This window comes from Lotus japonicus, chromosome 5, assembly GCF_012489685.1.
Source record: "Lotus japonicus ecotype B-129 chromosome 5, LjGifu_v1.2".
Lineage (NCBI taxonomy): Eukaryota > Viridiplantae > Streptophyta > Magnoliopsida > Fabales > Fabaceae > Lotus > Lotus japonicus.
In genome coordinates this window covers 13,641,187-13,712,543 of record NC_080045.1, presented here as the reverse complement: position 1 = coordinate 13,712,543, position 71,357 = coordinate 13,641,187, and the positions used below count along the sequence as shown (strand labels likewise).

Below are 71,357 nucleotides of genomic sequence, written 5' to 3'. Positions count from 1 at the left end.
AGTTGAAACCTGGGGGACCAAAAGTGCTAATTAGCATATATTTTATAAAATTTTAATTTATTATAATGGTCAAAATGTGATAGATGGTGCTCAAATTTATCTTACCATGTGGATGAGATGAAAATATTTAACATCAATCTTATGAATTAAATAAACATTGAACAAAAGATATTATTATCAAGTTATTTCTTCTAAAAAATAGTTCTCACTTATAACTCTTTTAATATGTTATTATCTTTAAATTTTACAATTAGTATCAAATAGTCTTAGGTTCATTGTCCCTCGGGTCAACCCGGTCTCGTCCTACATAGACTCATCCTAAATTGGACCCGCACATTGTCGGGTTGCTTCGGGTCTAGAGACGAGTTAGAGTCTAAGAATTGACCCGGTCAATATTTAGGGTCGGGTTAAGGTTAACCAAAACCCGTCCCTGGTACACCCCTTGTGTCACTATTAGATTTCCATATCTCTACACCAACGCATAGAAAATCATACCTATGCTACCTACTACATGATAGATTACATCTTTACGGCATAAGGTCTCAAACAAATTGTGCCACGCTCTGACGCAATTACCTTTTGTACAGTTTGAACCAATGGCTAGAAATTTTGTGAACTACACACTCCAACGGGCTGCAACGGCTATCTTTCACTCACAGAAGATTCAAGAGTATAAAGGGAAGAAGTGAAGACTTGAAGAAGTAGCGCTTAGGCTCTCATGAATTGAGCTTTATGCTCAAATCACTTAAGCGTGAAAAGAAGTCTCAGAGCTCAACAATCAGAGATCGATGACGAACCTCAATTCATTATATCACTTATAATCATCTGCTTCAACATGTAGAGTAAATATTCTTTAGAGTCAATTTTTTTCTACCTTTATCATGTAACTGAACATAAAGTAATCACTTAAGAGTCAAACCTTAATACTTTATGATTCATTAACTTAATTGATCTACTATCCCTCTTTCAAGAAGATATTTTAGAGTATAAGAAAGAAATCTTGAGAAAGATTGTTTTGGGAGAAGTCCTGTACAATTCTTGTAATGGAGGAGTCTTTTCTAATACTCAATACCTGGAGGCACAGTGGTAAAATAATACTCAATGCCTGGAGAGGCAGTGGTAAAATAATACTCATTATGCCTGGAGAGGCATGGACAAGAATACTCGTTATTCCTGGAGAAACATGGAGAGGCACGTACAATAATACTTGTTGGGAGGAGTCTTGTCTAATACTCAATGCCTGGAGAGGTAATGCTAAAAGAATACTCGCTAATGCCTGGAGAGGCAATAGGAAAATAATACTTGTGTTTTGCTTGGAAAGGAGTGGCAAAAGAATACTCGTTATACTTAGAGAGGCATGTACAATAATACTCGCTATGCCTGGAGAGGCATGTACAAGAATACTCATTGGGAGAAGTCCTATCGAATACTTGTAAGAAGAAGTCATTGATACTTGAGCTTAGTGAAATCTTTGAGCTGTCAAGGACTGGATGTAGCGCTATCGTTTTGAGGGTGAACCAAGATAAAATTGTTTGTGTGCATCGTCTACTCTTCTGCTCTTACACTTCCGCTGCACCAAACGATACCAACAAAGATGATAAATCTTTACATCGTTTGGAAAATCAAGTTTTAAGAGGGGCACAATTCAAACCCTCATATTTCTTGTGCTACTTTGATCAACTTTACACCACTCATTGGAATAAATTCCTTTTGAATCAAAGGGAATTCGGCATGGGTTCGGGTGTATGGAGCAAGAAGGTATCTACAATTGTCAGGATCAACAAGAGAGAGTTCTTTGATTCAAGCATCTGAGGAAGTTCTAGTATTACTGGCATTACAACAACTGACAATCGTTTTCTTTTGTTTTCACATAACCTTGATTGTTGTAGGGGATCTTTCAACATGAAAAGATGGAGAAGAGCTTGTATAATGATTTGAACCATAGGAGTTTTCATGGTTATGGGAATCGATATTGTCAGACATGATGGCAGCAAACCAAGGGTTTGTGGCTTGGGATGAATGAATGAATGAAGTGAAAAATAGATAAGGCTAGGGCTTTTAAGTTGAGCAACGTGATAAAGAATGAAGATATGCTTGCATAAATAGAATAACAAACTTATAAGAGTTTGAAATTTTAAAATGGGGAGGTTATTTAGATAACCGAATAAAAGGAATTTAAGTTTAAACAATAGCTTTCTGTCCTTGGAAAATGACGAACATCATTACATTTTGATAATAGTACGACTGAAATGCAGAATGCAAGGAGCAAATGTGGCGGCACCAAAATATTAGTCATTTTACAACGACTAAAAACATGTATGTCAATTCAAGAATGAGCCGATGGGAGAGGAAGACAATCGTAGCCGAGTTAATTGATTAACCGACATAGGAAACAAATTTGCACCTAGATGGGATTTGAACAAGTAATCGAACATGGACCTTGAGGAACAAGTAATGGAACATGGATCCTGAGGGGAGAATATTTCCAAGATATTTACTCCAAATATAAGGTTTGTCACATTAGAAATAAGAAATGAGATTGTTCCTTAATATATGAATAATTCTTACAAGCGTGGACCAATCGATATTCAAAGGAGACCAAGTCTTCAAATCTGACTAGGAGTGAGAGACATGAAACACACCATAATTGTAAGTATTTTTTTGTGGATAAGCTAAAAATGATATATATGGGGGCCCTAGGCGTGCCCCAACCCAAAACAAGAGAACTAAAGAAAAAAGAAAAATAGAAAGAAAAGACATTGAGTTTACAGGGAAAAAACAAGGTTAAAAATAGAAAGCAAAGTGCCAAAATAAGTGTGCATCCGTGTCCTGCCCTCAGAGCCAGGCCACGACGATCGTAAGTGAAAGCATGAATCTAGGACCTGGGTAAGTGTTTAGGAAGCCTGTGACTATTGCAGTCAGTTGAGACTCTCCCAGTAAATAAGAATAATGGTATTCTTAACCACACACAACACAATCATCAAATCAAATCACAAGCCTTCTTTTATGTTAGCTTTACTTATCTCTTGTGTTCATTATCTTTCAACCATTTATTTCAAGTCTTTATCTTAATTTACTTGGCCGTTTTCATTTTCAGTTACATTAAAAGCTCATTTCTATTTACCTTAGTTATTTTCCAACTACCTTTTCTCTAATCTCATATTAGAAAAAGTTCAGAGCTATTTGGAGTGCCTAATAAATGTGCATTGAAGAACAAAATCTCTCTCTCGGACAATCGTTTGATTTGAAAATTATTGTGATGATTTCTTAGCGAAACCTATACAGTTGTCAGCATCACTAATTCCAATTTTTTTTGGTACATTAAAAATATAAATTGCACCTACCAGGAATCAAACCCTGGACCTCTACCCAACTCATATGTCCTTCAGCACCTACCATTTGAGCTATCTTAGGGGACTAATCCCAATTTTTTGAACCGCAAAAATAGTTAAAATAATAAATCATATAATTATTTAAATTGATATGGCATAAATTGCTGACAAGAAGAAAAAATGTTGACAATGTAAAGTTGAACTTTTACTTTAATTGGACAATAGTATCAACCGCACCCCCCTACATTACTGTTTGTAATTTAATTTGAGTGAAAAATGAAAATAGGTTTTTTGTATATAAATAAAATGTCTGATTTTGAGGGGAGTGCTAGTTAGATAGAAATATTTAAACTGAAAATGAGATTTTGCCAACTGAATTTGTTATTAAAAAATTTAAAATTCCAGAAAGTTCGTACAAGAGAGGGAGGCTCGTCATGAGCGTGGCCCTCGTTTCTGACTCAGCAGTGACTATGAAACGCACAAAAAATCGTCAGCTACTTATGGATCATCATGGTTCATGATGTTATGATGTACATACATGTATGACATGACATGATGCATCCATTGACATGCATAACATGATGAGAATAACAACCATCATAGTGGACCTCCTTACCAGCAACTAGGATTATTATTTACACTATGGGGTTGGGGTTGAAACAAACATTAATGTTGGCCACTTTTGGGTTTGAAAAAGGTTTGGATTTGGGCCCTGACTTTATTGACTCTTAAAAACGTGGTTAGCCACCGCGGTCAAGAGTGGTACAATTTGGGTCCCATTTCCACGTCTGCAATACCTGGCCTTGTGTTGGAGTTTGAATTTTTACGCCTTCACAATGAGAAGGTTTCCTTTACTTGAACACGTCTCTTCCATTGCAGTATTTAATTAAGGTGGCTTCTAGGTGAATGAATACTTGGTACATGGAGAATGTCTATTTCCCATAGTAATATGTATTGCTAATTTCTTATGTACAAATGACCTATTACTAATCTATTGATTTAAGAAAAAAGTATGTGGTTTTCCTCATCAGAAGGATTCTCTCAATCTCCGGTGGTAGTATTCTGGATGAACCTTCCGACATGACAGTGCAATGTAAGATACGATGAAGGAGATACATATGCTCAAATCTCAAAGAAAAACTCAAAGTAGAACCCTCAGAAAGCAAAATTGGCAATGCTTATGCAATTAAATGACCAAACATATATTTATTAAATACGTGACATGTGAAGGCTTTGAGTCTTAGTGACATTTTTGTAGAAAACTTCTGAGATATAGTTAGTTTGACAGTCTTTAGTTACTTAATTATTATTTCAGTTTTGTTTTACTCGGCTAGTTATTGAGATAAAATATATCTTCCTTTAGTCTTCCGAACCAATCAACACGATAATTATTTAGTTGTAAGTTATTTGGACCGTCTAGTACGATATTGAGCATCATGATCTTTTGAGCCAACCGTATGAACTAAATACAAATTTACTATAGAATATTATTTAACGAAAACATTTAATTTTTAGACACCCTAAATATCATCTTCCTTCTCTGATGAAGCCCATAGTCAAAGCGAAGAATTTACCTTGAAATATAGCCCAAGATCATTCTGATTCAAAAACCACGTGCACTCCACTCAACACTCGTCATCCAAGCTTCATTTACCATTGAATAATTGAATATCCATTTGATGCACATGTAGAGTTTGTCTAATTTTTTGGGCACAAGTTGATTTCAATTGTAAATTCTTTTCTAGACAATGTTCTGTTTCATTCTTGACTTTTTTTTTATATGTAGTTTGGATAAGGTTTGAAACTAGAATCCAAATTTTTAATATTCTCGTCCCCGCCTGAAGTTCAATGCCTATTCTAGTCGTAGGTCTGTAGGTACTATTTTAATCATTTGTGAAGAGAGAATGGTATAAGTTTTGACGGGGTTAGAATATCCTTAGACTGATTTAATTTAATTAAATTGTAAAAAGATGTAATAAACTGTAAAAATTAAATTAATCTTGGCATTGACATGTTTGAAACAACTTATTTAAATTTATTTTACAGTATAAACATTTATGTATGTGCTTGAAAGAGTTTATGTGAACACTTATAATCTACCTATAAATGGTTTTAAGCTTATTTAAATTAATTATTCATATTATATTATAAATACAAATTTAAAGCTATCTATAACTTATTTTCAATTTACTTCAATAAATTCGTCAAATTAGTTCATGAATATGAGTTTATGCAATTAGAGCATCCTTAAGTAGTTTATCCAAAAGTCGCAGTCACGAGAACAAAATGGACACACATTTTTTATTAAACTCGTATTACGAGATTTTATCTCAGTTCACCTTCCCCGACTAAAGGGTATGTCCAATCCCTGAATTTTTTCGAGATTCATCCACTCAATTTCCAAGAACCAAGTTACAAATCTCACACAAAAGTCTCTTGAAATTTTCTAAAACCCAAAACTATGCAAGCACCCCACTTGCAAACAATCACACCAAACTCTATGGTTTCTAGACAGAGAATTTCCTTATTCTCAATCTAGAATAAGAAACCCTAAAAATGAATGAACACACATGAAAGCTCAATGAATCTTGCTCCCAAATCTGAAATTGTAAATTGTAAGTGTGTTAAGGTGATAGAGACAATAACCGGATTTATGAACCAAACCCTAACCATAACCAAGCCATTGTAAAAAAAAAACAGTCCAATTGTTTTAATTATCCACTTTATTGAGTGGAAACCAAATCAGAAATCGAGTTTTATAATTCAGACCGGTTTTATCCAAAGCCAAAATCAAATTTTGTTTTCCTTAAGTCTACCTTTTCTGTTCAAAGTCAAGTTCTTTCCCTCATGTGGTCACCCAAAGACCTTGTCTTTCCGAGGTGGGGATGAAATCTTCAAAGCACTTAACTTGTTTTCTTCGACCCTTCTTCAGAGAGCATAATCAAACTCCAAAATCATAGGTCACAACTCACAACCTCTGTAAGATCAAGTTTTGATCGAGTAGTACAACTCTATGTTTTGATGATTACAAGTTAACATTTTAGTATGAACAATTTTGATACTCTAACGTGTTTTTCTAAGTGAGCTTTTTACAGGCTCTGACCTTAATCAAATCTCACACTAATCAGAAGCACTGTGCTTAAAAGAGTGTCCCAAGCAACGCTTTCGCAATCTCTATGTTCAGTCTGAACAGTAGAAAAGCTTCAGAAGATCTGAAGTCAATCAAGCTCTGATAAGGACTCAGCTCACTTGAAGTTCTGAAGATCCAGACGTTCTGACAACCCAGACACTCTGAAGGTTCAGATGTTCTGATGGTGTAGAAGGCTCTGAAGATCCAGAAGCTGAAAAGTGGTGACTCTGAAGTCCAGAAGCAAAATGGCTCTGAAGACCAAGTACTTCGCTCTGAGTTCAGAATCAGAAGATACAACGGTCAGAGGATCCATGCTTCCCTCTGACTCTGATCAACAAGCTTCACAAGTTCCAACTCGAAGTTTTCCTCTGATCAGAAGTCTACGAGGTTAAAGGTCAAGTCACTATCCAAAGTACAAAAGCAGATGTACTATCCTGACGACCTAACATAACATTCTCAGCCACAGCAGAAGCTGGAAATTCCAGACCAGCCCTCCAATGGCAGCATTCCCATGCAGCGTTCAAACCCTAATCCTTGGAGTATAAATAGAGGCTGGAGATTGAAAGATGCGGTTGGAAGAATCTCACACGCGCAAGCTATATTCAAACTTTCTAAGCATTCTTTCATCTTCGAATTCATTGTGTTTACTACAGCTTTTTGGAAGCAATCTCTTTGTAAACAATCTTTCCTAAACAGTTGTTTAGTTTACCTTTAGGAGATCAAGGTCGATCGGATCCTAGAGAAGACTAAGAGAGTGAATCTTAGTGAGAGCTAATTCAGTGTATTGTTAGTCACTTGTAGGTTTCAAGTGCAGTTGTAACATTTACCTGATTAGTGGATTGCCTTCATTCTAAGATGGAAGAAATCACCTTAACGGGTGGACTGGACTAGCTTGAGTGATTCATCAAGTGAACAAGGATAAAATCCTTGTGTGCTTTTCTATTCTCTTATCTTAAGCACCTTGTTTGTTCTCGAAAGATTTGTCAAAATCTTAAGGTGGAAGTTTTATTCTGAAAATGTTATTCAAACCCCCCTTTCTACCGTTTTTCATACCTTCAACCTCATCTGAATCTGCGAGCTTCTCAACAAAATTAGAGGACTTCTGCTGCTATCATGATGGTGAATCTCTGGACATGTTGGTGCGTGGGGTGAGGTCAGAGAGGCTGTTTTTTGTGGCAGCAGACACGAGCTCGGTCTTGTAGAAGGCTAAGGCAAGTCGGTTTCTGTTCAAACAAAGCGTGGTCCTGGCCTGAGCTATGATTTTGACTTCATTTGAAGTTTTGAACAAAGTTTATTTTTGAACAGAAATTTTGGATGTATCTATTTGGACATTTAAAATTCCAAGATTTTACCATCTTTGCAAATACAAACGTTCTGTTTGGATCTTTTGAAGGGACGCAACCAACTGAGTCCAGCACATTCTCAACGCAAACTCCCTGGAAAAAAATCAATTAGAGACTAAAATTTGAAGCTTTTAGGCATAACATCTTGTTACTTCAAAGGATTTCATCTAACTCAACAGCTCCTAGTAAAAAAGTGTTTTGAAAACTATTTATAGGTGATAAAAGACCATTAGAAAACAAAGAAAAGTGTATAAGTGAGAGATGAATGAACTAAACGGAATTCGAGTTCATAACAGATGAAAAATTCACGTTTTAGCAACTCTGCTAAAGTGGTAAAAAAAAACTCTGCTAAAGTGGTAATCAGTTACCACTAATGGTAATCGATTAGTAGTATGTGTTTTCTCTCTCCAGTAACAACACTGGTAACCTCAGATTAAAACGGGTAATGTGTTACTGAAAGTTGCTATCCAAATTTTCAAAACACATATATAACCTTTCAAAACATTTTCCAAATTGTTCCAAGTCTTTTAATAATGAAAAATATAATTTATCAATTTTCATGAGTTCTTTTAAACACATTTATATGAGAGCAAAACCAAATAAGATCTCATGCATATTCACCCAACAAAATGAAGACTAAACTATGAAAGCATTTAAAATAAAGCAATAAATCTACAAGATTTTCATAGCTTAATGATCATTCATTTTTCTTCTATTTGTAGGTGTTGTTGTCCTAACCAAAACTTATGCCAAGTTAGGAGCATATCTATTCTCACATTTTGTTCCTTTTGTTCATGTCAATGCCATGAATCTCAGAATGTGTGATTGAATCCGTGAAGGGAATTGGTTCTTGGATTATAAGTGTACTTCTGTTCCAAGTTATTTTCTTGAACATGTTCTGCAATGTCCTCCAACTTTGGATGATTCTAAAGAGGATCTGGGGGTGTGGTGTGGAGGAATGGATTTTATTCTAGTAAAAAAGCTTATGAATGGCTTATGCAAAGGGAATTAGATCAGATTTCTGGTTTGCCTTGGCATCGAGTTTGGAAGTTAAAGGTTCCTAAAAAATATGTGTCTTTGTATGTATCATCTTACATGAGGTGCTTCTTGTTAACCAGTGGAGGTTAACATGCAATTTGGTTGCTAATCCCGCCTTGTTCAAACTTCAAACTCTCTAGAAGATATTCTTCATTGCCTGCCCACCTTGTTCAAACTTCAAACTCTCTAGAAGATATTCTTCATTGCCTGAGAGATTGTCCCCATTCAAGAGAGATTTGGATGAGGATTGGTGCTTTATGTTGGAATCAGTTTCTAGTAGTTGATGTTAAGGATTGGGTGTTGTCCTAGATTTCAAGCCTCCACTGTGTGTTATTTATAATAGTTCTTTGGGATCTTTGGCGAAGCTCTATGGGATATTACAACTTGGAAGTGGGTTGGGAATGAATTTGATGATTACATGGAGTTACTTGGTGATGGTATTAAGGACGCTGCTCCTTATTTAGAGAATTATAAGTGAGAAAGCCCTACATCCCCCAAGGCTCTGAGATCATGTTAAGTGGGTAAACCTCTCCCAATAAATCATTTTCCATACGCATTGCCCAAGATTCGAACCTGAACTAGATTCTTAAGGATCTCAACTATCTACTATCTATGCTAGACCTTGTTGGTTGTTGGGATACGCTTTTAACCCACCTTAGCTCACATTCCAATGAAAAAAAACATATTTTTTTGAGGCAACGTTTCTTCAAAGCAACGAAATAGTTGGATTGGATGAAAAGACTTTCACATCAAAGGAACAAAATGTTGATGGTAGTTTTAATCCAAAGCTTACTGTCATGGGTTTTGTTGGGATTATTGGAGATTATAAGAAAGCTTAGAAAAAGGGTTCTATTACTATATTTCCTCACCAGTACATGGTGATGCCCTCTATCCAGAAATCATGACATTGATTGTAGTATGGTTTAGAATTGCTTACTGTGATTAGGAAATAGGCAACAGATCAAGTTTCATGTCTTAATGTTTTTCAACATATTCCACAACAGTTTATTCACTAACTTGATCATGCTTGGGAGGTAGGTACAGTTAAGCTATGATTGGTTGGCTAAAATCTGTTTATAGTTTCTGTTTTCTAATCCAACCAAACAACTCAAACTACTCATTCTAGCATGCTGTCACCAAGTACAAGCACATTACATGTTGAGAAGAAACAACAACTCACAGAATACAAAAGCAATTCACTAACCTACACTATGATGATTCGTTGGAGATGACAACCTTGACGCCTCTGTTCTTCAAAGCATTAACCACCGCCCACACCTTGTGTCCACTGTCATGGCCCTTCTTCTCGATCTCCTTCTCGACGTCAAACTCGACTCTACCTCCCATCCCTATCTCCGGCTCCTCCGTCTTCAGCCGCATTGCCAGCACCTCTCCGACCGATGCTGCTGCCTTCACGTTGAAGCTCCTCCCCCAATCGAACGCGTTTGCTATCGCCTGCTCCACCGTCGACGCACTCGCCACCACCCTCCCTCCGCCGTTCCAGTCCACCACATTCGCCGTCATGTGCTTCGCCCCCAGAAACACCCGCAAAACTAACCTCCTCGCCATCCTCTCGTCCCGCAAATGGGCCTAGAAAGAAATACCCAACCATTATTGGGCCTCTCTTGGACCAGGTCCAACACTTCTACCAGTCCCAACAAAAAAGAAAGAGCATGTAGTGTAGTTCTTGCATGCCCGTTATGTTAGCTTGATTGTCCATATTTTTCCATTTTCTCATGTATTTATGCATTGTAGTTGTACCATAGAGATTTATTGTCATATGGTTGTAAATGACGTTTGACAACCCCTTCAATTTATTTCATACATCTCTAACAAAAACAAATGTGTAGTTGTGAATGGTTAAATTGTTGGTTTCTAAAAGTTTTGGACCCTAGTAAGTTTCTCTAAAAGAAGAAAATACCTCGTCAGGGTCGTGTATTATGTTAAGAAAATTAGACATCAGCCTAAGGCCCCCCAAAAAGCAAAATATTTTTAGGCCCCAATTTTTTTTATTAGTAGTTACTCTTAACAAATTTTAACTGATCAAAGTAAAATAATTTTGAATTTCTCTCTTCCCTAAAAATTAGTCAATCAAAATCATCTTTTTTTAAATTAATTGGACTGGGCGAGCCCCTAGAGGGGCAACGCCCAGCATGTATCCCGCCCTGAGGCGGGCCCTGGCCTTCGGATGGGCCTTGACCTCGGAGGCCCAATTGGCCCAATAGGTAGTACCCAAGCTCTATAAATAGGAGGTAGTTATCAAGTGTAGGGGACTTTTGGGCTCATTGGATGAAATAATACTCGAAATTCAGCACACTCTCTCTCATTCTGATTCTCTCTTAGCACAATCCCTCTACCTCTAGGTACTATACCTCTCTTCAATGTTCATTCCCAGAACATTTGGCGCCGTCTGTGGGAACTGTAAACTCTCTACTCCCATTCACGTGGATTGATTGTGCATGAAGTTACCTCTGATTGTGATTAGGCAATTCTCTGGTTTTCTGATTTTGATTCTGTGATTAGTGATTGGTTTTCCGATCGAGTTTGCATCGTTTCTGGTTTGGATGGAGACTCGTCGCAGGAGGCAACATCATTCACCAATGCGACAGCGGATTTCGCCGCCTCGGCGGCCTCATCGTGTGGTCCTGGATTCTCCGGTACTAACGACAGGAGTACAATCGCCTTCTCCTCCTCCATCACCTCCTGTACCACCACCTCCTCCATCGCCTTCACAGGTGGGATCTCTGGAGCGCTCACCAGAGAATTCACCTGCTCCGGAACAACAACCGGCGGTGACGCAGGAGCAATGGCGCCATTTGATGCGCAGCATTGGCAACATCCAGCAGCGGAATGAGCATCTATAGGCTCAGTTAGATTTCTACCGCCGCGAGCAGCGAGATGATGGAAGCAGAGAAGCAGATTTCGTGGCTGAGTTCCGTCCGTTCTCGGAAGATGTCGAGAGTGTGGCGATTCTGGATAACATGAAAACGTTAGTTCTGGATTCTTACAGCGGAGATTCCGATCCGAAGGATCATCTTCTGTATTTTAATACGAAGATGGTGATAATTGCGGCGTCAGATGCGGTGAAGTGCAGGATGTTTCCATCGACGTTCAAATCGACGGCGATGGCGTGGTTCACAACTTTGCCGCGCGGATCGATTTCAAATTTCAGAGACTTCTCATCCAAGTTTCTAGTGCAATTCTCGGCGAATAAGAATCAGCCGGTGACGATCAACGACCTATATAATATTCGCCAGCAAGAAGGAGAATCACTGAAAGAGTACATGGCAAGGTACAGCGCAGCGTCGGTCAAGGTTGAGGACGAGGAGCCTCGAGCTTGTGCTTTAGCGTTTTAAAACGGTTTGCTACCGGGAGGGTTGAACAGCAAATTGACATGTAAGCCGGCGCGTTCGATGGAGGAGATGCGTGCTCGCGCCAGCACTTATATTCTTGATGAGGAGGACGACGCTTTCAAAAGAAAGCGCGCGAAGTTGGAAAAGGGCGACACGTCGCCCAAGCAGCGATAAAAGGAGGAGTTTCAGATCGGTGGCAAGGCGGAGGGGAAAGAACAAGGTGCGTTCACGAGAGAATGACAGATCGAGATTCTTCAAGGCGCATCCAGCGATGGCAGATCGGAGCAACACGGTTCAGACCGACAATGAAGAGCGTCAACAGAGGTGAAGCTTCAGATCGAGGAAGCATGTAGGCGAGGGAGAGCAGATCGGTAATGACGAAGAAAAGAACGAAGGCGAGGAATCTGTCCAGAGCACAATACATGAAGAGCAGAGCCAATCCCGAGACGTTTTTTGATGAGGCGTTGGAATTCTGGCGATCACGTTTGCTTTGGCGAGCACGCGTTGGCTTTGGCGAGCACGTTTTGAGGTTAGGCGGCGAGCAAGTGTTGTTGGCGATGGAGTTCGGCGGCGGGAGAACGTCGCTGGCGTTGGAATCTGGCAAGCACGTTTTACTCCGGCGGCGGAATTCTGGCGGGCACGTTTTGTTTTGGCCGTGGAAGTTTGGCGAGTAAAGCGTTACTATGGTTAAGATCGCTGGCAACAAATTTTCCAATTCCTTCAAACTTTTCCTCCATCTTTCATTTGATTCCCTTCTCAGTTGTTGTATTTCCTAATTTTCTTATTTTGAAGTTGATAGTAGAAGTTATATTGTCTTCACTGGTTTTGATTCAGACAGAGAGGAGCAAATCGGATCAAAGAGAAGGAGTGGGTGAATTGAGGCACACCATTAAAGTTTTATGAAACTTGGAAGACTCTTCCATAAGCGGTTTGTTATTGGGTGGGACAAGCTCCTGATGGCGCGATTTAGTTACAAAGTGGAACAAGTTTCACGATGAACTAAATTAGCCCCGGAAAAGCCCACGTAACCACCGGATTCATTGGCGATGTGTGGGGTACAAATTGCCCATTCTACTGAGCACCGCTTTGGTAATCCAACTGGCCATTGGAACCCAAAGCACTTTGAGTCCCGAAATGGGACGATCACACCAAGGGTGGCGACCTACCGCTAGGGTGGTGACCTCATGCCAAAGGGTGGCGACCAAACGCTATGGGTGGCGACCTGTAAGACTCAGTTTTTAGACACACAAAAGTCGCCAAAAGGGTGGCGACCTCACGCTAAGGGTGGCGACCTACCGCAAGAGGGTCGCGACCTACCGCAAGAGGATGGCGACCTACCGCTAAAGGGTCGCGACCTACCGCCAAAAATGAGGGTAGCGACCTACCGCAAAATGGTGGCGACCTACCGCAAGAGGGTCGCGACCTACCGCAAGAGGGTTGCGACCTACCGCCAAAAATGAGGGTTGCGACCTACCGCCAAAAATGAGGGTAGCGACCTACCGCAAAATGGTGGCGGCCTTACGCTGAGAGTGGCGAGCAAGTCAAACTAATTTCTTATAAGGCTAAAGCAAGATGGTGATGGCGATGCGGCAAGTGAGGACACTCCTACTCCTCATGACTTGGACACAGAGTCTGGTGGACTTGTAGACTATGGCGAGTGAAGGAGCATGCGTGCTGGGCGGATCTTCTCCTAGGGACGATGCGGCGGCGACTTCAGCTTGAAGACACATTGTGCTCTCATGCTTCGAGCTCGGTGTCTTGTGGACTGGTTGAGTCCCTTCGCCATATTAGGGGGCTCGCCCAGGAAGCAACTTGATCCATGAAGATGCTACGAGGGGCGGATGCGGGGGAGATTGGCGGGAGACCATGTCATCAGGCGAGCCAGCTTCTATTCAGCGAGTCACGTCATATAAGGCGGGCCACCACGACTCCTTAATCTTGTAGGCGTTTGTACACCATCTTTCTAGGTCCCGCGTCAATCGGAGATTCATGTATTTGCGTATTTCCTTGCGCTATTGGCGGTTTGTGTTTCATTTGCGCCATGTCGGCGACCTACACGCTTTATACATCCTTTGTTGATCCCGCCAAGTAGCGTGGCTAGGTGATCTTCTAGGCGGGGAAGCTATTGCAACTAGAAACTTGGGAATAGTTCCTGCGCGTTGGTCGAAACCGCCAGCCGAGGAACGCCGTACCAAGTGGAAAGTGGCAACGGGCGACTTGCTAGGGGAATCACAAGGGGACAGAGATTGACGGTCACAGTTTGGAGACACACTTCGCTCTCCTGCTTCGAGCTTGTGGACTTGCGGACCAAGGGCGCTCGCCCTTCATCTTTTGGCTGTCAAACCCAATTGTTATTGTTTGTGGGAAAGCGCGAAAAGCCTCGCCACTATAAAGATCAAACACCATCGCCTGACAGGTGACACCAACAACAAAGTTCAGTCGCTCGCCGGGGTTACCGCCAGTCGGTGATTGAATGATCAGCACATGACCCATGCCTGCCACCTTTTCCGCCGGCGAACGATCATACACCTGCTCCAACTTATCGCCAATACGAAGTAATCGTTCTCGCCGCTTGTGGACTAGTGGACTTGCCAGCTCGGGTTGCTCGTCAAGTCAGTGGACTGGGTAACTGAAAATGCAAGTTTCCTTTTGCTCACGCCATGTTGGCGATATAGTTTACTTCTCTTTTCTCAAGCCATGTTGGCAGTGCAGATTCTGGTGTACTGTAAGACATATGTAAAAGCATTTAAAAGACACCCTTAGCTCTCGTACCTCGAGCTCGGTGTCTTGTGGACTAGTGGACTGGGCGAGCCCCTAGAGGGGCAACGCCCAGCATGTATCCCGCCCTGAGGCGGGGCCCTGGCCTTCGGATGGGCCTTGACCTCGGAGGCCCAATTGGCCCAATAGGTAGTACCCAAGCTCTATAAATAGGAGGTAGTTATCAAGTGTAGGGGACTTTTGGGCTCATTGGATGAAATAATACTCGAAATTCAGCACACTCTCTCTCATTCTGATTCTCTCTTAGCACAATCCCTCTACCTCTAGGTACTATACCTCTCTTCAATGTTCATTCCCAGAACATTAATCAATATCATAATTAATGTCATTTAAAGTTTCACAAAAAAAAAAGTAAATCCCTATTAACCTATCCCAATTCCCTAACCAACGAGGAAAATGTTATTGAACAACCACCTTTAAATAATGCGGACAACGGTGTAGAACAACTACCTAGAGATGATACTGACAATGGTGAAAACATGATACAACAAATGATTTTGCAGCTAAAAAAATAAGAAGATTAATATATAAATTTATATTTTATATAATATATTAAGTCTCTTTAAAATTATTATAAGGAAAGACCCCTTTCACATTTTCGCCTTAGGCCCCGAAAAGTCTGTACACGACCCTGTACCTCGTAGCTCTTATTGTATAAACTGTTGATTATGACTAATTTGACTAGTGAATTATCTGATTGCAAAAACTAACTTGATTGATAATTCACACAATCAGAAATCACAAAGGCTATTTCCTAAGTTAAGGATGAACTTATCGATGCACAACACCTTTAGATACTAATTTGAACATTCACATAGTTCATTCACCTTTTTTAGCAATAGCATGCGGAAAAAGTAGAGGAGTTTCATCCCTTATTACCTTAATTTGCCATGTTTCTGCTCTAATAAATTTTTATAATTTACAATTTACTCACTTACATTTCTTTTCAGAACATTGATTAATGTATACTTGGCTCAGAAGCCGATATATCAATCTAGATTAGTAAAAAAACCTTTGAGAAAAATTACTCTATACAAATAAAATAACTAGAGTGTAAAAATTAGCTAAATTGATATATTTTTATTATTTATATCATATCTATCATTATCTTGTCCACCTCAAATACAAGATAAGATAAAAATCTATCATGTTTTTATCATATTTTGCCTTTATCCAACCGTTATTCTATCATGGTCTTATCATATACTGACCACCAAACAAGCCCATAAAATTTCAAATCCTTCATTTTTTGTTTTTCCTTTCAGAAAATGAATAGTTCATAACACTCTTGTGGAATGCCAATGTTAGGAGAGCTACTTGCGAAGTTGATTGTTTGGATATTGTGGAAACTTTGGAGAATGATTCTGGCTAGAGATTTGTTAGCTTTGTAATTTTTGTTTCTTGTCTGTTTATTTTTCCGATATACCAAAAGAAAAACTACTTCTATTTAACGCAATAAACAAATTTTTTATTTTTTTATTTTTAATTAACAATGTCGTTGCGAATAGCTTCAACCACGATTAGGATGATTCACCTGAGACCCAGATTCCTCGCGTATTGGAGCAATCTCAGCATCAAATCTGCTTCAAGAAACTTCCATTTCCCTCATTCAAACCCTTCTTCGATTCATCTCTCTCTCCCTCATCCTCCCCCTCGCTCTCTCTCTGCAATGACAACTCCTCAACCTTCCTCCGACTCCAAAACGGTGCGCAGAGCCAAATCGCCAAACCCAATAAATTTTTCTTCTCTTTTTTCAATTTACTGATGATGATTGTTTGTGTGATGGTTTTGGTTTTGAATGTGGTGCAGGAGAGAGTGGTGATAAAGGGGAGGGTACAAGGGGTGTGGTACAGGAACTGGACGGTGGATAATGCGACGGAGCTAGGGCTGAAGGGGTGGGTCCGGAACCGGAAAGATGGGTCAGTGGAGGCTCTGTTCTCGGGGAAGCCTGATGCGGTGAAGGAAATGGAGCAGCGGTGTCGGCGTGGACCGCCGGATGCCGTCGTCACGGGCCTTGAGGTTTTCCCCTCTGATGATGACCCTGGGACTGGATTCCAGCGGAAACAAACTGTTTGATCAAATGCTTGAATCGTGCCTGCGCTTGGTTACTACATTATAGGTGTGTTTTGATCTTGTTTTTGATGTAGCTAGTTGATGATTCTACAGAATTACATGTAATATTTCACTAGGAAATCAATGATTTTCAAATTGTATTGCTTTTCTTTTTACAAGATGATTGGATTGGATATGTGAGGCTGCAGATTGCATTGGTTCCTTAGCAGCACAAGTAGTGTAGTGTATGTGTTCAAAAGAGTGTGTGTGTGTTGCATATGAGAAACTTTGTAATGTTATTACAGTTGAGCCGGACTCAATCTGCTTGGCTATGAGATGGATGAGATAAAAGTGGCTTATAATCGTCTCGACTGGCCATCATGAAGTGTACTTGACTGTGGATCCTTTACTTGGACGTTACTTTGCTTGATAGGCTTTTGTGGCCGACCAGAACAAGAGCCTCCAACTTGGAATCTAATGTACATGGGCCGACTGGAACATGAGCCTCAAGTTTTAACAAGTTTACTTCATATGAAATGTACTAGAAGCTACACAAACATTCAAAGGTAAAAACAATTTTTTAAGGTGCTTACTTTGAACTAGTGTCTGGCCGAGATGCAATTCATCTATTCTTAATCATCGTCATTCGGTTCTTTGTAAGACTTCTTTTCTTTTCCATCTTGAAACATCATCATGATTAATGAATAATCGTATGTTGCAGTTATGACTTAATCATAAAGACATGTAAAAATGTCGCGACTTTTATCATATTGTTATTTTGAATTTTGTGTTTTTCTCTAGGTTTCGTATCTATTTGTATTATATTCCATTTACTTTTTATTTTCTTAATATGGGGAAAAACATTCTCAAAGATTTTAGTCTCCTAAATTTCAGGAATTTTGAAGGATTCATTTAAGTTTTTTACCAACCCCCTAGTAACCCCTTTAGAATCTTCTCTCTACAAGTATTACTTCATCCTCTTTACTCCCTTTATTTTTCAAATGACAAGGTAAACATGTGTGAAGGGGTTATTATAGATAATCCGCTAGCAATTGACATTGCATTAGGCCCTCTGTAGGTCATACAACTTCTTTCTCTTTTTTAAACAAAGATTCTGACCAATATAGTTAGGAATTTGTACCAAATAATTCGATTGCGAAGAACTCAAGTCAAGGTTGTTTCTTCTTGAGCAACATTGTTGCCTATGACCTTCAAAGGTTTCGAGTCATGGGTCGAAAATTAGGCAAACATGTAAGTATGAGTGGGGTAACATAGGAGTTGGCCCACCATGGGTACCATTAGCATAGTGGTGCCACCTTTACGACTTGTCTGGTAGATATAAGATGGAGAAGAGAGAAAAGAAAAGAGAGAGATGGAGAAGAGAGAGTGACTCACCTCTATCATGACCTTTGACTGACGGTCAAACAATGTCAGGAATGCAAGAAAATGTTTCAAAGGTAGGTACAAATGTCATTTAATAAAATAATTTTTTTTTCTTTTATTGTTATTAACCTCACTCTTTCTCTTCTATCTCTATCATACCAAACGACCTACAAAATTTGTTTTATTTCTCACTTCTTTTTCTTTACCCATCTTCTCTCTCCTCTATTTCTCTTCTAAACCAAACAAATCGTGCATTTAGGGAGAGGGCTATATAAGCTCCATTTTGAATTTCCCTCCACAACTTTTGTCATAACTGAATTGATATTTTGTGAGTTTAGAGAAACTCTCCAAGTTCTCTCTTCGAAACCCTTAGAGAATTATCAAGAGCATGGTTGTCAAAACCGGACCGGACCGGCCGGTTCGACCGAATCGACCGGGAACCGGTGCCTTGGGCGGTCCAAATCAACCATAAAACCGGAGCAAATAATAACCGGCCAAAACCGGATAAACCGGTCAAAAACCGGTGAACCGTGTGAAAACCGGCCGGTTCAGCGGGTGCCGGTTGGCAAAGATATCTGGAAAAAAAAAGATCTATTGAAATAGATGCACCATAGATGCAAGTGGAAAATGAAAAACACAATGCAAGTGGAGAATGGAAAGCTCTGAGAAGCATAAAAAAGAACTCACGCACACTCCTCCATGAAAGGATCTGGTTGTCTAGGAAGGAAACGTATGAGAGGGAGTGGATATCTGTCAAATGTTGCGGCTGCTGAAGCTAGAGGAGATAACATGAAGGCTGAATGGGGGCATCTAAGTATACTAGGGTTTTATTGTGGGCTTACTATTTACTTGTCTGGCATTATTTTTGTAGTTACAAAGTCAATTTAGAAAACGTTTGGGCCTACGGTTACTATAATGTCTGGACCAAGTTACTTTTTAATTTTTTTTTTTGAAACTTATGACTGGAGCAAGTTACTGGCCGTGTAAAAAAACACTGGGCATAGCATAATCACTATTTCATATTAAACTAAAGTTTTTATAGTAGTTTAAGAAAGTTGACCAAAAATTAAAAAGTTGTATAAGTAAGGTTAGATAACTTAAAAAAAAAAGGTTAGATAAAAAAACATGGTAGAATAAGCATATATGTAATTCTAACCATATTGTGTAATTTTTATTTATGAGGTTATGGACATTGTCCTTTTTTTTTTCAATATTACCTCATATTATATATTTAAAATTATATTATTTAATTTATAGCGGCTATACCGGTTGAACCACGGTTTAACTACGGTTGAACCAATGAACCTGGAACCAATGCTCTCACCGGTTTAATTACCGGTCCGGTTTTAATAACCTTGATCAAGAGTGAACCTCTTGTGGCTTTTCTTTCTTTGAAAATTATTCAGAATGCAAGGTTCTTGTGACTTCTCCTGATCAAGGCTTACTAAACCTTCAACCTAGAAGGAATGTGACGCCCGAACATAATCTCTACCTCCTCCATCTTTTGGATTTCTTCTTCCTTTGGGTGAATACTACTCTCAAGCCATTAATTAGATCCAATCCATGGAGAAAGGAGATAGGATCTTGATCAATATCACTGAGATGTTTTAGAATTTCAGTTTACAGAACTGAAAATAAGAACTGATTTTAAGAAGAAGGCAATTCTAAATGCACTTCTGTTTTGTACGTCATCAATTCCAGTTGCGTCATGTTCAGATCGAGAGTGACTAGTCCCTTGCAGTTGGTTGGGTATGCAATAAAGTGAGAAGGCTATGGAAACTAATTCAAGACCTCAATCTTTTTGACCTGTTATGTGCTGAAGTGGGCATTGGAGTTGCTCGCATTTACCAAGAGTCAAATCACATGGCTGATTATTTGGCAAGTCTGGGTGCTTTAGAGAAAATCCCATCTGCTCACCGTTGGAGTCTTCTTGATTGTTCTGGGACCTGCCATAGGACTAGCAATCTTGTGTTGTAATAATTACTCTAGTAGTAATAATTACATATTGTTCCAAAATAACAAGTGTGTTGATTTTCCATTTAATGGATTTGAAACAAGTCCCACATAGAAAGGAGAGCAACTTTTCAAAGCATTTATATATCATTAAATGTCAACCATTCAACAAAGAGACAAAGAGAGGATATAGTGCCACATGTGCATGGTTTGGTGGTCCCAAACTTTATGTCACATGTTCCACTCATACCACGCCGGTGTCGCGTGGGCGTAGAGGCGGCTTGTAGACGGCACTTGAGCACGACGCAACGACAACGCAGTTGCTGAAACGTCCGTTTGTTTTGATTTCCAACACGATCAAGCCTGTTCATTTTCTAACATCTTAGAGCTGCAATTGCTAACACCCTGGGCTGTGTTGATTTTTTTTTGTTTTGCTGCGATTGCTGTTAAGGACAAATTTGATTGTTTACTTATGGGAAAAACATCATGGTCGGAATTTATGAACAATGGCACCACAAGTCAAAGATCATAGTTTTTTAATTCAAAAAAACCACACTTATTTCAAAATTATTCCTCAAGTCAAATTTCTCAAAAGTAAGAACCTAAATTTAAGAACCACCATGTTTAAATAGAGCTTCATGTTACCTTTCTACCTAAGATAGAATATCGCATTTTATCACATTTCAGCTAGTGATTCAACTATACAAATAATAAGTCATCCATGACTCGAAGCAACACCGTACCAGGCAAGCTGAACTGCAACTTCATCTCCATTAGGCATTCCTATGTTGCTGTTCATAAATGCGTGTCTCTTGCCATGATATATGTGTATCTCATGTGGAACACTAGATATCTTCAAATCCTCCTCCAATTCCTTCACAACCTGAGACATCCAACAATGTCATAAGATGATCAATGTTTCTCACAGTTTTCCTTAAGAAGTGGAATATGGGCTATATGCTTCTAGCTTCTATCCTTGAAGGAGAGTTTACGAAGTAGCTCAACTAACAGGAGAGGTAAAAAAACTTACAGCAGCTGAAGCACCTAAAGATAGTTAAAAGAGGGAAAACAATGATGTATAAGGGTTTTTTGAAGGGACAATGTACCTTCAGACTCTTTGAAAGGAAGATGTCAAAAGTTCTGAGAACGTGTTCACTGGTAGTAGAGGTTACATGTAAGGGTTTTTATTAATGAACAAATGAATAAAATTTATAATGAAAATTAGTGATATTAAGGATTGATATACTTTTAATTAATTTGTTTAAAAAATTATTTAGAAATATATTGATTGAATTTTTTTTTTGTACATCTAAAAGATAAATTACATCCGTCAGGGATTGATCATTGGACCTCCCCCTCCTCAACTCATATTGATTGAATTTAAATATGAAGAACATGCACCAATATTTTCTCCAACTTTCAATTTTGGCTTATTTATGAAAATGTTTCTGAAAAATAAATATTCTCTAAATTTAAACAAACGTATTTTTAATTCTATTTTCTGAAAATGAAAACAGAAAACATATTAACTTTTGATAAAAGGTTTCCATTTTTGGAAGGGAATTTGAATATACTACGATTTGATTGTCTGATGACTATAATAATAGCTTAAAACGTTAAAAAATTTAAAATAAACTAGTGTTTTTTTCCCGTGCGTTCCACGGGGAATATGTCTATTGTATTTGATACATCAATTAATATGAATATGATTATGCGTGTTCGTTTGATTTTATTATGTTGCGGGACGAAGAGGTTGATGGTGGGGAGAAGGATTCTGAAACAAAACATACCATTGAGATACCTTAAAGATGCTCACCATGTCTCTGAAACCAAAAGTAACCCAAACAATCAAAACATGAATTTTTCACTTCAATCCACAACACCAATTTTGTTTTAAAAAAAGATGGACCTTGTCAAGGGGGAAAGTACAATAAAAACATTTCAAACAGTTCTACTTATGCTTAAATAATCTGACTTGATTAATTAATATAGTAAAAGAAGCTTAATACAGAGATTAATCCACATGAAGCAGAAAAAGACATAAGAATGAGATAGAAGAGGAAATGCACCAAAATCATCGTAATATAGTAGTGTTACATCCAAAATCTTTGGTTGTAACACTACTATATGTCGTCAAGGGGTTTGTTAGAAGGACACAACATTTATTTATAACAAATGAAATAATATGGTGATTATATGTATATTTACATAGAATTTTATGAATTGATTACCTGAAGCATTCTTCCAACGTTACTCCGACCATAGATTCTGTGAACTGTCAAATATCTTTGAGGATCATTGGGAGTGAAGTAAGGAGAGAAATGCAATCTGAAAGGCACTTCCTTCCCTGGTTCTTGCAAGCTGCACAACGACCTAATATCATGGTCCAAATAAATAATCCTCAAAAAATTGAAAACAGATCCAATAAGTGAATATTCTGCACCCCAGAAGATTTTCTTTTCCTCAATCGTTTTGCTTTTGATTAAGAAGAGAAAAACATGAATCCTTGAAGCATATGACGTCTTATAATTAGTTGAAGAACAAAATCAATTCATGAAGAAGATTGAAACAGAAACCCAAAATGAAGTCTTGAAGAACAAAAAACCCTCCTTCACCAATTTGAAAGGACTGTGGTGAAAGAATTGTATCTAGTGTATTTGTGAATCTTGGGGTGGAACCCTTATGAAACAAAAAATCAAAGGCACATTTCAGTCAAGAGAAACAAAAAATGGTGCAATGCCCCACATGTGCACACCCCAACAAATGATCTATATATGTGAGAAAAAAATAAAATAATTCTCTCACCCAAAATAATTGTGGTTACTTCACCAATGAACTTATACTAACAATCAATTTAAATTGAACTTAAGGAAATATATAGAGCAAAATAAGATAAGTCACCCAATTGGCATACCAAAACATGATTATATGCAAAACTGATGAGTTTGAGGAAAACATGAATCAACCTTAAGAATGGGCTAAACATACTCATGAAGATTAAATATGAGCTCTTCATATGCTTTCATCAATTTGACTGACCTGTGCATCATAAAAAAATAAAATTAGTAAGTTGTGCATCATTCACATACAGTGCAAATAGTATGCTTATACACACAACTCAAACATGATGAATAAAAAGGAGCAAAATTTGAGAAATGAATATAAATTCAGGCTATCCTAAGTTTCGTGAATTTCTACAAATTATACCAAAATATGGTTTAGAATGACTTCACACGCATGGATTTCTACAAACTACACTAAAATCTGGTTTAAAAAATACAAAAGCGGAAGAAGAACAACAGAAAAAACATTACATCAGAATCAAAACATTACGTCTTCAACAATGATTCGTTAAAGGGTCTATGCAAAAATTTGTAAACTTTTGGATCAAAACACACAAAATATGTGAAATTTAAGAATCCAGGATTGAATTACGAACAAAGGATAAACTGAAATGACACAAACCACCAATCACAACATGATAAACTCTTCTTCACGTAACATCATCTTACGACATACCTCTGTCCTGATCGCGACATGTGGCAGAGGTAGAATAACAGCTATCAAATCTCTGCGTGTCCATGGTAGCTTTGTGGACCCTCAGCACCAAATCAACTCCCTTTTCTTAAAATTAACATTAAATAAATAATAAGATAAATTAAGATAAAATCAAGAAATAAACAACCTAAATTCTAATCAAATCTAAACTTTAAAAAGGTACTAAATAAAGATAGATAAAAACTACCAAAATCTAGCAAATCACAATAAAAAACTCATAAAATCCTGAATTAAATAAAAATATGAAAATTCAATAAAAATAACATAAAAATTCATTTATACTCTAAATGTAACTCAAAAATAAAATAAAATATTTCATGAAATTAAAATTAAATAAATAATAAATAAGGATAGATAAAAACTATCAAAATCTAGCAAATCACAATAAAAACTCATAAAATCCTGCATTAATTAAAAATCCAAAAATTCAATAAAAATTAATTATTATACTCTATAAATAAATGTAAAATAAAATAAAATATTTCCTGGAAGTAAAATTAAATAAGTAATAAGATAAAATTAAGAAAGAAACAACCTAGAATCAAATCTAAAATTTAAAAAGGTACTAAATAAATATAGATAAAAACTACCAAGTCTAGCAAATCACAATAAAAACTCATAAAATCCTGAATTAATTAAAAATTCGAAAATTTAAGAAAATTTAATTAATATATGCTAAAAGTAAATCTAAAATAAAATAAAGTATTTTCTGGATTTAAAATAAATAATAAGATAAATTAAACTAAAATTAAGAAATAAACAATCTAAATCCCAATCAAATCTAATATTAAAAATGGTATTAAATAAAGATAGATAAAAACTAACAAAATCTAGCAAATCACAATAAAAACTCATAAAATCCCGTATTAAAAGTAAATCTAAAATAAAATAAAGTATTTTCTGGATTTAAATTAAATAGTAAGATAAATTAAAATAAAATTAAGAAATAAACAACTTAAATCCCAATCAAATCTAATATTAAAAATGGTATTAAATACAGATAGATAAAAACTAACAAAATCTAGCAAATCACAATAAAAACTCATAAAATCCCGAATTAATAAAAAATTCGAAAATTCAATAAAAATTAATCAATATATTCTAAAAATAAATTTTAAATAAATTAAAAGACCAAATCTTATCTTTTAAAATAATATCAATCAATTATTTTAGAATATATAAAATTAAAACATATATCAATTGAAAATTATATCTTCTAAAATAATATCAATTAATTAGGTTAGAATATATAAAATTAAAACATATATCAATTGAAAATTATATCCTCTAACAAATTGACACGTGGAATAATTTTTATGAGAATTAATCCGGTGCTGACACGTCACTAAGAATTAATCTGGTGCTGACACGTTATTATGAAAGTTCTTCTTTTCTAATATATATTGATATTGATTGATATTGATATTGATTTGATTATATTGATGATGATTTGAAGCTCCTTTTTATTACATTCATGATAATTTATTTATTTATTAAATTAATTCTAAATTTGATTCTTTTAATTTGGAGAGGTAAAATTTAATAATTAATTCTTATGTTCTAAATTTGAATTTATTTCTTGTTCAAAAAAAATTGAATTTATTTCAAATATGAATTACATTAATTTGTAACCTTGTCTTTATAGCTTCAACATTAAATTTATTATATAATTTCTTTTATTAAAATTTAGTATATAATTATTTTTTTGTGTTTTCTTGTTGTAAAATTAACGTTTCAACATCAATTTTTTTTTTTTTGAAAGCTTAAGATGAAAATATTATTGAAAGATATAAAGGACTTATGAGGACAGTCCCCTCATGAGCATGAAGAATGAAAAATGTCAAAAGACCCCAGTATGAACATCATTGTCCCCAAAACCATAGCACCCAACACACCAGGCGACCTAAACCCCAGGCATCACTGATTGACATAAAAAACGACTCATAGGAATGCCTCATTAAAACCTTGCAAGGAAAAACCCAGTGGGAAAAAACCAAGCAAGGAAAAAGAGCACAACCCTATGAGAAGCCAATATTAGTGTTCGCGACCAACACCTCATCACCATTAGATCATGAATGGTACCCAAAACTATATTAATTAACACCTCCTTCGCAAAGTACAAACTCATTTCCAGCCAATCCTCATAGCATCTCCAATCTGCGAGGCTTCCTCCCTGTAGACATGGTTAACCTCTCTACAAAAACAACCAAGTAAACACTGACATCAAAACAACATCAAAATAACATCAACACTCCTCCTCCGTAAGAGAACCATATTAGTTGAGATGGGGATGGTTTTGACGAATTTGAGCCTCTAAACCACGAAGCATCAACGCTTCCGACCCTCGCGGTTTCAAACCCAATTGTTTACCAAGTAGCCAAGTTCTCTGAGCCCTAGTTGACACTCCATCTTCCCCCTGTAACGGCTCTAAAAAATCTACCGGGAGAGGTTGAGGCTTATTTTTACTTCCCTTGGGTAGCCCTCGCTGAGAACTCTTTGTGGTGGACTTTGTGTTTTGAGAGTTCTTTACTGCCGGAGTCACCAGATCAACAGAAGCATGAGGGCCAGGGGAACACGTGAGAGGGAAACACGTGGGGGATGGCGACGCCGGAGAAGAGGCGAGACGCACAGTAGCAGAAGGTGATGCGCGTTGTCGAATTATTTGGTGCGGAGACGTGTGAACAAAAACGTCTGTAATGCCACGCATCTCAGAAGCTGGCAACGATGCTGAAGTTTTCTCAATATCCAAAAACCCTTTTTGTTGAGTTGTGATGCTAGGCAAACAGACCCCAACCCCATTTAACTGAGCTAATTTCTGCGGGCCCCAGTTTGGTGGTTTGAAAGGCCAACAAATATTTGATTTCGGAATCAGATCCTGAGCATTAAAAGAATAACCAGTAACTGCAAATCCTTTATCTTGATTTTGAATATATTTATCTAAGATTTGATTCCCATTAAAACAAATATCTTCAGCTTTTAACTTATTCCTCCACTCCTTAATCTCCTCTAACGTATAACCAGAGTCAATGAGTACCTGTAAACGTTCCTTCTGTTCCTCCCCTGACTTGATGGCTTCCAAGGGTTGAATATTTCTTGAATCATTTGAATTCGAATTTTTCTCAACTCCCTCACCCATAACTGACGCCTTGATTATCTCCGCAACTGCCGCTGGCATCTCCTCCTTCGCCGGAAAATTTTCCACTTCCGGCAGCACCACGCACACAGCCGCCATCCCTCCCTTCGTCGCTGAACCGCCACAAAATTTTAAGCCTTCCATCACGCCGTCCCTGTACACCTCGTCTTCCTAATCTGAATCATGAACTGCAGATTCGTAATCTTTTTCATAAGGGTTTTGCACATCCAACAAACCCGCACCATCCTCTCTACCGACATACCCCAAACTCCCGTCATCATAGCTCTCATCATCCTCTGAGTTGTAGATTTTGACTGGCGTCGACGACATGACCTCTACTGTCCTATAGTCGTACGCTACCGGATCCTTCTCAACCAAAACTATGCACGACGTTCCGCTAACATCAACCGACATGGTAAAACTGTGTAGAATTGGATGACGCATACGTACCAAAATGCGAGCAAAATCAGCTCTATGGCGCAAAGAGGTAGCTGAATCAGACATAACATAGGTCCCTAGCCTATTTCCAACAGAAGAGAAAAACGATTCAGTCCATAAACCCAACGGAACCTGCCACAGACGTATCCAGACATGTTGTACGATGCCAAAAGAAAAGTCATTGCAAGGCTTAATATCGTACAACTTTTGCTCTAAGAAAAAACCGCACTCTGCAATTGTCTCTTCCATTTCTTCCTTCTTTTCGAATTCCAAAAGCACTTCATCTGCACCAAGCGGGATTAAGCGAAAGTTAAACAAGCCAATCTGTCTGAATTGTTCCTGTAAGTCTTCCACAGGCATAGACAGCAGTGTGCATGCCCTAGCACATCTCTGGACCCATTTGTCATCCACATCAGACGCTGCGAAACGTAGCTGGCACCCGTCAGACTGGAAAGCAACACCTTGTGCCTGAAACGAAGTAACCTTATTCTCTGCTGGCAAACCTTGTTCATTCTTTTGCTGCTGAGTTTTTGGTCTCCACACCTTCCGTTTGGCTTCAAAATTATGTGTCCCTGATGAAGGAACCGCAGGGGAGGAAGATGGTCGTTGAATCTTCACTTTCTGAACCACAAGATAGTTACCGTCTAATCGCATGCCATGGACATGGGAATCGCCTTCCATGCCTCAGCATCACTGTAATAGCGCAAGAATCCAAAGCGAAAGCGCCGTTGATATTTCTTCTTCTGTTGAATAAACTCATGCCGAAGCCTCCCTGCCTTCTCAAAGATTGCTCTTAATTTCTGTAGTGTCATCCTCTCTCCCAAACCATCCACAAAAACCGAGAAGGACTCCTTTAACTGATTGGATCTTTGAGTCCCATTGCTTTTTGTCTGAAGACGGGTATCGTGCTGTTGCCTGGATTTTGTAGCACCCCCTTGATAATTTGGTGATGGCTGCCAATGCGATTGAAACCTCCCTGATCTATCTCTCCGGACCCCTCTTTCTGAATAATTCCTAAAAGCTCCATTTTGTTGCCATTGTCCAGCACGAGCACCTCCATAACGTTGCTGTCCCAAATTCTGGTTTGAAGGTCGTTTGGAACCCCAGAAAGAATTTCCACGTCGTCGCCCTGTTTGCTCCTCTTCCCTACGCCGTGCGAAATTCCTTTTCGGGTGACTCCATGGTCGCTGCCACCACGACGGAGCCTCCAAATTTTTATATTATTATATTATAAATGTACATAAAAAATAAAAATTCAAGTAAAAATTGTAAAAACTAAGCCAAAAAACAAAATTTATGATTTACAAAATAATTATATTAGTATTTTTAATAAGTAAATATATATATATATATATATATATATATATATTAGAAAACTAAATACATATCTCTAACTAAATTTAATTGCCATAAAAAAATACTAAATTTAATTGAAATTTCTATTTTTTTTGAGAGGGCAGTTCTTTTTAGCTTTCTCTTTTTAATTAAAGTCTTTATTTTTGCTGTCAAAAAAAAATTAATAATCAAATATTTGCGGCTATTTTGGAGTTGATGTTGATTCTTACATTCGAAAATTTGAAATGTGCTAATTTGGAAAATATGGTAAATCGATTTAAAAATTTAATTATTAAAGAATATCCTTATCCATTTTGGGGTGTTACTATATTAGCATTAATAAGAAACTAGCTGATTAATTATTATTTTTCAAAAAAAAAAAGCTGATTAATTATTTACTCTTAGAAGGTAATAGCATATTCAGTTTCCTCAATTCCTAAAACAAAAGTTTCCTCAATATCTAATTATCAAATAAATTTTAAATTCAAAAAAAATTATCAAATAAATATTGATTATTATTTTCTATTTTTTGTATGGATTTATACCATATTTTTTTGAAAACGATTTATACCATAATGGATTATACTATAGTAGCATTATTTAAAAAAAATAGCTCATTAATTATTGACTCTTTTTTTTTTGAAAAGAGAAACATATCATAGATTAAAATAAAGGTCAAGGGAACAAAAACTCTCCCTTGTGAGTTTTAGAAAGTTCATAACAGAAACAGAAAAAAGAAAGCATAATAAAACAGCTGCAAGAAAACTAGAGGAAGCTAAGCAAGAGACAAAAGACTAGGACAAAGGAAAGCAATCAGCAGTGAGCAGTGAGCAGTGAGCAGTGAGCAGTGAGCATGGCTTTCCATGACTCTTAAAAGGTAATAACATCTATTAATTTTCCTCAATTTTTAATTATCAATTAAATATTGCTTTATTTTTTTATTTTTGTATGGATTTATACCATAATTATTTTTATACTTATTATTACGAAAAATATATTTTTATTTAATTTAAAAGTTAATATATTCTAATTTATACCATCATTAATTTTTTATAAATATTGATATGTTTTTTCAGAAAAAATGAAACATTAAAAAAGAAAATCCAGGTAAATTTAATAATCAAATTAATGCCTGTTAAAAAGAACCAAATTAAGATAATGAGAAATATTAAAAAAATTAATTTCATTATTCATTCAAAAAAGGAATAAAAAATAATAAGCTTATTAATTATTTTTGGTACATAATCTTATTAATTATTGAATTGTTTAAAAGAAATATTTATGATTTTCTATTTTACAATATTTTCAACTTAGGTACGAATATTGATGAATATTGATGATTAGTATGTAGTATATTACTAATTAAATAAAAATCGTTCTAATTACTTTTATGTTAATATTTTCATTTAAGTATATTTTGATTTAAAACTTATTGTCATAATTGATATCAAAAATTGAAAATAAGAAATTATATAATAAGTGATTATTTTTTAACTTTTTAAAATATAATATTTTTAATAGTAAATTAAGTGTATCAAAATATGATAAATAATATTTTAATTATGGATGAAATGGTGAGAGATGGTCATGTTGAAACAAAAATCATGGGATGACATTTTTTTTCTTGAAGGAACTTGAATGCTTGAGGAAGGACACTTGGCATAAGGTGACATTGCATCTCTAGTGGCTATAAAATGATATCCTTAGCAAGTAAGTTTCAACATTGATTCAGTCAAAGAGTTCATGCAAGCCCCTTTGAGATGGAGGACCTAATCATGACTTATGAGGACGAGGATGGGAATATTAGGTTGCTACCTGGGTTTAAGTTTGATCCTACAGATGAGGTTCTTGTGGGTTTCTACCTAAAAAGGAGGGTCTTTTCTCAACCTTTTCCTATTGAAATCATCCCATATTTTGATGTGTTTCAGATTGAGCCTTGGCGTATACCTGAAGGAGGTTGGTATTTTTTTCAAAAACAAAAACCTCTTATTTTCATTGTTCCATGAGAACTTTTGTGTGTGTTTAGATCAACGTTTGTCACAATTAATTTTTGATAAAATTGAATGTAGTAAAATATTTTAGAAATCTAAGTGATATATGTTTGATAAATTTATGAAAATGTGATTTTTGTTGAATAATGTGAAATTTGGTTGTAAAATCTCACATTTAATTTTGTACAGTGCATAAGCTACTTTCTCCACTTCTGTTTGAGTTAACTTGGGGTGTGAAATCAATCATCCAAAATAACTCTCAAACATCAATATAATCATCAAGAATAGATTTTAACCTACCATAATTGATTCCAATGTATTTCCATGGAGAAACCAAACACACTCTTCATATTAAAGGCTCTTGTGTTAACCCAAAGAACAAGAATAATTGTGTCATATCACAAAAGTGAAACAAATTTTGCATGTCCCATGAATGTTTATGTGTTTTTTTAAGTGGGAATTGAACAAAGATGATGTGTTGAATTTCTTTTGTGTTCTTAGATGGAAATATTTTCAATGAGCGCAAGTGCTTCTTCCACAACACTATGGGGCGTGACCTTGAAAACCTTGACATGATAGTTGCTGGGAGTGGCCAGTGGAGAGTTATGGAAAAATGGAAAGATGTTCTTGTCCCTAAAAATAATGAGGTCATTGGTAAGAAGAACATCCTGAATTTTTGGGAAGTGCAAGGAGACTGTGCCAGGAGGACTAGATGGGTGATGCATGAGTTCCGCCTTGCGTTAATAACTAACCCATCTAAGGTAATTACTGAAATGTGATTTACTAAATGTTAAGGTCTCACATTGGCTAGAGATACAACCACATAAGTCTTTATAAAGGACAGAGCAATCATCGCCCATAAGCCAGCTTTTAGGGCAAAATTCGGCCTAACCCGATTTAAAAGACCGGGCCTTTTCATTATCATACAAAGAAGAGATTTAGAGTAAGAAAAAATTATATAGACACACTTTTGAACGCTCTCTCAAACACAATCCATATGATTTGTTTATTTCTTGAAAAGCCTGCACAGTTTTTAAAAAGTGAGACAATTGTGTTGACTTTTTAAAAAATAACAAATCACATAAAGTGAGTTTGAGAGGATGTTTATAAAACATTTTCGGTAATGTCTTTTGTATTATCATGAGAATAGTTTGTTTTTTGGTAGGTAGGATTATTATCCAATTTGTTTCCTTTTATCTTATTTATCATAAGTTTTTTATTACTGAACTTTGTTACTGAAAATATAGATGGCAAACTGGGCTGCGTACCGCATCTTTCAGATTCAGGATGAAAAGAATGCTAAATGGGGTATAATGAGGAAAGCGCCGATAATGGGAGTGTTGAAGTCTTTGATTTCAGTGCTGAGAGTGGAAGTTTTTCAAGCCCTCCCAAATGACTCCTTCCTTGGGCCAGGGCAGTGAATCTCCCTAAAAAAAACTTGTCCTACCCTCTATTGGTTCCATTTTCTCACAATTAGCTAATAAGTGATTGTTTAGTGTAATGAATGTCATGTCATGGCAGATAATAAGTTTTAAAACCCTATAATTCATATTTTTACAAATTCTTTAGACATATATAATAGTAAATTTTCAATTTTTTTTTTTATTTTTTTCATAAAATATTCTCTATGAAATATAAATAAATTCGCGCAATGCATGTGCAACGCGTGTGTATTATATCTATTTAACACATACTATTTTATACTTTTTTCTTGTTATTTAAAAAAAATTGTATTATTATTAAAAGATAGTTGTACATGAGAACTACCCTCTCATGAAAAATAGGAGTTAAATCAATACAAGAATGTCTCCTGCAACCTTGCCAATTCATTGGACATTTTGGTGTTTAAAACAACTTATGCTTGAGTCTCATTAAAACCTTCATAGGAAAAATCCTAAAGAAGGAAAAAGAGTACTCAAAACACAAGCGAGCAACCAAAATGTCAATAACAATAGCAAATACATAACCTCAGGCTGCCATAAAAAAATACATCAAAAAAAGCATCAAATCAAAGACCATTATAAAGTAGTTTTAAATTTTCATATTTAAAATAATGAGAAAATTATACTAACCACCCTTCAAGTTCACTCACATGACACAACCTCTGTTTAAATAAAAACACTAACCTCCCCTTAAATGCAACACCGTCCACTTCTGTTAAAATACAAAGGAAATTAGAAAGCAATATAAACCGTAGGATTTCATTAAAAATCACCAATGGTCTTGATTAGTTCACATGACATGGTCATGTGAAAAAGACATATGAGGGGATCCAAATCCATATAAAGTACAATAAGAAGCTTCATGCCCAGTACAAAGCGGTGAGCATTTCGTGCATGTCATTAGTCGTGCCATATAGCTTTACTGTTGATATATAGTAAGAAGGGTCGTTTCAGAATAATTTTGCATTAGAATAAAATTAATTATTGTGTTACTATTTAGAATAATATTAACTAACTTAATTATTAGAAATATTCCAAGATTAGTACTAATGATTCAAATAATTAATATTCTATTTTGTTCTATTCTTTCTTTTCAAATAGGATATAACCATAGAGGGGGATTCTCGAGTTTTGGGTAGCTTAGTGCAAGACAATGCCGTGTTGCGGAGCTTCTAGCAGTCAAGCATGGCTTACGACATGCGTGGGAGTTGGGTTACAGGGAAGTTGCTTGTGCGTTAGATTGCAAGGAGGTAGTACGTGGAGGTCCTTGCAAGATCTGTTGGCGTTAGCTTTCAGGGAGAGAGATTCTTTGAGATTCAATCTAAAAAATAGAAAATAAGAACTGTTTTTAAGAATGTTTATAAAACGATTTTTTTCTTTTTTATTTTTAAAAACTAAAAATGTTTAACGAAACAATAATCAAATGACTCTTCTCAAGTGCTCCCCCAGCTGAGCTAATATTTAAGATGAATCTATATCTATATCTATATCTATATCTATATATATATATATATATATATATATATTAGTAAAGCTCACTTGAGCTAAGTATTAAATACAAAAGACTTGGAAAAATAGTATTAATGATATGAGATGATCAAATTCCCCACCTTTATCTTCATTACCTGCTTTAAGATGAAATTAAAAAAAAAAATCAACCTTTCATCTCCTACGCAGGTTGATATAATGGCACAAGTAATTTCATTCGGTTACTTTAATACAAATGGTCATTTATTTTTCCTTTCCACCGTTAAGATTCCACTCTTTAATTCCATCAGTTTTAGTTTTGGGGCCTTAACAATTGTCACTTCACCGGCTAAAAATTGCAATTTTTAAAACGTAAATTTACTAATTTCAAGGGGTGTGCAGCTTCATTCTAGCTCCACTACCTCTATATTACTCATAAAAACGGCTGAATAGCATTGGGCCTATCTACGTTATGGATGAATTATTGGGTGAGTCCTCTCTCCTTTTATAATTCCTACTCAATCATTATTTAAACGCACGATTTCATAGTTCATACCCATTCTTCAAGTTCTTTTTGTTCCCCTCCAAATTCTTCAAAATTTTAGCTTTTTACGGACATTGTCTACCCAAAGTACTCTGGACATGTTAACAACCGATATGAGCTGAATGTATCAAAACTTGATTGGTTTATCATACGATGTTAAAATCATTTGATCTCTTGCATTGCTCAGTTTTTTCTTTTCAATTTTAAATTTCATTCATATTTTGAAATTAACGATTTGATTAAACATCTTGGACTATTATTCATGTGATTGGAGTTTTTGAGTGATAAGTTGGATCTTGGCATACGATGTTATCCGATCCGATTAGTACGAGATTCAGAAACAATGACATGCTAAATTGTTTGGTTTGGAAAAAAATGATAATTCCTTTTTTTTTCTTTCCTACTCAATTTTCTCCTAATTGAGATTTACTTTTTATTTGCATAAGAGGTTTGCTAGGGTTGGACTATAAATAGAATTACGTTCCTATATGCTAACAAGCTATTGAAGGTGAAAAGACAATTCATGTTCCATCAAAGGGAACCTTGAGAAAATTAGAGCACTGGGTAATTCTCTAATTTGTCTATCTTTTCATTTTTGCATATGTTGATCTTAAATAGCTCTCTAGGCTCTAGCAATTTGATCTAAGATGACTTATGAGGTTTGGGGTCATTTTGGGGTCTCTCTGTGGGATTTCAAGGTATATATTCATAGATCTAAATTTTGCTATCTAATTTTAATTTACATAAATTAAGCATACATTAGGAATTTTGTATGTTTATGCATCTTATCTCTTAGCTTATATAGAACTTCAAATTCCCTTCTTTCCTTGATGTATAACCACTTACTTAATGTATTAAACTATTTGATTGTTATTTAGTTGATTTTCCTTCCGGATGGTTTAGGTTTTGTTTCTTATTTGTTCTAAATTATGTTGTTGGTCTTGACAGGGGTGCACCTATTTGGGATATTATTATTGTCTCTCCAAACAAATAATTTTCTCGGTAAACAATAAAAAAATGTTATTAATTACAACTAATTTAATGATATTAAAATTTTATGACTTAATCTAAAATATTTCAAATTAACATAAAAATTCATCATATTGTTAAATTTTAAAATTACTTCAATGTTAATTGTTAAATTTGGTTAATACTACTTATTTCATAAAGAGAACACTAATACTATATATTGAAATGTCTTAACACAATTATTTTTTTATTTTTATATCTTACTAGTACTTTTCACCCGTGCGATGCACGGGGATATTCATTTTGTGTGTTTTTATGATTTTTGCGTTATTTTCTATAAGATATTTTTGTATTACTATATTATAATTTTTTAAGATTTTTTTGTGATAAATGTGTTTTTTTTTGTCGTGGCATGGTGATGGATTTAGTGTGTTTGTGGTGTCTTGTTTTCCCTGTGATAACACACCACACACTCTTAACTTGTCTTGTTTTACAACCTTTGTCGTTTGCGTGTTGTCTTGACAATATAGTGGATTGTATTCGCATTCGAGTAAATATAGACGTGTCTCGTTACACAGTCCAACTGCTAGATCAATGTTTCTTATAATCATTATTGGAACATCAACTTTTAGCCTTAATTTATGATTAGGCAAACCTAAAGAGTTTATTCCATTTAAAAACTCATTAATTTGTGGCTAAAACAACACGATGCTGAAAAAATTAGGGATCTATGAATTTTTAAGGAAAGATAGATAAGTAGACTGGACTGTAAGAGTCATCGAAAAACATGAATGTGTGATAAAAAACTCATGAGGGACGTTCAAGCAAATTCCATCGGCTATCTGTTCACCTACGTTTATGTCATATATGCTTAATATCCATCATGAAAAAGAATTAGCTCGACATTTTCAGTATCTAATTAAGCTTCTGGTTTAGAGCCTCATGTTTTTTTTTTGTGAGTGAAAGTACGCACCTAATATTGGTTCCAAAAGAAAAGAAGTATCATTTTTAGTGCCATTGACAATTGTGTATAGTAAAATACTTATTTAAACTTTCATTTTAAAATATTCCTTCAGTCAAAATTGACAATAGCAAAATATTTAAACAATATTAGTTTACGTTAGAAATATATGTTTTTCAATGAGATTAATAGGTTTTTGTCTTGTTTTGTTATGAAGCAATTTTTTTTTGTGATATGAATTAAATTCTTTAATTTTTTGTCATCATCAGCACAACACTTTGAAGTAGGATAACTCCTAAATGATAAAAGCTATTAAATATTCCTACAATGTAACCACTATTTTTATGCTTATATAGTATTTTTTTATCCGTGCGATGCACGGGGGATATTCATTTTTGTTTTTTTTGTGTTTTTTTTAAATATGTGTTATTTTTTAAAGGAGATTTTATGGATTAGAAGAACAAAATTTATTTTAAATATAAGAAATCATAAATTTATAAGTATTTTTTAATGAATGTTTGTTTTTTGTTTGAGTTGCTATTTTTTTTGTCGTTGTTTTCCTAAATGCTCGATTGATGTTTTTTCAGTTGAAGTAATGTGTATGTGCTAAAAATTGACATTGATTTTTTATTTTTATTTTTATTTTATTTTTGCAATTAAAATAATTACATTAAGAATACAACTGAGAACATATCATTCCACATTTATTGTAAAATTATCTTCTTCATATGACATTGCGGAAAACTTCTTTGTAAACTACATTTGAAGTACCATGAGAATTGTTTCCATCACTATCGCAAATGGGGATTTCTAATCATATTGGTTGATGCTTACCATCTTACTTCCAGCAGCTTGGTTTTATGAACGTGTCACTACACATGAAGGATTTCTATTTTTAAACCAAAACACAACACTAAAGCCACTTGGATTTTTGTAGAGCATAGGTATGTCTGGTTGCTTTGGTAGAGGGAATATTTGACTCAAAATATCAAAATTCTCTTGTTTGATATTGACAGACCAATCATGATATTGATAGTGCACCACAGCAAATGTGTCGTTAAAAATTGAAACTTGAAAGTTATAGTTCGTTTGTTTAAAATAGCTGCTTCACCCAGAACAGGGGAATCTTGTTGGATTTGGAAGCTCTTCATGGATGAAGCCATCAATTCTACTACTCCTGTAGATTCCAACTGGTGAGACTTAATTCAGCCAAAGATATACTACAAAGCTTCTTGCTAGTAAAATAATCAAAGGGCTTCTTTTAAAATTTAGCTAGAAGAAATGACCCGCTCCTCGAATAGCTTTGGCATCTGCAAATGAAGAAAACACCACCAAGCCCAATTTGCATCAGTCTAGCCAAGGGAGACAGAATGCTAACCTCAAAGATTGTACACGCTATGACACAAAGAGGAACAATCCTAAGACTCATCCATTCATAAGATACAGTTAGAGAATCCAAGAGGCTAGACTGATGCAATCTTAGGTGGTGTGAAAAGGCCAAGGTTGCTTGTCAGACAAAGCTCTGTGCTAAATCTTACATTTTGTAAGATTTAGCACAAAGCTCTGTTTTGTAAGATTTAGCACAGAGCTCATACAGAAATGATCATGCCAATCCAAAAATAGCAAGCTTTAAATTACCTTCATTATCTATGAGAAGTTCTGAGCCCATAGAGCCTATATGGTCCATGAATTCAAAGACCATACCAATTTTTCACTATATAGAGCAGATCTTCATCTCATAGACGCAATTTTATAGAATAAGCACAAAATTGGAAACAGAAACCTTAAAAGTTAAAACACACAAAAATGCAGATTTCACACTCCCATTAAGGGCCCTCAACAGTTTTCTGACATGAACAATCCCTCCCAATAAAAAGCACAATATAAGGCAACAGAATCACAATAAGAGTTTAAAAAAATATCCATGAAAATAAAATTAAATGTTTGTCTATACATTCCAGAAAGAAAATAAGAACAATAAAATCCATGACAATCCTTTCCTCATAGCTCCATTATCCATGAAAATAAAATTAAATGTTTATCTATACATTCCAGAAAGAAAATAAGAACAATAAAATCCATGACAATCCTTTCCTCATAGCTCCCATTTTCCCTTGTTTACATCTCAGGATTGCTTATCTTGTTGGGCTAATCACCTCTTCAGTGTGTGTCATATGACTTCTAGCCCCATTTGAAAATTAAGACAACATTTTAAATACTGTAAATCATACAATCTCATAATACATAGCTTGAAAATGAACCACTATTTATATGGCAAGTTGATTGAAGTTTTAACAGTTGCTTAAAAGCTTAAACTGATAAATCTTTAGTAATGAATTCTTAGATAGCACAATTATTTGTCTAAAAGAAAAGGTCATACCACTAATTTCTAAATGGACTGATAAAACTATGTTCTTGAACATTGCAGAAGTTCTTAATTCATCATTTTCTCCCATGAAGAACAATCCAACCTTCTAAACTTTTGATGCCTATTATATGGAAGTCAATTGTTCACTTCAACTTCACTCTACAAAAGCGTTACGCAGTCTAGGTGGAGATTTTCTAAATCCATCATTTCAGTACATCACTCATATGATGGCTTGAACTGTTTACAACCCATTTAAGTTAATAGAAGAACCAAATGAACACCACATGCTCACCAGAAAACATATTAGTAGAAACCAAGACAATCTGATAACAGCAAACCGATATGAATGTGGAAAAACAAAACAGTTATGAAAACTGAAACAAATTAAAGAGGGTACCCACCCGAAACTTGGATAGCTATTTTTGTGATGCCATTGGCCTTAAAATTGGCTTGCAGTTCTTCCTTTTTCCACCATCTCTTCCTTTAACACTACCAAAAATTGTATATGAAAAAAAAACTAAGTTCAATCTAGCAATTAACAGTGATTAGTAAATATCTGCCGAGTTCATGAAGTTTTTATATAATAGGTTTGCCATACCTACACTTAGTATTCATTGGAATTGTACATTTACTACTTGACTTTCCATGCATACTTGTAGTCAAATGGGTGACAACAGATGAAGGAGTATTCATCACTGGATTAAATAGTTTCTAAATGGCAGATCATTCTGTAATCAATAAAGATGGCATTGATCATGATCAGACAGATTTAAAGAATGAATAATACTGAAATCAAGTGATAAACTACAAATCAAACACATATTTAATGTCTTCAATTAAAAAAGAATGAAGCCCTTACACTTTTACTAATGAGGAAGTGGAAGACAATTTGCTCATTTGATCGGGAATGAAACTGTCTGTTCACAAAAAAGGTAGCTAGCTGACAATCACATCACCCTCCAGCCAGTAAATTCCTAAATACTACTTGTAAAGTTTCACAAATGAGTTGCTAGCTTTGCTTTGCTTTGTCCGGTGTAGGGAAAACTCATTTTCACCCCAATCCCAAATGATCAACTAAATGCGCATTCCCTAAATATCTTACTTTTCTCCTTGAATCATCTAATTGAAATAAGGAGAAAATGTGTCCCTCTCATCAGGTGGCAGGTGCAGTATTGCATGTGGATTTATGCATAGAAAGTTAGTTGGCTACACAACAATTTAATGGCCAAAAGAATTCACAGACATCCTTTATGCCTATATACATTAAAATGACCAGACACGTAATCTGAAAGCGTTTTAAGCAATCTTGTGAAAGTGCTCATGTGTAAGAAAAACTCATACCACAAAAACATATTATGCACGAATAGACAACTTTAACCAATTAAAATCACAACCACACAGTGAAAGTGAAGAGCCTTCTACCCATGTTACTTATGCTGCCACACCAATCCTCGGCATTCCCTTCCTTAGAAGTACAGTTTAGTTGCAAGAAACTGAGTCAATGTGCTACACTAAATGTGGTTTCCCATTCACTTTATGATTTCATATTGCTATGGATTTAATGCATAATAATATGAGAAGAAGCACCTGTCGGAAGCACCTTTTGGATAAGGCAAATTCTGTGGTGCCTCCCTATTTTTAAGGGTGTGGTGCCTCCAACCCTTTTAGCAAATAATATGCTGCCATGTGTATTAGTATTTTCAAATTTTCTTTTTCTGTTCAAATTTGAATTGTTTTTTAGAAAATCAAAAATGTTTTATATTTTATTTTCAGAGGGGCCTTTTAGCAATTGTTTGAAAGTTGTATATTATCTCTTAACCATCATTGAGAATTTTTACCAAGCTTATTTGTATTCTGAGTTCAACCCATTTTCTTCTTCTTCTTCCTTGAACCCTAAATAGTATCAGCTTCTTCACCTTCCAGCTTCTTCACCTTCCAGCTTCTTCATCGTTCGTTTTTCGCAGACGACGACCATTGTCGTCATCAGCTTCTTCATTGTCGTTCGAGCTTCTTCACGTTCCAGCTTCTTCATCAAATAGCACGGTCCGTTTCTGAATCTGGGTTTATTGTGTTTTGGTTCTAAAATCGCATTTTCCTAATCTATTATTCGTTGTTGTTGTTTGATTTCAAATTAAGGGGTTCTTATATTTGTGGGTTTTGAATCTGGGTTTATGGTTTAAATCGCATTTTGGGTATTGTGCTTTTGGGTTTAGGCTTTTGAATCGGTGGGTTTAGGGTTTAAAAAATCTGAATGAAATTTTTTTCGTTTAAGGTTTACAAAATTGATTTCGTTGTTTTCGAAAATCAGGTTTTGTTTACTTAAAATCTTTGTGTTGTACTTATTTATTGGTTTCGTTGCATAGGTTTGCTGCCATGGCAGATGTGAATGAATATTTCTCTATTGACTTGTCTAATGATGGAGGTATGAGTGAGGATGATGATTCTGTGGCAGTGGCTGATGATGGCAATGGCAATAATGAGAATTCTAATCCAGATCGTTGCAAATTAATCCCTGACTTGACAGCTGATGAGATAAGGGAGCTGGTGTTTTGTTCTGAGAAGGATGCTGTTGAATTTTACCAACACTATGCCCATTTAAAAGGTTTTGGTGCAAGGAAAGATGATGTCCGCCGTGATCGAAAGGGTAATATTATTAGTCGTCAACTGGTGTGTAATAGGGAAGGTGAGAGACATGAGAAGCATTTGAATAAGGTTAGCCGAGTCAAAGAAGCAAAGCCTATTACCAGAGTGGCTTGCCCAGCAAAGTTCCGTGTCCGTTTTCATGCAGACTCAAGCAAGTGGAAGGTTGTGCTATTTGAACCAGAACACAATCATGGGTTGACACCTGCATCCCACGTTCATTTGATGCCCTCATTCAGGGGATTGACTGATGGTGACAAGGCTCAAGTAGACAGTCTAAAGCTGTATGGGGTGAGAAGTTGCAACATAATGGGGCTTTTGATGGGTCAGAAAGGTGGGCATGAATCGGTGGGTTTTCTGAAAAAGGACTTATATAATCATGTTGATAAGAAGAAAAGGATAAGTTTAGGTGCTGGAGATGCAGCCAGTGCATTGAGTTATTTGCAGCGTAAGGGGGAGAAGGATCCCATGTTTTTTTTCAAATTCACAATATCAGGTGAAGAAAATCTTGAAAACTTGTTTTGGTGCGATGGAACAAGTCGCCTTGATTACCAAGCGTTTGGAGATGTCATTGTTTTTGACAGCACCTACAAGAAGAACAAGTACAACAAACCGGTTGTTATCTTTTCTGGCTACAATCATCACAAGGAGACTACAATTTTTGCATGTGCCTTGGTTTATGATGAGACCATTGAGACTTACAAATGGGTCCTGAAAGCCTTGGATGAAGCTATGTTTGGAAAGCAACCCAAAGCTATTGTGACTGATGGAGACAAATCTATGCGTGAAGCAGTGAAGGTTGTGTTTCCTAATGCTACTCAAAGGCTTTGTGGATGGCATATTCAGCAAAACTGTCTTGAGAAAATTAAGATTCCAGATTTCTTGAATGAATTTAAGACTTTGATTTATGGGAATTTCACTCCAGAACGTTTTGAAACTAAATGGCTGCAAGTGATTGAAAAGTATGGTATTGGTGAGGAAAAATGGATTAAACAGACGTATGAAACTAGGCAGATGTGGGCAACTGCGTTTATGCGAGAGAAATTTTTTGCCGGTATCAGGACTACCTCTCTATGTGAAGGCATTAACTCATTTATTAAGAGGTATGTGCAGTGCAAAAATAGCATCCTTGATTTCATTTATAACTTTGAGAGAGCTGTGGAGGAGTATAGGCATAATGAGTTAGCCTCTGATTTCAAGTCAAGTTATGGTGAGCCTGTCTTGATTACTGCTTTGAGTCACATTGAACAAGGGGCAGCAAAGTTGTTGACATTGAATATGTTTAGGGAAGTGAGACATATGATTCAACGAGCACTTAACCTTAATCTTGTTGAACGATCAGAGATTGGTACCACAGTGATGATAAAGTTTAGCATTTGTCGTCATCCAAACACTCAGTTCTTGGTCATTTATGACAAGAATCAGAACATGTTTAATTGTGATTGTGGGTTTTCTGAATATGTTGGCATACCTTGTTCTCACATTATATGTGCAATGAGAACTGAGAACATGAATGAATTCCCTGCTAGTCTTGTTTCTAAAAGGTGGCTGAAGACTGCAAAGGCTGATTCATTACAATCTATCCCTGCTATGGAGGTTGATACTGATAGAATGAAAATGCTGCGTAGAGGTGTAATTTCTGCTGCATGCAACTTTCTGAGTGAATATGGTGCTGATGACTCTTCTGATTTCTCAAATGTTATCGAGGACATATACAAGCTTGTCATGAAATTTCAGAAACGTCGCCATCCCAATTCTGCTGCAACCAATTTATTTGTCATTGGTGACCCAGCTGTTGTCAAAACAAAGGGCGCTCCACGGAAGAAGTATAAGAAGACGAAAAGGCTATGCTCTAATTGCAGAAAGGGTGGCCACACAATCAGGACATGTCCTACATTATTTGAGGGTAATGAAGTTGGAGAAAGTTTTGCAGATGCTGAAGAAGATGAAGATTCATCTGTTGAAATTGATGGTGATAACACCGCTGATACTGTAAGTTGTTTGTATAATTTAACTTATATAATTATTTTGCAGCCAATTACCATGTGTATGACATTAATATTTTAAATTGTATACAGCCTGTGCCATCATTAGGAGGAGATAATGGAGGGCCCAGTTCAATGAGTACAGTCAAAGCCAAAAGAAAGGCATGTTATATGTCATATTTACTATGTTGTATAAATTTGAGTGGCATGTTCTGTTGTAAAATTGTTGTTTATGGTTTATATTTGGCTGTGAATTTTAGGTGGGCGATAGAAGAACCCAGAAGGATGTTAAACGCAACACTGGAAGTTCCCAAGCTATGGTGTCACCAACTATTGAGCAACCTCAAGCTGATATTGAAGCCCCTCCAATGAGTTTCCCAAGTGGGTTCAATTTGTTTCCCCAATTCCCTGCGAGCCAGATTTTACAATCTTTCCATCCTTTTGCTTCATACCAGCAATCGCCTTATGGCACTCAGTAGAAGACTGAATATTGGATGTGGCTCTGAATTTTGCTTGGAATTGTTATTGCATTGTGTTGCTTAAACCATTAATGGACCTGTTTTTTTTCATGTAATTTTTGCTGGGAACTAGTATGGCTATGTTATTGAAGTCCTCGCTGATTTTGAAGTATTTTTTGTTTATGAAGTCTTGAAGTTATTATGATTGAATGTTGGACCAATGAATTTTATTGCTGAATTATTAATTCATAGTATTTGAGTTCTTTCATCCAAATGCTTAGTTTAGAATATTTCAGGTACCATCTTTGTGCCATATTTATGCAATCCAGTACTTGTATAAAAAAAGACCAATGTTATAGTTTGTTTGCAATAATCTGTACAAAATGGGTAAAAAAAAGAAGAACATGAGATTTGAACCAGGGACATGTAGAACCAACAGGAGGATATTTACCACTGGGATACCACTCATTATTACTAACAAACAGTTAAATAATATATTTAATACGGTTAATGCGGTTTGGTTGCTATTGAGTGGATAAGCAAATAAAAAAATAATTAAAAACTGATTATAGGAGTATTCGAACCTAGGACATGTGGGAAATATAGGATGCTACTAACCACTAAGCTAGAAGTAACTATTGAAATGAAACTGTAAACATAAATATTTAATTGAGTTAATGCGATATTTAATTGAGTTAAGATTAATAAACTTAAACTTAAAGCTTAAGTAAGACCGAAGCTTCATATTAGGCCTTTATCCTTCTTAAGCTCTGCTGAGACTCTTGTTGCTCCGCCGCTCTCCATATTAGGCCTTTATCCTTCTTAAGCTCTGCCGAGACTCTTGTTGCTCCGCCGCTCTCTGTATTAGGTCAAACTTAAAGCTTAAGTAAGACCGAAGCTTCATATTAGGCCTTTATCCTTCTTAAGCTCTGCCGAGACTCTTGTTGCTCCGCCGCTCTCCATATTAGGCCTTTATCCTTCTTAAGCTCTGCCGAGACTCTTGTTGCTCCGCCGCTCTCCATATTAGGCCTTTATCCTTCTTAAGCTCTGCCGAGACTCTTGTTGCTCCGCCGCTCTCCGTATTAGGTCAAACTTAAAGCTTAAGTAAGACCGAAGCTTCATATTAGGCCTTTATCCTTCTTAAGCTCTGCCGAGACTCTTGTTGCTCCGCCGCTCTCCATATTAGGCCTTTATCCTTCTTAAGCTCTGCCGAGACTCTTGTTGCTCCGCCGCTCTCCGTATTAGGTCAAACTTAAAGCTTAAGTAAGACCGAAGCTTCATATTAGGCCTTTATCCTTCTTAAGCTCTGCCGAGACTCTTGTTGCTCAGCCGCTCTCCATATTAGGTCAAACTTAAAGCTTGTACCATTAAATATTATTTATATAGTATTTATTAATAAATAATGTTAATAAATAATTTTTATACCTATTTATAAATATTATTTCTAAAATAAGTTAAATATAAAAAATTAAAAAACATTTAACTTCCTAACCATGGTGCCATAAAGCTTCGAAAATGGAAGGTGAGGAGATGGTGAAGTTAAGCACTTTCGGTGGCTCCAAAATTGGAATATGGAGAGGCCGCATGCTTGATAGGGTTATGAGAGGGGGAGTAATGAGGAAAATTGATTGCAGCTTTGTTGTTTGATCTTCCAGCCTCAAAACTCGTGAAGGGGTTTAGGGTTTCAATCAATTCCCCCTAGTACTATAAAATTGCTTCAATTATGAATGGGATTCAGAGTCTAACAAGGAGTGGAAGATTTACGGTCCAAAATCATCTGATTGATGTCTACCATGAAAACGAAAGGAGCCCCAGTTGTTCGACGAAGCCACCGGAAGCGAAATCGTCGAGAAGTGGATTGCATCTCCGTCAATTCGCCGGACTTGGATTTCACCGTCCCAAATCAGAACGCTAACCCTTCTTTGGTACTCATATCTTCGAGGTAATCAGTGTTACTCATCTAAAACTCTGTTTCTGTTCTGTCGTGTTTATGTATTAGGTTTCGTAGGTTTTTGACATTCATATCTTATTTGCAGTAATCAAGATTCTGGGCTGCAGCTGAACATGAATCTTCCATATTATGGTGATCAACAAGAAGATGACAAGAAAAAAAAGGTATGTTTTGAAGTAAAATGAATTACTTTTCACTTAAATAGCTTAAATTGCTTCAGTTGAATTTTCCGTATCTTATTCCCTTGCTTACCATAGTAGTATGCCAAATTAAACTTCATATAATGGATTCAAATTAGGAAACCTTGAATCCCTGCTTAAATTACAGCTGTGAAACCTATAGCCAAGGTCTAATTTTTTTTTTTTATATTTTACAATGCAGGGAGTGGTTAATGAAGAGAAATTTAATACGTTGGAGGCAAACATGGAAGCTATTATGGCTAGTATTGGGTGGTTGACACAGACAATGATAAAGTCCAAATGTGTCCAGATTCTTCCCACAGAAGGAACACAGTTAGATCCATCTTCATCAGTTGAACCAATACCTGAAGCGATAGAGAAATCATGCAAAAGTTTGTTGCACCAACGGTTGAACTCCCAACACCTATTGCTGACCTACCAACACCAAATACTGAAATCCAAACTGAAACCGTTGAGATCGCACCAACATCTACAGAAAATCACAGTTCACTTGTTAGGAAGCTTTTCAGCCCACCTGTTACGTCACAGGACACAAATCCAGGAAACCAAATTACCAATGCTGACTTTCAATCCCCCAAAAACCTGAAAATAGTTACCCCTCATTATGTTCCACCGATAAGTTATGTTTTTTTTAAAATTTTGACACATTAATTAAGAACTTTACTTGTTAAATTGACTGTCATACATGTGTATCTTGTAGTTCCTGAACAAGATATTCAAGAATGAGAACACATTCCAACTATCTTATGCTGAGACGGCTGTGGCATCTTATATCTTTAAGAAGGCCAATAAAGATGACATGGCTTGGTAAAATGTCTGAGTTTTTATTTACGTAGTTAAATTATTTTTTGATACTCAGTAGAAGAGCTAATTTAATATGCATGTTATGTTCATGGCAGGAAAGAGGCCTTGGTGAAGCCTGAAATCCCTTTCTCGGATGGAACCCGTGGTGTGCTGCAGTGCCTGAAACCAAAAGGAGAGTTGGTGACGGATTTGCTTAACTTGCTCGCTTGCTTGTTGACCAAGAAGGAGAGGTCTTTTAATCAAAATCCACCCATATGGTTTTTCCCAACAAATGTTTCGGTAATATCATCTGCTCATTCTTAATGGCAAGTTCTGTTTAATAGAAATGAAATATAAAGTTCACTGAAGTTGTTCTTTTCCACTGTAGCAAGCTATATTGTCATGGACTACAAACCCTAATTCTATGAAGATTTTAATTAAGGCAAATTTCATGGGGAAAGTAGACCTTCTTGAAAAGGTAACTCAATAATTGTGTAACATATCATTTCATTCAAAATGTAGCTTGTTTGAGCTTTATCTACATGGTTGCTTTCTGCCAGATATTTGTTTCTGTTAACGATGACAATAAGCACTAGTACCTTATAGTCCTGGACTTTAAGAATGAGCAAGTAGTGTATCTCGACAGCTATCCGGAAGAAGGCAGGATGCTTGCCAGAATTAGGCGTACCAAACTACTGGTATAACCTTATAATGAATTTACTTTTTTGATTACATGATTTGTGTTATTAATTTTGTTACTAAGAGAAAACTTGTTGCTCGTAGTGTATTTATTTGGAAGAACTTCTGCAAGACCAGTCATTTTATCTCATCGATGATAGCCCTAAGCCTATTGTGTCTGAATTCAAAATGGTTATCCCAGAAGGGCTTATGGTTCAAAAGAAAGATTTGTAAGTTACATATAACAATTTAATTCTTTTATACTTTTGAAACCATGTAACTTACTGATTGAAAATTGTTTTCTGTCATGCAGAAACGACTGTGGAGTTTTTGTTGCAACTTGGATGAACCAGATGGGGATAAATGGATACAAGATAGAGGTTGATAACTTCACAAGATTGAAACTTGCTGTGGACCTTGTTCTCCATTCACATAATTTGCTTCAAGGAGTTATGCTATCAAAATCATTGGTGTACTACAACAGGATATCAGAAGCTGGAAACAAGAAGAAAGGGGTGCCAAAGACTTGTAGATTTTGTAATATGTTAGACACAATCTATGTTTTTTATTCCGTGCTTTATCTTTGTGTATGCGCAAGCGTGGACGCATTGAATCCTTTTTCAGGGCACTTGTAGTTGCCAAATTTTGTTCATCAGGTTAAGGCACTAGTTGCCAAATTTTGCTTGTTAAGGCACTAGTTGCCAAAAAACCCTTTTATAAATTTTTATGCGTTGGTTGTCTTATATCATGTTTATTAGATCATGTTTTCTTCAAATGCAATAATAGCTATAGCTTAAACAAGAACAAAGAGCGCAACTTAGTTATATATTTGGACCATTTTCTATTGAAAATAGAAACATGATTCATAGCAATAGAAAGATCAACCTAACTTAGACAAGAGCAACCTTATTTGGACCCATTTTCACTTAAAAACAGTTGAAAACATGTTTGATAGCGATAGTAACATCTTTTGACATAGTAAATCATAGTCAAGTTTGACAAGAGCACTACTTACTCACTATTTTATTTGGACCAGTTTTCACTTAATATAGCAAATGTTCTTGGTTCTTTTGTATGCTCTTTTGTCATAGTTTTATCATAGTCATTTTTGGAGGTTTCTCATCATCTACTTACATAGTTTTATCATATCTTGGGAGGTTTCTCATCATCTACTTACACAGTTTCATTAAATTATTATGTAGACTAAAAAATGTAAATTTAGATAAGTTTAAAAAGAGGACTCATGTGAGCACTTCTCATAAAAGAGTTAATAATTCAAAAAGAGTACACATACATGTGACCATTTCTCAAAAACAGTTTTACATATCCAAAGCTTGTGTAAATCACTTAAACAAAATAAGTAGCACAACAACTACCAAAGAGACAACAACAACAATGAAATACATTTGTTCCCTTCTCTTGTAGTCAGAGATCAAAGCTTCTGCCCTCTTTAATCCTTCAAAGCAATCATCAACTTGACCAGAAGTCACAGCAGCAGTCATGGGGGATTGAACAACTTGACCAGGAGTCACAGCAGCAGTCATGGGGGCTTCAACAACTTGCCCATGCACAGGGGGATCAAGCCAATCATAATACCCACAAGCCTGCGTATATTTAAGTTCATAAGTTATATATTCCTTGTTGTCAACTGAATACATAACAAAAACTCCCTGTTTACCTTCAAAGGACATTGAAAATATCTTCGTCCATAATTACTACTGGACCATGAAGTCTTTAGGGCTGGGGTAAGGCCGCAAGTACAGAGCCTTCCATCAGCAATCCCATTTCTTCTTTGTGTCGAAGAGAATGATTGAGATGCCATATATTATACACTACAGAAATATACTAATAAGTAAATAATTGAACCCTTAATAACATATAAAGTCATTGATTAACTAATATCCATAAAACACCAAGTTGCACAAAACATATCCAAAAAGGTCTAACAAGCCAGGGGCATCAAGCCAGTCCAAAAGTTGCACAAAACAAAGGCAAAACATACAAGGTCCAAACTGAAAACATTAATAGGAAATCAACAAAACATCAAACTCACTACGGCTGCCCACGGGTAATGGTAACATTAACCAAATTGTTGTGAGTGCTAACTGGCCTAAAGTGCACAACATCCCTATACTTCAACTCATGATCCTTCACATATTGATATCATAATTACATCATTCTCTTCAATGTTATCCACATCCATAAACTGCCCACCAACATCAGCTACTGGTATCTCCCCACCAACATCAGCCACTGGAACTGGAACTTCCACACCATCTTCATCCTTATCACCAACATCAGCCACTGAAACTGAAACTTCCCCACCAACTTCAACCTTACCACCGACATCATCCACTGGAACTTCCCCACCAACTTCATCCTTATCACCAACATCAGACACAACCACCTCTTCACCATTCTTACCTGAACTCCCAACATCAGGTTGCCTTACAGAAGGGCCAGCACCATAGCTTATTTGATTCATCAGTCTATCAAATATCCTGATAGAAAACTTGTTCTTTCCACAATAGGAGAAATCTGCCCAATGATTTCTTTTCAAATCATACATTTTTACAAACTTGACCACAGCATCAATGAGCAAACCTCCATTATTACCCACAACCAACTGAAAGGTGAACTCCCCCCCTACAGGATCCCTAACCACAACATGATTTCCCAGCATAGATTTGTATTGTGCAATAAACTCTACTGGAACTTCCACGTCATCCTAATGTTTTTCCAATAAAACTTATTAAAATTGATGTTTAAACCATATAACTATACCAACACAAATGGAAGGAGCTAAAAATTACCAGGTTTAACTTTATCACAGTATTGAAACCAGGTGTGTAAGGGCCATAAGCACTTGTTTGACTCATCTCTTCAAAAACACAAATAATCAGTTCAAAGCACAGATTAAGAATGTGAACACAGACGCTTAAAATTCAATATCAACATAAAAATATGGTTCAATCCCACCAAAAAAAGAACACTCATGTGATAAACAAGGTTCCATAACAAATCTACAAACCATAAATAACATAAAAATCAAACCTTTAATGCAGACAAAGAAAGGGGAATGACATGCATGTGATATACAAGGTTGGTTTTCAAATCTACAGCCTATTCGGAATAATTGTAATTACAAGTTATGAAAAATAACCGTAAACATCAAAACATCAAAACTTTAACTCAGACAAAGATATGAGAACGATATCAGAACACAAACCCTGAGAAAAAAACCATTCTTTCATTAAGATCCAAACCCCAGAAGAGAATACTTGAAGATCAAAACTACGAAAAGAAAAGATGAAGAACATACCGTAGGTCGCTGGCGCCTTCTTCTCTCACGTCGTCGCGTTCCACCGTCGGTCCTCGTCGTCGCGTTCCACCGCCGTTCCACCGTCGATCACTCTCGTCGTCTCCGCCACTCAGTCTCTCACACTTCTCTTTCTCTGGAATGTTCTGCTTTGGGAAGGATGAAGATGGTGTTGAAAAATGATGAAAATATTGAAGTGTATCAGTTATCAAAACAGAGGGAACATCAATAGTCACATCAATTCAAATGAGGGTATTACTTTTACTGTGGTAACTAATTAACTGAGGGACCTGTTAGCAAATTAATAAATATTTTATTTTTATAAAACCATATTTTCTAAAAATCATTTCCTATTATTTTAATTCATTTCAGAAAAAAAGAAAAGTCAACTCATTTAATACATGCCACATTCTTACTGGTCCAAATAGGCAGAGGCACCATACCTGCGCCTGGGAGGAGGCACCACAGAAGGAACCTTTGGATAAAAAGGTTGTGTCCGGCGCAGAAGAGTGGCAGCTGCCAGCTTATACCTCTTTTGATAAAGAAGTTGCCACGTGGAGCACAACAGCAAGAAACCACTGTCTATAGAGTAACTCACCTTGTCTGCCTTCACTACTGTAATCTTCACCCTTTGTTCATGACCATACGATTCCTCTTTAACTTTCATCCTGAAGACTTCTCATCATCCTGTTGTTCAGGATTGGAACCCATTGCACCCGCTTCTCTCTCAACCTTTATAATCATCTTGTTTATCTACATAACTTCCACCAACCATTATGCACCAAATAATCTTAAAATCAGATTAAACATGGATCCACCTGACATGTACAGGCTACAAAATTGCAACTTAAGTTCCGAGGAGTAGTCTGCAATTCTCTCCAATGTGTCATTGCTTCATCAGGCTAAGAAGCATGTAGAGCCTGAAAAAATGGAGAACTAAGAAATGACAAAACACCCAAACCATAAGAAAGCCGGGGAAAAAGCAAGGACTGAAACTAACACTACTTTGCTCCCATGAAAAAAGTAAGGAAAAGACATCCATGTAGCAAGAACTGAATATACATGGAAAATGGTAAAAGTAATCAGACTGGGAAAGCGGTACCACATGATATCTCTCCCTTCCTAGTGGAAACTCATAATAAAGTAACATCAACGAAGAGTTTCCAATTACAACAACAATAGATCAAATGGTAGGCTAATTAGTAAAGGCTAATGCCGGAAAAATCAAGTATTTCATTTGTGTTTCAAATGGGAAGCCTGCATCACTCAAAGCAGAAGAGGCAAAAAGAAGTAGTACACAAAGAGGAATATCTCACCTCTGAAATCAAACAAATATTCAAAAGCAAGGAATGGAAAACCACCATAGCTACGTTATTTATATATCAATGGCAGTAACAAATTGAAATGACAGGAGGATAGATGGGAAAATTACCTTCAAAGCGTGAGCTTGAGCGAAAATTGATTAGATTTTCAAACCCCACAGAGAAGAACTGAAACACAAAATAATCCTATCAAAATCCAGATAAAACGGGTTCAATCAAAGTCAGTAGTTATCTGAAGATAGCTCTCGAGCTTGTCAAGGCTCGTTGATTGGAGAAGATTGCGAGGAAATAGAGGTGATAGAAATGAAATCGAGCCATTCACCGACAGTGACATAAGTCATCATATTAGAGGAGCTGAGATTCAGATTGCTGCAATGAAACTTGATTCAGAAACGTGAAACAGAACATATTCAAATACGTCATCAACACCGAGGTGGTAGAACGTATCTGAAACCCTGATTAATGGAACAAAGGCAATGAGGCTTTAGAGCATGACCACCTCGCTAGAGCCACTAAAACGGATGCCACCGTCTCTGAATGAAGCTCTTGGGGAAGAGGATGGTGATTTTATTGATTTAAAAATTAAAACTAACTAACCCTTTTAGAAAGCAAGATATCATGATATACATACAGACACACTGAATCCCATTAAAACATTCAGCATTGAATTTAGCTTAAGTAAACTTGATTTTTGGCATAACCTAAAAATGATAGTTCTTTCCTTCCCACAAATTAATTTGAAAATAACAGTTTGTGCAGCACCGAAACACTCACTGATATCAGAAAGTTCTTTCCTTTTCCATTATTCTCTCAGAAACAAAGCAAATTTCATCACACATGCAGTCACCAATTGGCAATTACGAAGGAACAGGGAAAACGTAGGTAACAGTGAAGTGAGAGGGAAAAAAGGGGAACCTACGTGGTCGGAAGGAGAGGATTGAAGCTCGTACTGAATCTCGTTGCGGATGAGTTCCTCTCACGATTTCCCCTTCGCTCTTGTCACCATTTTCGATCTCTCTCTTCCTCGCGATCTCGCTCTCTCCTCTCCCTTGTTTTTTCTAGGTCTCTCATTTGTGTGACGCTTGGAATGGTGAACGGTGATTGCTAAATATACAACGGCAGAGAACAGAAGGAAAAGGAAACGGGCAATGCCTTTAGAAGAAATGAAAACGGAAGGGACTCGTGGAGAGGCAAACGAAACGTGCAAAGTGCAAACACAACTCTGAACTGAAAAAAAAATATCAAATGGCCAAGACTGAAGGCTATCGACGGCCAGGATTTCATCTTTAACTAATTAAACTGAGATTTACTGTATTGTCCATGGAAAAAATCAAGTTCATGTTCAATGATCTATTGAATTACACTTTTATCCTTAAGGCTGTAAAAACTCTCCCTTTATATAGTTTATAGATAGATAGATAGATAATTAAAATGCTTTTTAGTGTATATTTATTTTTTAAACTATAATAATTTTATGTAATGTAAAAATATTGTAAATAAACCCGTGTAACGCACAGGTAGTAATATCTAGTATACTCATAAAGTGTTCAGCAGCAGGCTTAAAAATCAATACACAATCTGAACTAATATCATCTTTGGATCCACTTTTAAGCCTTTTCAAGTCACTTCTCACTTCCAAGAATACCTTCTCCCTCAAATGTGGTAATATTTACCAGATTCCCAACATTCACCATGACAAAATGGACTGTAATATTACAAATAATGTTGATTTGCAATATCTTACCTCTCCTATGCATGCAACAAAAGTACATTGCGTGACTTCATGTGTATTAATAATGTACACAAGATCGTTACACTCAACATAATGTAATTAAAACTTGCAATATACTATCCTCAATACTTTAATTTCTATACACCCAAAAGGGACAATAAGGGCTTCTACATGACAGATTAATAGTAATCAACAAAATCAATTCACCTCAGAGCAATTATTAGGCCCAACGAGTTCTCTCAAACAACTAGAAATTGCCATAACTGCAGCTTCAACAGATGCATCTTCCCCCTATTTCATGAGGTGTTAAGCCATTATCAAATCATGAACTAAGCGAACAAAAAATTGCTAAATTGAAAAGCAGAGTTTACCTTGTCTCTCCAATAGAAAATGTTCCCGTACTTCCCAGCCAAACGACTCCAAAAACTACGTGGGATGTCCAAATCAACTGAAGCACCAACATTGAAATTCAATATGTTTCCTGGTCAACAAAACCCTTAACATGTTATTACCTCAATTGGTAGATGTAGCAAGAAAGAAGCCACAAGGAATAACAAAGAAAAGTGTAGTCCATCCTTTACCAAATGTAGGATCAGGAACAAAGACAATTGTTCTGTCATCTACTTGCCAGAAATCTTTGGCAGCCAAACCTGCAGAGCACAATAGTCTCAGCTTTCATGTTTCATAAATCACAATATCCTTTTGACCCCTCTTAAAAGCTCGAGAAGACAAAAAAATTTTTTTTAGCACCAGTCCAGCTATATTAATTTAATATATGTTGAGGTTTTGATTGATTGTGGATTGAATAGTCACTTTAGTCTGAAAGATATAGAGCCGGTCACCTTCTTCCTCCATCTAAAGAAATAGGGAAAATAGTCACCAAAGAAGAACCCGAATTTCAATATATCATGATTTTCATGTTTCAATGACTAACTTGATCGCTTTAATAATATTTCAGGGACTACATATATAGCTATTTCCTAAGTAGGGGACAAAAATGAATGACTCTATCTTTCTGTGAATACTCACTCTATATTTTGCTATTTGGGCTTATCTAATAGCATAAGCACGTATGCAAGAATTTGAAAGAACTTATGTAAATAGCCTATGACATATTTATAAGTTGTTTTGAGTTTATTTTCATAAGTTGTTCAGAATAGCTAATGAATAATAATTCATGCTTATCAATAACTTATTGCTAAGCATCCAATAACACTATTTTCAGCTCATTTCAATAAGATTCTTACATAAGCTTATGAATAAGCGTCATAAGCGTTTATTTCCATAAGCGTTTAATTAAGTTGTTCACCCAAACGCACCATATAACTATAAACAATGTGTTCACTAAAAATTGATCATGAAATAAATGAGATCTATAATATGGTACAAAGTGCGACGATGATTAAAATCATAAAAAAAAACCTGGGGTATCAGGATAGTTTTGGGCCAAAACTCTGAGCTTGAATCCAGTATCCTTTTCAATAGCAGCAATCTCTTGTACTAGTCTTTTCTCCTGGAGACAAATAAATAAATAATTAATTGAACATGGCAATTAACATTAATTCTTCCTTTCCTCAATTGATGACAGACTCAACAATTTTTCACTTGTAATTGTAACTACCAGGTAATTTTTCATGGTAAGTTAGGTTTATAAAATTAAAAAAAAGTTTCATGCGCTGACTGACAGTATAACATAGATAGACTAAAATTTGTCTTTGAACGTATAGATAGAATAAAATTAAAGTGAAAAGATAATGGCTTTTGGGGCAGAAAAAATTGACATTTTTTTAAAAAATAAAGAAAAAAATTGACATTCATAATGTATCTTTTGAAATTTTAGTCAATTATAAATAAGTGAATAAATACTATTTGACATTTTTGTTCTTGAGATGTTGTTCTACTGCTTCATATATTTGATGAATCAATTGTATGATTAATTCATATTTAATTTGTATGAAAATATAGTTTGTATATTTTTTTTTTGGTACATCGGAAAGATAAATTGTACCCGTCAGGAATCGAACCCTGGACATCCCCCTACCAACCCATATGTCTCAAGCTCCTACCACTTAAACTATCCTATGGGGACATAGTTTGTATATTTTGATTTGAATCTAATACTGATTATTTTACTATAATATTTATTGTGTAAAAAAAGTGATAAATTAAATTAGTTTATATACTGATGGAAATAATTAATATATATTTTTGTATATTTCTAAAAAAATAGAAATACGAAAATATCATACTAACATCTATGTTTTGCAACTAATAATGATTGTAATTTTTCTTGACTTGTAAATTTTTTGTTCTGACTTCAACTTGTTATGCCCTGTAAATTTATTAATTATTGGAAAGATAATAAAATAGAAATTTATTTCCTAAAGGAAAAAATAATAAATGTAATTTTATATTTTGGTATCTTATATATTATTATATTATATTTATTATTTTGATGCTTATATAAATTTTAAAATATAAGTTTTTTTTTTGATAAGGCAAAGAATATATTGAAAAAAAGTACAAGGCTCAATACAAAAATAGGAAAGAAAAACGAAAGCAAACTAATACATGCATGGAAACATAAATTTACAGCAATGGAACATGATGTGAACCCCATTTTAATTTGGAGCAGGACTCGACAAAGGATGTCTCATTAAAATCTTTTCAGGAAAACCCCCTTGAGAAAAACTTGGACAAGGAAAAAGAGTACATACTTTGTGGAGCCAAAGGCAAAGCATCCAAAAAGGAACATCCCAATAACCAAACCAATCCTCAACTCCAGTCCGTGCACACTACACATAGCCATAGTCTCCACCCAAGTATAGTAAGCATCCAAGACCCCTCAAATACTTGTGACAGGAGCACCGAGAAGCAAGGTGCTTTGTCCGAATGTGACCAACAAATTATAAACCACGCAGCAATCATCCCCGATCTCCAAGTATTTATTTTTGTTTTGTTTTAACAGCACTGCTAAATGGCTCGAATTGTTATCAATTTTGAATTTATGATACATGAGATTCTCACACCACTGTCATAATTATAATCGTTCAATCAATAGGAGCAAAGGAAAGCATGGAAACGAAATTCGTTTCGTACTTTCCAGCATTTTCCTTGTTTTAATCATGAAAAAATGTAGTTTCAAAAAAAAATCATGAAACTAAATGGGTTGGTGTAGTGGTTCAGCACTTCATCCTTTAAGCAAGTGGTTGGGGGTTCGAATCCCAACTCTTGCGAATAGAAAAAACTCATTGACCAGCCCCCTACCGCTTAGTGCGCTGACCGTGGGGCGAGGGATTAGTCTCATGGCTGTCGGCTGTGGGGATACCTTGGTTAATACAAAAAAAAAATCATGAAAAAATGTAATTAAATAAATTTAATAACATATATAGAATTCATACCAAAATAAAATATTGTAGATAGTAAAAGCCTAAATTTGTTTGTTCTTTGACCACCAGTCTTCACGGGGGAAAATGGTCCCACGTGATTAATCTAGCTCGGGATACAGTAGTGATGTCCCTGACCACAAATATATATATTTTTTTTTACCTCAGAGGGAATCGAATCCGGGCCAAAAGCCTAGGCAAGGAAGAAATTCTCAAAGAATCTCTACGAATTGAAGCAACTACGTACACATTGAGGGGGCCTATCATGAACAACATACTCCTCCAGGGGGGAGATGATCCAAGTGCATTGGAGTCCCAAGGATTTTTAATCATGTTTCTCTATCTAAATATATTATCTGCTTGTTTGTGTGCTCCCTTCACCACAATCAACCCAACTATTGAATCACTTAAACTATAAATCACCCCCAAGGCTAGGTGTCCACATGGTTCTTTGGGTTCGATAGCTGAGACTTACAATTTTATATTACTTCTTCTCATTATTCTCTTTGAAGACGGGTATGGACGGTGGAGACTACCCGGACGACAAAAATCCAGAGTAATGCGTCGTTTTCACACATAGGAAATCAAAGGAATGTGCACAGAAAGCCTGTGGATAGACTGTATACTGAAGCAGCAAGCAACAGAAAAGGGATAGCACTTTTTGTTGATGGTTTACAGGAGTTAACAACCTATCAACATGTGAAGAATGCCTTTGCAAGGTTTGGCAATATCCTTGGGGTCTTTGTTCAACGAACCAGAAAACGGCGACGTAAGATCAAGTTTGGCTTTGTTCGGTTCAATTTAGAAGGTGATGCAAGGGCTGCAATGAGACATATGAACGACAAGCTCCTTAACAGGACTCGTATCTCTGTCTCCATGGCGTTATACCCTCACGGGCTGAAGAACAGGGAAGCCACCCCTGTTGCTCGTCGACAAACACATATTCCAGAGCCTCGACCGAAACCGAAAATAGCAAGGAGTTACAAACAGGCACCCAAGAAGGTGTGGAGAAAAAAATTGGTGGAGGAGAAAACCCAAGAATCGACTCAATCCCAGACTTATGATTGTTGTTATCAGACTTCTGTTGAGGATAAGCAGAGGGTGCGCGAGAACTCTTATCGCTACTCTGAAAGAAGTGCAACATATTCACTTAGTCAAGGACTTTCTAATCTCCAGAGGCACTTTTGTATCACATATTGTCTCAATGGGTGCCAAAGAAGTGGCTATTGAATTTCGGGACTCTGAAGACATGAATAGATTTCTGGAGAGGAATGATCCTGCTTTGGGTAGGAAGTGTGAGCTTTTTCAACGAGCCTCTATCCGTTCAGTCTCGACTAGGCACTTTCTCTGGCTTCTTATCAAGAATGTCCCTCTTGGTGCTTGGAATCCCAGATTCTTTGATTATCTTGTTGCTAGGTGGGGGTCTTTTGTAAGAGTGGATGAGAACACCAGTCGTATGGAGAGCTTGGATTGTGCCAGAGTACTGATTATGACTTCAATTCCTTACTTTGATGACTGTGAATTGAAAGTTAAGGTTGATGACAAGGTGCTATCCATTCTAGTGAAGATGGAGTCTTGTTAGCAATGACATATACCACGTGGGGACTCATCGGGTAAATCGGGCTACACTACCTCTTCGCAACCTACGTTCCACGACGTCGGGGATTCTATGGGTACCGTTCATGAAGAATCGGAGGTCAGAGATGTGGTGGACTCTGATTCCGGTGATCGGTGACGCTTCCGATGAGACCAACCGCGTTCAGCCTTGTTCACAGCCTGACATCTTGCAGATGATAGCTACAACTGGAAGGCCCAGAATTGCAAATATCCAAATTGTCTTTCTTAGATACTTTTTCAAATCCCAGAGAGCACAAAGGTTGTTGGACCAACTCCTTTATATGCCCAAATTCCTTCACTTTCCACTATGGACCCCACCTAAGCCTGAAAAATAGCATTGGATGGACTTCCCTTTTCATCGAAGCTATTGACTAGAGTCACAAACGAGCTCTTTCACAACAATTGGATAGCGAAAACTGAGGCAGGGTTTCCTAGGTCAAACGCAGTTGTGTGCCAAGTATCAACCATAAGTGCCTCTCTTTCAAATAGCACATGGATCGGGTCATCTTTGGTGGAAAGGCATATCCCTCGATTGGGCCCTTTATAAGAGGGTGAGCCCAAATTCTTGTTATTTGTGGACCTGGGCCGTGTTCAAGTGGTTTCTCCTAACAATCAGAAGAGAGCCTTGACTAGCACTGACAACAATGGAGAAATTCATGACGAAGTGTTCTCTTGTGGAACCTCCTCTGATCTTGATGGCACAGTGTTCAGAGAACCCGATTCTTATCCTCTGGTATCTGCCACATCTCCTCAAGAACCCGTAAACAAAGGATGATTGTGAAGCAGAAGGTTCGAGAGGCTAAATCAGAACTGATAATCTTACATGAAACAAAGATGGATGAACACAGAAATAAGACACTGATGACCTGGGCAGATTCGATGGAGATGGACATTGAAATTGTTCCAGCGATTGGCTCTGCGGGTGGATTGGCTACTCTGTGGAAAAGGTCAATTTTCATTGTCAACCAGGTATGGAAATTTCAGCGATTTATGCTTGTATCCTTTACTATTACTCAGAGTGGACAAACATTTATGTTTGGCAATATATATGGTCCACATGAGGAGAATCAGAGAATGGAATTATTCAGAAATCTAGGTGAAATTATAGAAACCATTCGGAGAAGAATCTTCTTTGGTGGTGATTTTAATACAATTCTCAATGACGGTGAACGTAAAGGGAATGGGCTAAACGTCATTGGTGACCCAACTTTCAAATCCTTTGTCGATGATTGGTCTTTGATTGATATGCCGATGCTTAACGGAGAGTTCACCTGGCATAGCTCGAGAAACGGGGGACTTAGTAGTAAATTAGATCGCTGGCTCCTTAATACAGAATTTGTCCTGCACTTTGAAGGTGTCAGTCAATATGCTCAGGACTGGGGTGTTTCATACCACCGAGCAATATCCTTAGGTTTGGGCTCAATGGATTTTAGCCCGAAACCTTTCTCATTCTATAGCTACTGGCTTTTAGAGGAAGGATTCAAGGAATTGGTTCAGGACTAGTGGCATTCTGCAGTGTTTGAAGGCTGGTCCGGGCTTTGTCTACAAAGCAAATTGAAGGAGATAAAAGGCAAAATCAAAATTTGGCAGAAAAATCGTGGGGTGTGGGGCTCAGAGAAAATCAAAACCTTGGAAGATGGCCTCCATAAGATAGTTTCCAAGATGGAGAGTGTTCCGTACTAGGGAGTTCTGACGTCGGAAACTGACAGAAAGTAAACCCTAGCAGAGTACTAAAAATATCACAAAAGGAATATTCTCATTAAATGTTTGAAAGGTACTTTTTACAAGGGTTTGACCTCTCCTTTTATAGAGGGAATGATCATAACATGGACTGTCACTGTACTTGGGCCTGACAACCGGGGCCCAAGCCTCTATACATATAAGACAAAACTAAAGGAATCTTCCAGCTGGCGCGTGGACCCATCCAGAAGACGGGCGGGCTTCGACGTTGTTCCATAATCCCGCCATGGCTGCTTTCGTTCATCTAAATTTGGGCGGGAATAAGGGATACTTATATCCCGCCCAGTCCACATGCCCCCAAGACATGAGGCTTAAGTAAGTTGAGTCGAAATGTCTTTATACGTTGCTTCGTCGCCTACCTTTATCATTTACTTCGTTCTTCTGATAATTGTGTCGCCGTTCTTTATCTTTGTCGATATCTCGCCGTTATCACACCTGTCAAACACGTCTTTTCAACTGACGCACGTATCCTTCTTTTCCGGGATTTTGCCATCATTTGCCATAAATGCAGTTGTGCGTCTCGAGGAGTTACGTCTTTTTGTTTCATACCTTTTCAAATTTCAAACCCACGATCCCACGATCCCTCGCAGTTTTTCCCACTCATTCTCTCTCTTAATGTTCCGTACTAGGGAGTTCTGACGTCGGAAACTGACAGAAAGTAAACCCTAGCAGAGTACTAAAAATATCACAAAAGGAATATTCTCATTAAATGTTTGAAAGGTACTTTTTACAAGGGGTTGACCTCTCCTTTTATAGAGGGAATGATCATAACATGGACTGTCACTGTACTTGGGCCTGACAACCGGGGCCCAAGCCTCTATACATATAAGACAAAACTAAAGGAATCTTCCAGCTGGCGCGTGGACCCATCCAGAAGACGGGCGGGCTTTGACGTTGTTCCATAATCCCGCCATGGCTGCTTTCGTTCATCTAAATGCTTGATTTGGGCGGGAATAAGGGATACTTATATCCCGCCCAGTCCACATGCCCCCAAGACATGAGGCTTAAGTAAGTTGAGTCGAAATGTCTTTATACGTTGCTTCGTCGCCTACCTTTATCATTTACTTCGTTCTTCTGATAATTGTGTCGTCGTTCTTTATCTTTGTTGATATCTCGCCGTTATCACACCTGTCAAACACGTCTTTTCAACTGACGCACGTATCCTTCTTTTCCGGGATTTTGCCATCATTTGCCATAAATGCAGTTGTGCGTCTCGAGGAGTTACGTCTTTTCGTTTCATACCTTTTCAAATTTCAAACCCACGATCCCACGATCCCTCGCAGTTTTTCCCACTCATTCTCTCTCTTCCTTTTTCTTCTATAAATACCCTTTTTACCTTTCACTTTTCACTTTTCTGAAAACCTTTGCTCTGAAAACTTTTTCATCGCAGCTTTCCCTCTCTTCTTTGCTCTCCGGTGAACCTTGCACACCCCGACCGTCGTCATTGCGCGGTGCTCCCCCATCGCCGACGTTCTCTTTACTCAATCCTCCGCTTCTTCCTCCGGTGAGTCCTTCCCCTTTCTCTTTTCTTGACACTGTGTCTTCTTCTTTCTTTGTGTTTGGACCTGTTCATCTTCTTTTTTATTTTTATGAAATTACCCAGCATGTCGACACAAAATTTTAGCATTTCCTCCTTAGAGCTCACTTCCCCTTCTACGGAGGGGGAGGTTTCTACCCCCACCGTTATCGAAATACAATCCTCGCCCTCCACTCACGAGGATTCCGGTCCCGCCGGCTCCGTTGATTCTATTCTCTCCTCTAATGGAGATTTGTCTTCGCCCGAATGGCGTTCCAATGCGCATTTAGTTGAAGATAAGTGTCTTTGGTGCTCCATCTGGGGTAGCCTTGGGAGCATCAGTTCGCTTCGAATATCTTCTCAAGGGTTTACAAAGATAAATCCCGCCACCTCAAATAACGAAGATCACCTGTTAAATGTTCTTCCATGTGGCGAGGACGATTGCGTTCTTTTTCGCAAGGAACCCACTGATCAATCGCCCGATTTTTTTTTGGATTTGAATATCAAACTCCTTTTCTCGCCCTTCATATGCCACGTTCTTACCTTTTTGAACGTGGCGCCTTGTCAACTCCAGCCCAACGCCTGGGGTTTCATACGCTGCTTTGAAATTCTCTGTGAACATTTGAGTTGCACTCCCACCTATCCTTTATTTTTCCTTTTTTATAAGACAGTCACCACAAAACCTACATCTGTCAAGTGGGTTCCCCTTTTGGCTCGCAAGAACATGAGCCGATTCACCGCCCTTAAAAGCCATTACAAAGTGTGGCAGAAAAAATATTTCAAAGTCATGGAGTCGCCTGAAATGAATAACTTGTTTCGAGATTCCAATAACCACCCTCTTTTCCCCTTTTACTGGACAAAAAACCCTCGCCGAAAAATATCCGTTTCATACGACGCCTTGGATGAATCCGAGCAAGCCATCGCCGATTACCTCCGCACCTTACCAGTGATCTCTGGTCATGACTTGATTGAAGCGTCGAAATCCGGCACTTTAAATCAATTTTTTAGTAAGTTTATAATTTTTGCACAACTTGTTTTTCTTTTTGTTTATGTACCTCGCCTAATTGATGTTTTCCATGCAGCCACGATGGGAAAAAGCAAGGTTGATGCCAACCCCCTCAAGATGAAGGAATACCTCGCCCAGTCTGCTGCGGCGGCGAAGAAAAGGGCCGCCGAGACTGAGCAAAAGAAAAAGAATGAAGGTACTTCGGGCTCTGATAACGTCAGGGACCCAAAGCGCCAAAAAACTTTGAGCGCTGCTGGTGTTAAACCTCTTCACCAATCAACTCTTGACCCAAAAGGTCGTCCGACTGAGAAAAAGAAGGGGCATGACAATGTCCCGCCACATCAACCGGATTCAGGCGCACTGATCAACCGCCCTTCAACTCCATTCGTCCAAGCTGGCCCTAGCTCAGCTATTGGTGGCGAGGCTCCTCCCCCTTTGCTGAACCTATCTGATCCTCGCTTCAACGGATTGGATTTTATGAATCGTACCTTTGACAACCGGATTCACAAGGATGTTTCCGGTCAAGGCCCTCCCAACATTGCTTCTGTGGCGATCCATCATGCGCTCTCTGCCGCCAGTACTGTGGCGGGAATGGCTCAGTGCGTGAAGGAGTTGATAGCAACCAAGAACCGTTATGAAAAGAAGGCGGCTGACTATAAGACTGCCTATGAGCAAGCAAAAGCCGATGCTGAGACCGCCAACAAAAACCTGAAGGCTGCTGAGGAGAGGTGTGCTAAGTTAACTGATGACTTGGCGGCTTCTGACTTGCTTCTCCAAAAGACCAAATCTCTGAAAGAAACTATCAACGACAAACACACTGCTGTTCAGGCCAAGTGCCAAAAACTGGAAAAGAAGTACGAACGCCTAAGCGCTTCCATCTTGGGGCGTGCTTCTCTCCAGTTTGCTCAAGGTTTTCTGGCGGCCAAAGAGCAGATTAGTGTGGTTGAGCCGGGCTTTGATCTTTCCCGTATTGGGTGGCTGAAGGAGATCAAAGATGGTCAAGTAGTTGGTGATGATGACATTAGCCTCGACCTCCTTCCCCAATTCGATGATGAAAGTGAGCCTGAAGAAGGTGGCGAGGATGGGAATGAGCAGCACAAGAACGAGGATCACGAGAAGGAAGACCCTCAAGCTGGGACAAGCCAGGGCAACAACGCCAACAATGAGAACCTGGCTTGAATTTCTTTTTTTTTTTATTTTTTTTTATTTCATGAAGTTAGAATTTTGCTTTGGGCATTGCCCTGTCTTTTATCATCATTCCAAATTATGTACGGGCGTCGCCCCCTTTGCCTTACTTTTAATGAATACCATTTTAAGTTCATTCGTTGTTACCTTGAGTTGTTGCTAACTTTTGTTGTTACCTTGAGTTGTTACTAACTTTTGTTGTTACTTTGGTTTGCATACCTTAGTCGATTTTTCGACGAGGCTTGGTTTCTAGTGGCCACTAGAATTGCCAAGGCTTTTAACATTTGATGGCGACACTTTCTTATTCCGAAAGGTTTACTCGCAGTATTGCATACTTTGATACGATTTGCATTGCATGAACTCGTAATATAAATTATATTGAATTAAAAAATACAGGCAATTTTGTTGAAATAACCTTTTCATTAATTTTCTTTCACATGAGAACAATTGTCCCATTCTTTTTACATGCCGCCTCATTAAAAACCTCTCCAAAGAAAGGAAAAAAGAGTGCGACTTCATTCACCCTTGGTTGTTTCTATTAACTAAAATACTGCTTGAGATGAGAGGCGTTCCATGTTCGTGGAACCTTTTGACCATTTAGTTGTTCCAACTTATAAGCTCCTCCTCCAACATCACCTATAATCCTGTAAGGCCCGCCCCAGTTGGGTGAAAGTTTGTTGTGTTTATCGGGTATTGTATTTTTTCGGAGCACTAAGTCTCCTACCCTCATTTTTCTAGGCACTACTTTCGTTGAGAATTTTCTTGCAACCTTCACTTTTCCCGCCTCATTCCTTATGTGAGCCTCACGTTGTTCCTCGGGCAGCATGATTAGATTTGCTATTAGATTTTCCCCGTTGTCATTCTCATTAAACCGAACCACTCGCCAATTTTGATTTTCAATTTCAACTGGGAGCATGGCGTCAGTCCCATAAGTTAAACGATACGGGGTTTCCTTTGTGCTTGACTGTTCAGTGGTGTTGTATGCCCAAAGAACGCCTGGTAGTTCCTCCGCCCAAAGCCCTTTTGCTTCATCCAGTTTCTTCTTTAAACCTTTCAGGATAACCTTGTTAGCCGATTCAGCCTGCCCATTGGTTTGTGGATGTTCTACAGAGGCGAATCGCATCTCGATTCCCATTTCTGTACAAAATTCCCGGGTAACATTACTTGTGAATTGTGTTCCATTATCCATTACTAACGCCCTGGGGACCCCAAATCTACAAACAATCCTTCGCCACAAGAAGCTCCTGACCTTGGCAGCCGTGATAGTTGCCACCGCCTCGGCTTCTATCCATTTAGTGAAGTAATCAACCGCCACGATGATATACTTCATTTGTGCCTTCGCTACTGGGAATGGTCCCAAAATGTCTACCCCCCACATAGCAAATGGCCAAGGCGCCATCATGGTTGTTAACTCTTCTGGCGGAGCCTTGTGCAAGTCAGAGAAGACTTGGCATTTTTCACATTTCTTAACATACTCAAGACAGTCCTTCTTCATTGTCGGCCAATAAAATCCAGCTCTCACGATTTTCACCGCCAAGGATTTCCCGCCTATATGGCTTGAACAAACACCTTCATGGACTTCCGCCATTATTCCATGGGCGTTCTTGGTGTCAACGCATTTGAGCATAGGGGACATAATTCCCCGCCGATACAACTCACCATCCACCACTGTGTAAAAACTGGCTTCCCTTCGTTTCGCTCTTGTGTTCACATCGTCATCCTTTGGAGGGTTTTCTAGGAAGATTTTGATTGACTCCATCCAAGAAGGCTCGCCTTCAATTACTGACTTGACTGCTTTCAACTTTATTTCTACCAAATCAATGCTCGGGCGAGGCAGGGTTTCCTGAATGACTGTTTGGTAATTGCCCAATCTCCCTGTGCTCGCCAATTTTGCTAACACATCTGCCCTCTCATTTTGGCCCCTCGGGACATGTTCTATCTTAATTTCTTTGACCTCCATCATCAATCTGTGTACCACTTCCAAGTATTTGGAAAGTTGCGGATCCTTTACTTGGTACTCGCCTTTCACCTGTTTAACCACTAACTGCGAATCTCCCTTGATAAATAACTTTTGGACCCCCAGCTCAATGGCTAGCCTTAAGCCGGCAATCAAAGCCTCATACTCAGATTGATTGTTGCTCGCCTTGAACTCGAACTTTAGAGACTGTTCAATGATCATTTTGTCTGGACTTTCAATTGTTATCCCAGCCCCACTTCCAGTCTTATTAGAGGATCCATCCACAGATAGGACCCATTCTCCTCGAGTCTTCTCGCCTTCCGTGGGTGTTAATTCCGCCACGAAGTCGATCAAACTTTGAACTGTGACTTGGCCCCTTGGCTCATATTGTATGTCATATTCTGACAATTCCACTGACCAGCTAACCAATCGCCCTGACAAATCGGGCTTCTGAAGTACTTGTCTTAAGGGGACATCAGTTTTAACTTTAACTTGGAAACTTTGGAAATAAGGCCTAAGGCGCCTCGCAGTTTTCAAAATCGCCAATGCATCCTTTTCAATTTTTTGGTACCGCAACTCTGCCCCCTGTAAAGTATGGCTCACGAAATATATAACTTTCTGCTTTTTTCCCTCTTCCTGAAGAAACACTGTATTCACCGCCTTGTCAGTAACTGCTAGATAGAGCACTAATGGAAAGCCTGGTGTTGGCTTGGAAAGTACTGGCAATGTGGCCAATGATTCCTTTAATTTGGTAAAAGCTTGTTCGCATTCCTCTGTCCACTGAAACTTTGAATTCTTGTTTAAGCATGTGAAGAATGGGGCCGCTTTGTCACCCGCCATTGGCAAGAAACGTGACAGGGCGGCCATTCGTCCTGTCAAACGCTGAACTTCTTTGACACTTGTTGGGCTTTTCATCTCTAAGATCGCCCTTCCCTTATCAGGATTCACTTCTATTCCTCTCGATGTCAACATGAATCCCAAGAACTTTCCTCCCTGGATCCCAAAAGAACACTTCTCAGGATTTAACTTCATTTGATATGTTCTTAATTGAGTAAACGCTTCCTTAAGATCGCCGCCATGATCACTAGCCCTGGCGGACTTTACGGTCATGTCGTCCACATATACCTCCATATTCCTGCCCAGTTGTTTTGAAAAGATTTTATCCATGAGCCGTTGGTACGTAGCTCCTGCATTCTTCAATCCAAAAGGCATTGTCTTGTAACAGTAATTCGCCTGATTGGTCATAAATGCTGTACTCTCTTCATCCGATGGATGCATCATGATTTGATTGTAGCCCGAATAAGCATCCATGAGACTTAAAAGTTCATTCCCCGACGCTCCATCCACAAGCTTATCGACATTGGGAAGTGGATATGAATCTTTAGGACACACTTTGTTCAAGCTTGTGTAGTCCGTGCACATTCGCCACTTCCCATTGGATTTTTTGACCATCACAACATTGGCGAGCCATGTCGGGTACTGCACCTCACGGATGAAGCGAGCCTTGATTAGTTTCTCAGTCTCTAATTGTACTGCCTTATTCTTTTCATCACTCATTCTCCGCCTTGGCTGGATGACTGGGGTCGCCCCTGGTCGAATAGCCAATTTGTGAGTGATCACATTGGGGTCAATCCCTGGTACATCATTGATGGTCCATGCAAAGAGATCCAAATTATCACCCAGCAGCGTGATCAACCTTTCCTCTTGTTCCTTTGTTAAACTGCTGCCAATCTTTAAAACTTTATCCTTAATTTGCACTTGCTTGGTTTCTTCCAGAGGTTGTGGGCGGAAATCATCAGCATCGTCTCTTGGATCCAAACTGAATCCCTCTTGCGGAAAGATTTCTGTGATTCTGTGACTTTCTTTGGCGGCCTTACGCCCATAAAGCGCCACACTTCTTAAATAACATTCTCTTGCTGCATTTTGGTCCACATGTAATACCCCAACCTTTCCATTGCAGGCTGGATATTTAACAGTCAAATGAGCTGTTAAAACGACCGCACATAGCTTGTTGAGGGTGTCTCGTCCCAAGAGTACATTGTAGTTGGCTCTGCACGCCAGGACTAAGTACTTCACTTGAAATTTCTTTACAAACTCTCCTTCACCAAAAGCAGTTGGTATTTCCACATATCCTCGAATAGTGACACGGTCCCCTGTAAACCCTACCAAGGTTCCTTTATACGGCCTCAAGTCTGACTCTTTTAGCCCCAGGCGATCAAAGGCATCTCTATAAATGATATCCGCCGAAGACCCCTGGTCTAAAAATACTTTCTTTGTGACATAATTGTTAACCCTGATTGTTACCACAATTGGGTCGTTGTCATGGGGAATCACGTGCGCAAAATCCTGAGGAGTGAATATGATAGGGGAGTGATTCACCCAACACTCGCTTTCGCTTGCCTCATGTACTGAGTGTACTGCCGCCACATAGCGCTTTCTAGCCTTACTTGAAATTGCACCCCCGCCAAATCCTTCTGCAATGGATGAACATTCCCCAACAGGATCGCCCAACTCTTCCACTATCTCCTTGCCTTTGCCTTTGTCTCCTTGGGTGATCCTAGCGACTTCTGGCGTTGCTGTGTCTTTAACAAAGTTTGCCAGATGACCAGCCTTAATCAATCGATCAATTTCCCGCCTCAAATTCCAACAATTATCCGTCGTATGCCCCAACGCTTTGTGGTACTCGCACCACCTATTGGTATCTACATTAGCTGGCGGTCGCCGCGGGGGTGGCGGGTACTGCACAACATTCGTTTGCCCAACGGCCCTTAAAATGGTGCTTAAGGGCGCATTTAACTTTGTAAGTGGAACTGGAGCTGGCGCAGTACCATGCTGACCAGTTGTGGCTGCAGCGGGACCTTGAGAATTACGGTGCCATGTATTTTGAAATCCTGGTTTGGAGTTTTGATATGGTCCCGGTCTTGGTACACGGGGGGTTTGTGCTACCCTGGTTTCCTTCCCTGCCTTAGGTTTATCCTGCGAAACCCCGCCGGAATGGGCTTGCTTGCGTCCTTCCTCTCTTTCTTGTTTTTTCTGATCATCCTGCTCAATTAATATGAATTCCTGAACACGAGCACGAAGGTCCATCATGTCTTTTGCTGGTCGCCTCGTCAAGTCCCGATTCAAGTCACCCGCCCGAAGACCATTTTTGAAAGACGCAAGGCAAACATCCGGATTGCCCTCCTCCAGTTGAACCGCCATTTTACTAAATCGCGCCATGTAGTTCTTGAGCTTCTCCCCTGGCTGTTGATGTATGCTGATAAGATCAAACATGGTTGCCTTGGTAGTTTTATTGGCGGAGAATTGAGTTAAGAACTTTGTGGACAAATAAGTAAAATTGTCAATGGAGAAGGGCGGTTGACGGATGAACCATTGCATCGCCATCCCCTTGAATGTTGATGGTAACAACCTACACTTCACCTCATCTGTTGCTCCTCCAATAACCATTTTCGTGTTAAAATAACGCAAGTGTTCCATGGGGTCTGAGTCGCCTGAAAAGGCGTCCAACGCCATCGTTTGCAGATGTTTTTGTATACCCACCCGTGTGATGGCGGGAACAAAAGGCTGGAATTCAACAACGTCTTCGGCCTCGAGCCGTTGTTCTTGCTTATAGTCTTGTCGCTGAGTTAAGTACTGCACCTGGGCTTGCAACTGCTCGTTCTGGCTTTGTACTTTTTGCAAAGTGTCCAACATTTGTTGCAAGGCCGCCGGAGTGATTCCCGTCACCACCTCTGGCGCTTTTCTCGGAACGCTGGTTTTGAGGTCATCTAGATTTACATACTCAGGGGGCGCTGATCGTCGCCTGACTCCTGGATCTGATCTAGCTATCAGATCTGAAGGTCTTCCTGGAGCTGCATTCACCAACGAGACCGGTGACTGCGCCACCGAGTGAACCCCCGCCGAAGAAGCCTCCTGCTCCGGCTCTTGAGGTACTTCGCGGTTGTTGTACCGTCCACCGCCGCGGCCGCCGTGACGACCACCCCTCCGGCGATGATCGCGGCGGCCCACACCACACGAACGAGTTTCCATGGATCTTAAAACGCACCCTCTATGTCAAGTAGTAGATCGAAGTAAGACCCACAGACGGCGCCAATGTTCCGTACTAGGGAGTTCTGACGTCGGAAACTGACAGAAAGTAAACCCTAGCAGAGTACTAAAAATATCACAAAAGGAATATTCTCATTAAATGTTTGAAAGGTACTTTTTACAAGGGGTTGACCTCTCCTTTTATAGAGGGAATGATCATAACATGGACTGTCACTGTACTTGGGCCTGACAACCGGGGCTCAAGCCTCTATACATATAAGACAAAACTAAAGGAATCTTCCAGCTGGCGTGTGGACCCATCCAGAAGACGGGCGGGCTTCGACGTTGTTCCATAATCCCGCCATGGCTGCTTTCGTTCATCTAAATGCTTGATTTGGGCGGGAATAAGGGATACTTATATCCCGCCCAGTCCAGAGAGTGAAGGCGCTTCTGAGGTGTTGAGAAATGAGAGGCTTATGATTCTCAATAATTTATGGAAAGAATACCGCAAGCAAGAGAGTATGTGGGTTCAGAAGGCCAGAGTGAGGTGGCTGAACTTCAGGGACAAAAATTCTTTATACTTCCATAAAGTCTCCAAAGTAAGGGAGTCCAGGTGCTGCCTTAGGAATTTAACTGTTGATGGGGAAATTCTTACTGCCCCTAATGCTGTTAAACAGGCAGTCTTTAACCACTTCAACTCTTTCTTTAGAGGTGGTCGTAAGGTGAAAGCGAAGCTGAGATGTGATAATTTGGCTCTGGTAGGGGAAGAGGACCGTAGCGAACTAGAAAGAGTTTTCACTGAAGAAGAAATCTGGGCCACTATTCAATCCTGTGATGGCAACCGTGCACCCGGTCCAGATGGTTTTAACATAGCTTTTTTCAAGGAATTTTGGGATATAATTAAGGAGGACATTATGAGGGTGTTTAATGATTTTCACAATCACGACAAGCTAGTAAAGGGGCTCAACGCAGCGTTTATTGCCCTCATCCCTAAATCTCCTTGTTCTTCATCTATTTCTGACTATCGGCCTATTAGCCCTATCGGAAGCATATACAAATTAATCTCTAAAGTCTTGGCGACCCGTTTTCAAAATGTTATGCCCTCCATTCTCTCAGAAAATCATTTGTGTTCACCAAAGGAAGACAAATAGCAGATTGCATCCTTGTGGCAAATGAGATTGTTAACGCCATGAAGAAACACCGACATGGTGGTATTCTCTTAAAGCTGGACTTCGCCAAAGCCTATGACAATGTAGATTGGATTTTCTTGCTGGATATTCTACAAGAT

General features: G+C 37.7%; 6 protein-coding genes and 1 long non-coding RNA gene across 8 annotated transcripts; 3 read left to right on the top strand and 4 right to left on the bottom strand.

The window, feature by feature from the left end:
- Positions 1 to 9,809: 9,809 nt before the first annotated feature.
- Positions 9,810 to 10,593, bottom strand: LOC130721433 (uncharacterized). The gene has a single exon (XM_057572233.1). The coding sequence runs from the start codon at positions 10,410 to 10,412 to the stop codon at positions 10,053 to 10,055; it is 360 nt and encodes a 119-aa protein (XP_057428216.1). The 5' UTR covers positions 10,413 to 10,593; the 3' UTR covers positions 9,810 to 10,052.
- A 5,858-nt stretch (positions 10,594 to 16,451) lies between these two features.
- On the top strand, positions 16,452 to 17,665 carry LOC130720640 (uncharacterized). 2 transcript variants are annotated; one of them, XM_057571312.1, is made up of 3 exons: positions 16,452 to 16,679; positions 16,784 to 17,093; positions 17,332 to 17,665. In XM_057571312.1, exons 1-2 carry the CDS (start codon positions 16,467 to 16,469, stop codon positions 17,048 to 17,050), a joined length of 480 nt encoding a protein of 159 aa, XP_057427295.1. In that variant the 5' UTR covers positions 16,452 to 16,466; the 3' UTR covers positions 17,051 to 17,093; positions 17,332 to 17,665. The 2 variants fall into 2 exon arrangements, with proteins under 2 accessions (XP_057427295.1, XP_057427294.1); XM_057571311.1 differs by having other exon boundaries at positions 16,784 to 17,665.
- A 12,936-nt stretch (positions 17,666 to 30,601) lies between these two features.
- Positions 30,602 to 32,238, top strand: LOC130719110 (NAC domain-containing protein 83-like). Its single transcript, XM_057569753.1, has 3 exons — positions 30,602 to 30,782; positions 31,319 to 31,578; positions 32,065 to 32,238. The coding sequence occupies exons 1-3, from the start codon at positions 30,602 to 30,604 to the stop codon at positions 32,236 to 32,238; spliced, it is 615 nt and encodes a 204-aa protein (XP_057425736.1).
- An 8,703-nt stretch (positions 32,239 to 40,941) lies between these two features.
- LOC130719109 (protein FAR1-RELATED SEQUENCE 5-like) lies at positions 40,942 to 43,672 on the top strand. Its single transcript, XM_057569752.1, has 3 exons — positions 40,942 to 43,200; positions 43,287 to 43,355; positions 43,454 to 43,672. The coding sequence occupies exons 1-3, from the start codon at positions 40,942 to 40,944 to the stop codon at positions 43,670 to 43,672; spliced, it is 2,547 nt and encodes an 848-aa protein (XP_057425735.1).
- Positions 43,673 to 48,771: 5,099 nt separating this feature from the next.
- Positions 48,772 to 49,454, bottom strand: LOC130718579 (uncharacterized). Its single transcript, XR_009012716.1, has 3 exons — positions 49,317 to 49,454; positions 48,942 to 49,095; positions 48,772 to 48,867 (listed from the first exon to the last, which is right to left on the bottom strand). It is a non-coding gene; the product is annotated as an uncharacterized LOC130718579 (long non-coding RNA).
- On the bottom strand, positions 49,453 to 50,749 carry LOC130719107 (uncharacterized). The gene is made up of 4 exons (XM_057569750.1): positions 50,586 to 50,749; positions 50,077 to 50,144; positions 49,538 to 49,991; positions 49,453 to 49,469 (listed from the first exon to the last, which is right to left on the bottom strand). The coding sequence occupies exons 2-4, from the start codon at positions 50,140 to 50,142 to the stop codon at positions 49,453 to 49,455; spliced, it is 537 nt and encodes a 178-aa protein (XP_057425733.1). The 5' UTR covers positions 50,143 to 50,144; positions 50,586 to 50,749.
- Positions 50,750 to 53,789: 3,040 nt separating this feature from the next.
- LOC130719106 (thylakoid lumenal 15.0 kDa protein 2, chloroplastic-like) lies at positions 53,790 to 57,900 on the bottom strand. Its single transcript, XM_057569749.1, has 5 exons — positions 57,778 to 57,900; positions 55,059 to 55,149; positions 54,218 to 54,286; positions 54,008 to 54,117; positions 53,790 to 53,927 (listed from the first exon to the last, which is right to left on the bottom strand). The coding sequence occupies exons 1-5, from the start codon at positions 57,898 to 57,900 to the stop codon at positions 53,835 to 53,837; spliced, it is 486 nt and encodes a 161-aa protein (XP_057425732.1). The 3' UTR covers positions 53,790 to 53,834.
- Positions 57,901 to 71,357: the final 13,457 nt, after the last annotated feature.

What these genes read in the sequence shown, in the direction of transcription:
- LOC130721433 (XM_057572233.1), bottom strand. Translation starts at nt 10,412, where the DNA reads ATGGCGAGGAGGTTAGTTTTGCGGGTGTTTCTGGGGGCGAAGCACATG.
- LOC130720640 (XM_057571312.1), top strand. Translation starts at nt 16,467, where the DNA reads ATGTCGTTGCGAATAGCTTCAACCACGATTAGGATGATTCACCTGAGA. An exon ending in CTTCCTCCGACTCCAAAACG is followed by an intron (nt 16,680 to 16,783) that starts GTGCGCAGAGCC and finishes AATGTGGTGCAG; the next exon opens with GAGAGAGTGGTGATAAAGGG.
- LOC130719110 (XM_057569753.1), top strand. Translation starts at nt 30,602, where the DNA reads ATGACTTATGAGGACGAGGATGGGAATATTAGGTTGCTACCTGGGTTT. An exon ending in TTGGCGTATACCTGAAGGAG is followed by an intron (nt 30,783 to 31,318) that starts GTTGGTATTTTT and finishes TTGTGTTCTTAG; the next exon opens with ATGGAAATATTTTCAATGAG. An exon ending in TAATAACTAACCCATCTAAG is followed by an intron (nt 31,579 to 32,064) that starts GTAATTACTGAA and finishes CTGAAAATATAG; the next exon opens with ATGGCAAACTGGGCTGCGTA.
- LOC130719109 (XM_057569752.1), top strand. Translation starts at nt 40,942, where the DNA reads ATGGCAGATGTGAATGAATATTTCTCTATTGACTTGTCTAATGATGGA. An exon ending in GTGATAACACCGCTGATACT is followed by an intron (nt 43,201 to 43,286) that starts GTAAGTTGTTTG and finishes AATTGTATACAG; the next exon opens with CCTGTGCCATCATTAGGAGG. An exon ending in CAGTCAAAGCCAAAAGAAAG is followed by an intron (nt 43,356 to 43,453) that starts GCATGTTATATG and finishes TGTGAATTTTAG; the next exon opens with GTGGGCGATAGAAGAACCCA.
- LOC130719107 (XM_057569750.1), bottom strand. Translation starts at nt 50,142, where the DNA reads ATGAGTCAAACAAGTGCTTATGGCCCTTACACACCTGGTTTCAATACT. An exon ending in CTGTGATAAAGTTAAACCTG is followed by an intron (nt 49,992 to 50,076) that starts GTAATTTTTAGC and finishes GAAAAACATTAG; the next exon opens with GATGACGTGGAAGTTCCAGT.
- LOC130719106 (XM_057569749.1), bottom strand. Translation starts at nt 57,900, where the DNA reads ATGGAGACAGAGATACGAGTCCTGTTAAGGAGCTTGTCGTTCATATGT. An exon ending in TCTTACGTCGCCGTTTTCTG is followed by an intron (nt 55,150 to 57,777) that starts GTTCGTTGAACA and finishes ATTTGTCTCCAG; the next exon opens with GAGAAAAGACTAGTACAAGA. An exon ending in TTTTCTATTGGAGAGACAAG is followed by an intron (nt 53,928 to 54,007) that starts GTAAACTCTGCT and finishes CTCATGAAATAG; the next exon opens with GGGGAAGATGCATCTGTTGA.